Source organism: Papaver somniferum, unplaced genomic scaffold (genome assembly GCF_003573695.1).
Source record: "Papaver somniferum cultivar HN1 unplaced genomic scaffold, ASM357369v1 unplaced-scaffold_131, whole genome shotgun sequence".
NCBI classification, from domain to species: domain Eukaryota; kingdom Viridiplantae; phylum Streptophyta; class Magnoliopsida; order Ranunculales; family Papaveraceae; genus Papaver; species Papaver somniferum.
The window spans coordinates 4,934,564-5,006,652 of record NW_020622270.1 but is presented as its reverse complement, the minus strand read 5'-3'; the positions used below and the strand labels follow the sequence as shown (position 1 = coordinate 5,006,652).

General features: G+C 36.8%; 4 protein-coding genes and 2 pseudogenes across 8 annotated transcripts; 4 read left to right on the top strand and 2 right to left on the bottom strand.

The window, feature by feature from the left end:
• Positions 1-21,157: 21,157 nt before the first annotated feature.
• LOC113332402 (sodium/hydrogen exchanger 8-like) lies at positions 21,158-29,321 on the top strand. Of its 2 annotated transcripts, none has more exons than XM_026578950.1 (21): positions 21,158-21,685; positions 22,763-22,813; positions 23,030-23,121; positions 23,254-23,331; positions 23,415-23,572; positions 23,768-23,869; positions 23,946-24,063; positions 24,299-24,351; positions 24,433-24,498; positions 24,783-24,827; positions 24,952-25,007; positions 25,120-25,304; positions 25,387-25,434; positions 25,578-25,685; positions 25,857-26,088; positions 26,203-26,505; positions 26,587-26,816; positions 26,926-27,144; positions 27,263-27,734; positions 27,882-28,096; positions 28,330-29,321. In XM_026578950.1, exons 1-21 carry the CDS (start codon positions 21,475-21,477, stop codon positions 28,663-28,665), a joined length of 3,378 nt encoding a protein of 1,125 aa, XP_026434735.1. In that variant the 5' UTR covers positions 21,158-21,474; the 3' UTR covers positions 28,666-29,321. The 2 variants fall into 2 exon arrangements, with proteins under 2 accessions (XP_026434735.1, XP_026434736.1); XM_026578951.1 differs by lacking the exon at positions 21,158-21,685 and adding an exon at positions 21,711-22,650 and having other exon boundaries at positions 28,330-29,296.
• Positions 29,322-29,475: 154 nt separating this feature from the next.
• Positions 29,476-33,573, bottom strand: LOC113332465 (annotated as a pseudogene).
• A 1,612-nt stretch (positions 33,574-35,185) lies between these two features.
• LOC113332491 lies at positions 35,186-38,644 on the top strand. Of its 4 annotated transcripts, XR_003351539.1 has the most exons (9): positions 35,186-35,500; positions 36,296-36,439; positions 36,602-36,669; positions 36,793-36,843; positions 37,069-37,128; positions 37,222-37,833; positions 37,949-38,085; positions 38,208-38,397; positions 38,506-38,644. XR_003351539.1 is itself a non-coding variant. In XM_026579030.1 (7 exons), the coding sequence occupies exons 1-6, from the start codon at positions 35,374-35,376 to the stop codon at positions 37,786-37,788; spliced, it is 1,017 nt and encodes a 338-aa protein (XP_026434815.1). In that variant the 5' UTR covers positions 35,186-35,373; the 3' UTR covers positions 37,789-37,833; positions 38,208-38,573. The 4 variants fall into 4 exon arrangements, 1 of the variants encoding a protein (XP_026434815.1); XR_003351540.1 differs by lacking the exon at positions 38,506-38,644 and having other exon boundaries at positions 37,963-38,085; positions 38,208-38,504; XR_003351538.1 differs by lacking the exon at positions 38,506-38,644 and having other exon boundaries at positions 38,208-38,504.
• On the bottom strand, positions 38,529-39,742 carry LOC113332493. Its single transcript, XM_026579031.1, has one exon. The coding sequence runs from the start codon at positions 39,683-39,685 to the stop codon at positions 38,912-38,914; it is 774 nt and encodes a 257-aa protein (XP_026434816.1). The 5' UTR covers positions 39,686-39,742; the 3' UTR covers positions 38,529-38,911.
• Positions 39,743-56,548: 16,806 nt separating this feature from the next.
• LOC113332277 (probable metal-nicotianamine transporter YSL7) lies at positions 56,549-58,591 on the top strand. Its single transcript, XM_026578843.1, has one exon. It carries the CDS (start codon positions 56,549-56,551, stop codon positions 58,589-58,591), a length of 2,043 nt encoding a protein of 680 aa, XP_026434628.1.
• Positions 58,592-68,809: 10,218 nt separating this feature from the next.
• On the top strand, positions 68,810-70,846 carry LOC113332272 (annotated as a pseudogene).
• Positions 70,847-72,089: the final 1,243 nt, after the last annotated feature.

The window sequence follows — 72,089 nt, the reverse complement described above, 5'->3', positions numbered from 1 at the left end:
GCTACTCCCACAGAGAAAGCCAAGTCTGGTCTTGTGTGTAACAAGTATCTAAGGCATCCAACATTTCTTCTACAACTCGTTGGATCAATCTCAGCTTCTTCTTGTGCCTTTGAAACTTTAAGTCCAAACTCCATTGGTATCTTAGTTTGATTACAAGTTTCAAGTCCTGCTTCTTTCAGAATTCTCCTTGCATAAGCTTCTTGTTTAATCTGAATCCCATCTACTCCTTGATGGACTTCTATGCCAAGGTAATAAGTGAGTTTTCCGAGGTCTGACATCTCAAACTTCGATGACATTTCTCTCCTGAACTCATTGATCACCTTAAGGGAGTTTCCAGTCAAAAATAGATCATCTACATAGACTGCAATCACAAGAAGCGTTCCCTTTTCTTCTCTTCTGTATACAGAAGTTTCTTTAGAACACTTTATGAATCTCATTCCCTTTAAGATTTGATCTAACTTTGTATTCCAGGCTCGAGGAGCTTGTCTTAGACCATATAGAGCTTTTGATAACTTATAAACCTTATGCTCTTGTCCTTTTACTTTAAAACCTTCTGGTTGTTCAACATACACATCTTCTCGCAATTCACCATGTAAGAATGTTGTCTTAACGTCTAAGTGGTGAATTTCCCATGAGTTTGATGCTGCCTCTGCAATTAATAAGCGTATTGTTTCAATTCTAGCAACTGGTGCAAAAACTTCATCAAAATCTATGCCTGATTCTTGTACATATCCTTTAGCTACAAGCCTTGCTTTGTATTTATTGACAGTACCATCAGCATTCCGTTTTATTTTGAAGATCCACTTAAGACCAATCACTTTTACCCCACCTGGCTTATCAACTAGAAACCAAGTCTTGTTTCTGTTGATTGAAATAATTTCTTCTCTACATGCTTGTGTCCATTTAGTCGAGACCTTTGCTTCCTGAAAATTCCTTGGTTCATCATTAACAGAAAGTAGCATAATCTCACATTCTTCTGCAACTTGAAGAACATAATCCTCCAGATACTGTGGCTTTTATATCTGTCTTGTTGATTTTCGTAGTGGAATGGGTTGAGTTATTTCATCGATCTCCTCTTCTTCTTCTTCTTCTTCTTCTTCTTCTACTTCTTCGTTATTCTCAGTGTTTTCATTATTTTCTTCTTCTTCTTGATTAACATCATTGTTTCCATTGGTATTGATGATTATGGGTCCTTCTCCTTCATCAATTACTTGACCCCATCTCATGGCAAACATTCCTGGATCCCTACTTGATCCATCATTAGTTTCTTTCCAGTTCCAGTTTGCTTTTTCATCGAATACCACATCTCGACTCACTATTACTCTTTTCGTTGTTGGATTGAATAATCTGTAAGCTTTGGATCCAGGCTCAATTGCTAGATGCACAAGAGTCTGAGATCGATCATCCAGTTTCTTAAGAGTTGCAGAATCAACTTTTGCGTATGCTTTGCAACCAAACACTCTTAAATGATCTATGTTTGGTTTTCTCTTTCACAAACTTTCATATGGATTCATGTCTTTTAGAGCTTTCGTAGGTATCCTGTTTATTAGGTATGTGGAGTGTTGTACAGCTTCTCCCCATAGATAATTAGGTACATGCATACCTTTAAAGAACTTCTTGTCATCTCCATTAGAGTCATGTTTCTCCTCTCCACCACTCCGTTTTGTTGTGGTGTATATGGTGTTGTGAGTTGCCTTTTGATTCCATTTGACTCACAGAACTTGTTGAACTCTAAGGAAGTGAACTCTCCTCCTCTATCAGTTCTAAGCATAACTCTTTTTCTATCAGATTTCTGAAAGATTTGAATCTGTCAAATGCTTCACTCTTTTCTTTAATAAGAATAGACCACATATATCTTGAGAAGTCATCTATAATAACAAATATATATTTGTTATTTGCAAGGGTTTGTGGTGTAACAGGACCACATAAATCAGCATGAAGAAGCTCTAAAGGCTTTGAGGCTCTGAATGTTGTTGCTTTTGGAAAACCTTGACGCGTTTGTTTCCCAACTAAACATGATTCACAGATCCTTGATTCATCGTTTATCTGTGGTAGCCCTCGAACCATCTTGTTCGGAGACATTGCCTTTAAAGTTCTAAAGCTTATGTGTCCTAATCTTGCATGCCACTTCCATGTCTGATCTTCTAGTCTCATATTCAGACACAATGGCCTTCCAATCATGAGACTTATCTTGTAGAGTCTATTATGTGAACGTGAGACTCTAACTAAAAGTCTTCCACTTGGGTCATGAACTGTTAGATAATCTTGTCGCATTCTAACATCACATCCAACTTCTGTAGCTTGTCCTAAACTTAGAATGTTGCTTTGTAAGTTTGGGATGAAGTAGATGTTTGTGACAAGCTTCTGTTCTCCGGTCTTGCTCTGAAATAGAATTGATCCTTTCCCTTCAATTTCTACAAGAGATCCATCCCCAAACTTCACTTGTCCTTTGATTTTCTCATTGAGTTCAGAAAAGTAGTGTCTCTTACCAGTCATGTGATTGATGGCTCCATTATCTAAATACCAGATTTCTTCTTCACCATCCTTTGATTCGTAGTTCTTTGGTATTAGTTTCCCTTCGTTTAAGAATACAACTTCGTGCATGAAAAGAGTTGTATCTGCTTTCCTTGTTTCATTCTTGTTTGCTTCTTCCATCTTTTGTATTCTTTCAGGGCATACAAATGAGAAGTGTCCTAGTTTATCACATCTGTAACAAATAATGTTTGATTTATCCTTCTTTTCTTTCCCTTGGTTTTGATCATTCTGACTTGTTGTTCTATCTTGTGTGTTAAACCTTCCTCCCCTTCCTCGGCCTCTGTTTACTCTACCACCTCTTCCACGACCTCTTCCTCTTGTCGCAGAGTTTTGTTGGTAAGAGTTTGTGTACAAGAGTTTTCCTTGAGTTTCTCCATTGTTTTCTTTATCGAGGATTCTCTCTTCATATGCTTTCAATCTTCCAATTATATCTTCATAGCTAGTCTTCTTTAAATCTAAGACTTGTTCGAGAGAAGCTATGATATGAATATACTTGGATCTTGGTAAACTATTGAGAAACTTCTTTACCAGTTTATCTTCATCAATGGATTGTCCAAGTGACGCATCTTTTGAGGCTATCTCTGATAGCTTTCCTGCAAAGCTATCAATAGTATCAGTGTCTTTCATCTTCACTCTATCAAATTCAGACATTAAGGTTTGCAGACGGGCTTCTTTAACTCGATCAGCTCCGAGATTACGTGCCTTTATTGCATCCCAAATTTTCTTTGAATTTTTCTGTTCATCAACTTGTAGAACAAGACATTCTGGTATTGCTTGAAAAAGTAAACCTATAGCTATGTTGTTCTTATCTGCATCATCTGTTCCTGGTTCAATTGTATCCCACACCTTGTAGATTTTCATCAGTACCTCCATTCTCATGGCCCATACTGTGTAGTTTGTGGCGTTGAGGATTGGAACTTGTATTGATGGTGGCGTGAACTGTTTTGCACCCACAATGGTGGTTTCGCTTTCCATGGCTCAGAAACAAGCTCTGATACCAATTAATGGCAACTGCAAGATGAAACTTAGCTTATATAAAGACAACTCTCTTTATTGATGTTTAGAAAATCTCTCAAAACTAATCACAAGCTCTAATCTTGCTCATATGATCAACCACAACTTTGGTGATCATATATATATAACTATGAATTCCTTTTCCTAGTCCTATTACCTTATTACATGTCTTTCCTTTTCTTAGAACTAGATGACTTATAATTCCCTTAGGATTACATCAATTTCCTAATCTTGTCCTAACCAGCTTGTTAGTGACTTTTATGTTGAAGTTTAACCAACACACCCCAAAAGAAATTAAAACTAGAAGGAAGGAACGCGGCATTTCGTTTACTCATGCATGATTTGGTCATCTTCATACTTTTGTCTTCTTCTACGCATCTAGTAAGATTAATTAGTAGGCAAGAAGTGATCATCGTCACCGCGGACATCATAGTGATCTGCATGGGGCTGTTTGGTAACCATTATTTTAATGGATTATCAGCTTATAATCCATTATGCAGATTATAATGGATTTTATATGCGTTTGGTAACCATTGTAATAATTGCTTATTTTAATCATAATAAAAAAAATCCATTATTTCCATAAATAGGAAAAAGTTGTTTTGAAAATTTATTATAATCAATTATTTTTTCTAGCAAACTCAAATTAATTTTTCTTCTTCTTATTTTCTCTAAACTATCATGAGAGAGGTAAAAAAAAAAACATAAGACTAAAAAAGATCCTAGATCATTGTTCTTTCTTTTCCTTTTCGAGATCATCATTCTAAAATAATCAATTATTTAAAAAAAATATTTGGAAAAATTTATTTTTAGAATGACTATACCAAAATCATTTATCTATTTATTATTATCTATAATCATAAATAGATAATCATAAATTTTACCAAACAAGGCATGTTTATCATAGTTTTTTTTGTCTTTTGCTTATCATATTTTTTCAGAAGTAGCAATCAAAATTTTGGATCCCAAGGTTTATACGGTTCAAAATTTTCTCTGGGTGGGTATTCGATCAACTTATTTTATTTAATTTGTTTAAAAAATTAATATTCATTTCTAACAGTTGCAGCAGAATTTAACCTACTTGACAAGAGAACTTGAATACGGATCCAGATTCCGAACCAATAGAAATACAAAAGCATCATTGTCAACGACACTAACAGCTCCGCAAGTGCCATGGAGTAATATACTATAGAATCAATTGCATATTGAACCGCCAAGAGTGGTCAAGTAGGAGCATAGAGGAACTTTGCTGGCATGACATGTTCACATATGTACACTCCCTAAAGATAAGTTCTGCCTTTTTGTTTTGCTTCTTATTTTATGTATTAGCAGCTGCCTATTTCTGACCCTTACGCAATGTATACACATAATTCATCACTCGCCACGTTTCAGAAGATTTACACGTGGAGGACACACAGCTTAGGACATCAAGGAATGATGATACGTCTCAACACCCAAGAGGCGTCTGTCATCTACATATGATCATCAGCGAACTCATCCGATGGCTAAGAATCCAGGGGCACTGAAAGAACGAGCCACCGCGAAGTACTGAAGAATACCCAGAGATCTGATTTACTCCATCTCGAGGAAGATGCAAGATCAATGGTGAGGATCGGTCTCACTGGCGAGGATGTGACAGGAGCATCAGACATCTTTCTGGCGCATGGAGGCAGCCCAACCACCCGCATTAAACACTTTGAACATAGAGTACGTGTCAACTAACCTGTGGAGGATAAAGAGGTGACGCATCGTTACCTTACGAGACCGCTGGAAGCATCGGTTTAGAACGAAGATACCAGCGGGATCAGCACAAAGAACAAGATGATAAGGCTACAGCTATCCCAGATAGTGGACCCCATGTTCTATCCCTATAAATACCCCTCCCCACTGAGAGAGAAGGGGTCGAACAGTTTTTAGTGAGCTAGAGAAGATATTAGGAGAGAGAAATAGGAAGAGTAAGTATGAGCTCTATTTCCTCTTTAGCTTCGTTATTCACACATAGTCATTTGACTATCTTTGTAACTACTGAATACATAGTGAAACACAAACCTCTGTGGATGTAGGCCTTAGTGATGAACCACGTAAATCATCGTCTCATTTACATTCGGCACTTTATTTATCGTCTTTATTATTATGCTTTGATTTACTATACTTCTCGAACGTATGAATAATTAAACTACTTCCCCCTGGCTAGACAAGGACGAGCCCGAAGGCTCTGAGTCGATGAGTCATCGTTCTAAATATGGTTTTGCTTATGATCTGCTCTCCTTTATACGTACATAGGTAAATGCGAACATTGTTTGTGAACACCTAGATGCCCTCGTTATTTCTGTGTTCACACGCAAGAACCATTCTGGTTTAGTATAAGAAGGTAACTTGGCTATATAATAAGGATGTGTTCGAATAAATATACGTCAAACATGACGACGTGCTTTGGTAACTTGATGTGTTGTTTTCCACGTACTATGTTGTGCTTGTGCATGAGCATGCAGGGAGATGGGTTTTACAAATGTGCCAATAATGCTAGAGAGCAAGTGGCAATCAGTTGCTGTATAATTTCCTATCATCTGTTTATATTTTAAGGTACAAATCAAACGTAGTACTCTTGACTACCAAAAGGTAGTTGAGGGGATTTGAAGGGGGCAAGTATTTTAGTTAAATATGTGTCAAAAAATAAAGAAGGGCCACATACAAAATATATGTGGCCCGACCACATCGTAGTCTTTTTTTTTCATAGAAAAACCTTAGGCCTAGACAGGCAGTAAGAGCAGTACAACGAGAGTGAATTGGCATTGAGAGTGAAAGAACCACTCAGCCTGCCATCATTGTTCTTACAGAGAAGTGCTAAATTAAAAGCATCCATATTTTGACTACGCTGGATGATACTAAGGTTCACTAAAACAAAACATATTGGGTTTATGTCAATATTGCTACTACCCACTTCTTGATAGTTTCTGCTTTCATAATAACTAAGGTGAAATCGTCCTCTAATGGATTCATGGTAGAGCATCTTAAAGCGGACCAGGATACCCATTGATTCAGCAGATATGACAATGTTTGTGTGTTGCAGTTCTTTGGCCCATTGGAAAGCTAGGTCTGGACCTCCTGTTGCTCCCCCTTATCCATTGTCTCCTGGATGTCCTATGGTTCCAATGACGTTTCCTGCAAAGTCTGTCATAGTTAGGACAATATAGTATAAAGAGGTTTCAGGGTCTTGTAGGGTGCATATGTTAATATTGTTCTCAAACTCTGCTTCTACATTCAGAGTATAAGGAGTAAGAGTATGTTGTAATGAAATATCAGTTTCCTCAGGTAAGAGTGGGAAACTATTCATGATATGATCTTGCATAGAGTGTATTCTATTATGATTGCATAAATGTTGTTTAATACGGAGAGTAGCAACTCCCATATTAGGCTGTAATTGTTTGAAGATAAAGTCACATCTAGCTTTCCAAATATACCAACAAGCAGTGGCATAAATGTTGCATTCAGTGCTAGTGTTTCCAGGCTGGAAACACGAACTCAGCCATTCAATTAATGTTGTATTGTTGTCAAATTGAGAATGTGAAGGACCAAGAATTTCCTTCCAAACTAGAGTAGCAGCAGGACAGTTGAGGAACATGTGAGACATGGTTTCTTCTTCCCCACTATTGCAAACAGTGCATATAGGGTTTATGTAATGGAGTATGCTAGCTGTTTTGGCATTAGTCGGAAGAATTCCATGAGCACATTTCCAAATGAAGATTCTGGTGACTGGGGCTACATCCATGTTCCAGATGGCTTCCCAATTCCCTGTAATATCATCATTTCTGTAAAGATGACTAATTTTTGTCTTGTACAACTCCTTGACAGAAAAAACTCTTGTGTCATTGAGGTCCCATATTATCCTGTCTTCCTCATTTGGGTGTGTTTGCGGTGTGATGATTGTTGCAGCCTTATCATTGCTGAAGTAGGTGTGAACTTGAGTTTCATCCCAAGTTCCATCTGGGAGTAGAAGGGACTCTAGATTTTCAATGTGCTGAGGGCAGTTCTGGGGTTTTAGCTGAGCTGAAGTGGTGTTTGGGAACCAAATGTCTTCCCACAATTTTATCTTTCTGCCATTGCCAATACTCCAGGAGCAGTGTTGTTAAATGTTGCTTATACCTTCCAGAATTCCTTTCCATATCCATGAATCCCCAACCTTAGATTTTGTATCCATGTTGAGAACATTTCTTCCTAATAGGTATTTGGCATCCATGAGCTTATACCATAGAGAATCTTTATCCTGCTCAAGTCTCCAACCAATCTTTGTTATCATAGAGTTGTTGAATAGTTCCATATTCATGAATCGTAGGCCCCCTAGTTCTTTTGGTTTGCACACTGCTGTCCAGGCTTTATGATAATAACCAGATGGGTTTTCTATATTTGTTCCCCAAAAAAATTTTCTTTGAAGATTGTTGATGTCTTTGCAGGTTTTCTTGGGCACCTTGAAGCATTTCATTTGGTAGATACAAGCTGGAGATGTTACATATTTGATGATTACTTCTCTGCCAGCAGGATTTTGAGGGGTGTTCTTCCATCCAGTAAGTCTTAGTTTCAATTTTTTCACTCCAGGCTTGAAGGAATTTATTTTTCTTCTATGAGTGAAGAGGAGAGATCCCAGATATTTATCATCCAACTGAAGCACTTGAACTCCCATATAATTGCTGATTTGAGGAATGAGATCTGGGTTGGTATTTCTGCTTAAGAAAACTCCATATTTGTGAAAATGATTAGTTACCCAGAGGTGCTTCCAAATCTTTGGAGTAGTTGCATTATATTTTGAGCTTATGTCATATTTGCTTTGCAGAATATCATGCAGTCATCAGCAAAGAGGAGATGGCTGATAGCTGGTGCAGCTTTGCAAATCTTGATACCATTAATTATTCCCATCTTCTCAGCACGAAGGAGAGTCCTTTAAAGTGATTCCATGCAGAATAGAAACAAGTAAGGGGATAGAGGGTCACCTTGTCTTAGCCCTCTAGTAGGTTTGAAGAATTTGTCAGTGGAGCCATTTATGAGCACAACTGAAGTAGTGGTTGAGATACATTGGAAGATTTTGTTGCACCATTGGTCATCAAACCCATTTCTCTTCATAAAGGTTACTAAGAAAGACCAGTCAACTCTGTCAAAAGCTTTTTCCATATCTATTTTTCCCATTGTTCTAGAATTTCCTTTTTTCCCTCTATTAGATCTCATGGTATGAATAATTTCATGGGAAATAGCTATGTTGTCTGAGATTTGTCTTCCAGAAATGAAAGCAGACTGGTAAGGGGATATGATTTTGTTTAGAAGGGGCTTCATTCTCTGAGCAAGTAGTTTGGATATGATTTTGTAAGTGGTGTTACAGAGACTGATTGGCCTGAAATAACTTGGAGATGTTGGGGTGTCAATTTTGGGGATGAGGGCTATAAAGGTGGCGTTCATCTCCTTACGCAGATGACCAGAGAGGAAGAAATGTTGAACCATTGTGAAAATATCTTTTCCAATGATTTCCCAGTTGAGTTTCAAGAAGTTTGGACGGAACCCATATGGTCCTGGAGCTTTATCATTTACCATACTAAAAATGATGGCTTTGATTTCTTCTGGTTCAGGTTTCCTGTTGAGAGTTGAATTGTCCTCAGGGATTAACACTAGGGATATGAGGTTGATGATTTCAGAAGAAGGGTTTGTAATTTCAGCAGTTGTCATTTGAGAGAAATGACTGGTGAAACAGTTCTTTACTTCTAGGTAATCAGTACTCCAGTTGCCTTCTTCATTTTGAATAGACTTTATTTTGTTCCTTCTTGTTCTAATTTTAGTAGATCTGTGGAAATAGCTTGTGTTCTGATCTCCCACTTGATAAGTTGATCCCTGCTCTTAGTTTTCCAGATTTTTTCTTCTATGTCTTGCCAATTTTTGAGTTGTTTTCTTGCATCAGCTAGAGCATTCCCTCTATCTTCTCTGAAGTAGTGGATATGAACCCAGTTTAAATGTTTTTTGCATTCATCAATATTGGTTTTGATGTTGCCATAAACTTCCTTGTTACAGACTCTGATTTGAAGCTTTATGTCTTTGAGTTTTCTGGCTATGGAGAAGGCACCTGAACCAGGAGTAATCTTTTTCCAACAGTCAGCAATAATTTTCCTGCATTCAGCATGGTCTAACCAGGGACCAAAAAATTTAAATGGAATTTTACCATGCTTCCAGTGAGGGTTTGAATTCAGTAAGATGGGGTGATGATCAGACCCAATAGCTAGCATATTGGTGATAGTGGTGTTTGGATATATGGCAAGCCAATCATCATTAGCTAGACCTCTATCCAATCTTTGTTCAATAAGGGCATGACCTTTTCTTTTGTTTGACCAAGTAAAAGGGAAACCAGTAAAACCCAGATCAATGAGGTCCAAATTTTGGATCTTTTCATTAAAAATGGAAGTTTCATTAGCATCAATGGGATGTGTGCTAAATTTTTCAGTATCATGGAGAATAAATTTGAAATCTCCAATGACCAGCCAAGGCAAATTATTGGAAACTGCAGATTGTTTAAGATTTTCCCAAGAGTTTAGCTTGGATGGAGTGTCATAGGGATTGCCATAGTAGCCTGTAAATAACCAAGGGGGGTTATTGGCAGTTTTGATAATTGCATTGATATGGTTTAGAGAATAATCCAATATTTCTATGGATATATTGCTTTTCCATATCAATGCTAAGCCTCCAACAGTGCCACTTGCCCCCACTTGGGTTAACAAACCAGTAGTTGTTGACCCCTAAATCATGCATAGTTTTCCTGAGATTATCATGCTTTTGTTTAGTTTCAGAGAGAAATATAATGTCAGGATTTAGTTTGTTGAGCATATCATTGAGGTATCTCTTAGCATCTCTGGTTCCCAGTCCTTGGAAATTCCATGCTAATGAGGTAAAGAATTGCCAAAAATAGGACACATCTGGATACTTTGAGATAAGTCTTCTAGAAAGATTGTCATAGTACTCATAAACCAGACAGTGCAGGCAGAATATAATATTAGTTATAGAAAGAAAATGAAGAGTTTTAGGAGCAAGTACCATTTTTCCAGCAGTGGAGAGCCCCAAAGTGCCATTAGCCATAAGATGAGGATTTTTGTCCAATTGCTCCTGAGGGGTAACATTCTAGTCCTTGAATCTTTAGCCACTTGACATTTCCATACTGTTGAGGGTAGCATATTCCTCAGTGGGGATGATCTTCTTTCTCTTGGTATCTAAGGTAGGTGTAGATGAGGAGTTAATTGAGATATCATCTGGGTTATCAAAGATATGATCTTTTTTCTTTGCTTTCCAAACAACTTTTTTCTTCTTATTTTCTTCAGCTTCCATGTTAGCTTTGATTTGGGCCAAGGAATGAAGGGTATTGAGACTAAAGCGTTTTGGAATATTAGCGACCGGGAAGATTTGTTCAGCAGCAGCTAAGTCAGCAGCAGCAGTTTCCTCATTGAAGTTGTTGGGATTTGTTCTAGCAGCAGTCTTTCACTTTGGAAGTTTTTTCTTGTAAGAACTAGCTATCTTTTTTGCTAACTTCACTCTTTTGTTTCTAATTTGACATGCTAGAACATCAGGGCGTGGAGAGGGTGTTGAGTCAGAGTGCAGGGGTTGAGCTCCAAATATGATAGGGGTGTTAGAGGTAGAGGCAATGTTATCTATGGACTTTTCAAGCTCCAACCTTTTAGCAATTTTCATTTTTGCTTCAAACACAGCAACAACATCTGCATCTGAGTAGGTTCTGTGAATTACATCCTTACCATCTTGAAACTGTTTTTGTATAGGGGTTATTGGAGGGTGTTCTAATTGAGGGGTTGCTAGATGATGGTAATCAGGATTGTTTTGATTGGGGGGGGGGCGGGGACAAGGGGGGCTAGGATGATCAAGAATTCTGCAGACCTTACAAAATTTGATGCCATTGAGAGCATAAGCACATTCCAGCCAGTGAGACAAAGTAGGAGTTTCATAAGCTTCTATTCCAAACTTGAGAGATCTGGTAACATTGATTGTAACCTTAACTTCCACATTTTTTTCGAATCTGTCTCTACCATAGGGTTTTTTGGATCCTTGGTAGACTCCAATAGGTTGAATAATGTTTGGTATTATATGGGTTGGAATTCTCTTAACTAGAAGCCAGATCATAACTTTTGAGAATAGTTCTTCATCAATGAGCTCCTGACCATTAACAGGAACTCCAACTAGGATCATCAGTTTGTCAAATACCCCTATGGTGCCTCCATTCCTCAAGGTTGTGTAATCTTCTTCATGTGTGGTTCTGAGAATGTAAAATTTTCTTCTTCTATTCCAAATTCCGACCTCAATTCTGCTAAGCATTTCCCAGTTTGCATTGATAAAGTTACTGCATCTGGAAGTTTGGAAACATATATTGCTACAGAGTTTGCCAATGAAACATCCTTTCCAGTCTTGGGTCTGTTTAGTTTTTATTTTTTCAGGATTGATAAAAACTTTTGGAAATAAATCCTCTGGGATGGTTAGAGATGAATTCATTTGTTTCACCAGATTGTCGATGGATTGTGGGTTTGAGTTTGATGAGGAGTCCATGAAGATGAAACTTCGGTACCAGAGAAGGAAGTAAGGATGAGGGGTATGTTCACTAGGAGCAAAGAAGATAATACATATGATAGAGATAGTGATGTTGATATGACTAACTTTAATTTGAACTATGTTCATGGGTATACTTTGAGCTTTGTTGTGTGTGAAGTAGATAACATCTTCTAAATTGATATTGTTTGATTTTTACTTGTATCTATTGAAGTTTTCAATAATGTTGTGGCAATGGTCTTCTCTGGCTAATGGAAGTTTGGAGTGAGACCTGTTGTCAAAGACTCCACTGTGTACTATAAAGTTAGAAGAGTTTAAAGAAAGGAGGGATGAGTGCATACTTACCCCGATAATTGGATTATAACCTGTGTCTAGAACTGGTGTGATAATAATGGGATTGACAGCTATAATGGAATGAGTTTCAGCCCAAGGAAATTCCGAGTCAGCTTGCGTCTGAGAACGAGTATGGTGAGTAAGCATCTGAGTTGTAACTGTGTGGGTGGTTCGTGTGGGAGACATTGAGTCTTTGCATGCCGACCATCTGGTGAACGCTATAATTGTGTTGACCAGCAAACCGTTTCCACCTGTCAAGTCCACCAACAAGATAGTTATAAGGGTTATGCGTATGGAGAACAAGTTCCTGCAACATAGGCTATTATACCCTAGTTGCAGGGGAATTGAAACGACAGAGATAGTATATGAAGATAATTATTGAGTGTGCAAGTGATGGTATTGGGAATTGTCGCAATTTATTGGCGAAACGGTCGAGGCTTCTAGGTTAAGACTCTTTATAAGAGGTAGTTCTCTTGTTGGGAGAGAAAAAGATTTTTTATTCTCTGCAAATTTTCCTTTCAAAAACATCATGAGGAATTCATCATGGCTGAAGAACCAGAACCAAGCGATCGTAAAGGCAAGCGCAATATGGATGAAGTTGATGTCGAGCCTTGAATCCACTGGTATCCTTATGAGCATTTGATTCAAAGATTGCCTTATGGAATAGCTTTCCCACAAGGGTGTGAACCTCCCAACTTTATAGAAAATTTCAACTGGTATTTGAATGATATGCATCATAACATTAAGGTGAAGATTGAGGAAGAGAGAATGCTGCACGGAGGTACACCAGGGGATGTGCATGAGTTTTTTCTCGATTCTCCAATCGAGAGATTGATTCAATTCTTCAATAAGCCCAAGACGTCTCCCGTGAATCAAGATATAAGAAACCCTTTTATTAAACCTGATTTGAGTGTTGAGGAGGGAGGATGTAGAATGCCTGGTGCTACCCATCATAGTGAGAGAAGTGTTCCTGTAGAGCAAACAGAACAAGTGAAGAAAGCAATGCGACAAGGCTCTGATGATGATGATTAGATCTTGTAAGCTTATCATCCTAAGTTTGGGCCCTTTGAGGTGCATGAGGGAGTTGTAGTTGTGGCTGATTGATTTCTCATCTCTGGTTTGAGTAGGAAAGGTTTTCAGTCTATCACTCTGCCTACTGCTGCATAATTTATGGTTCGGCAATTGGTGGCGCAACCTTGGAGAGAAGAAGAGCCCATGCATTTTCCAGTTTTGGATGCCCTATGCCCTGCTACAAGAAAGATTGGCCGAGCTATCTTTGCCGGAAATATTGAACCTGCCACCGATCCATCCTTCGATCCAGCTGTCGAATCGGTGCCTTCGGTGAGTCCAATCAATGCAGAGACTGACCAATCTGATTCTGATGGTGACCATGAGGAGCATGGAGGAACTTCGTACAGCTTTCAGATTCCAAGGCCAACCCGGAGAGTGACTCGAAGTCAGACCCGCAGAGTGAGCCAAGAAACCCGGAGTCATACTCAGCGAAAGGGTTATAAGGTGAGCACTATGGTTTTCTTGTGTTCTATAATTGAATTTCTGGGAGGGTATATTTTGAATTTGATCAAGGGGTTTTTGGTTGTAAGTCTGAGAGGAGAACTGAAATTTACCATTTGGGTTTGTTTGAAACATGTTTTGGATACTTTTGGTTTTGGGATTATTTTGGTTTTATGGTAACTGGTAATGATGTGAGTATTTGGTTTGTGTATGTTTTTATGAGATTGTTGGAATGGGTAATTGTTTTTTTTTTTGAAATTTTGGTTATGGATGGCATTTCTGATCTGAGCTTTGTTGATTTTTATCTTCAAACAAACACTGATAGTAATTGCTAGTCTATTACTCCATTCAAACCCGATAATAGTATTCCTTAGCAGAAATTGTAGATAGATCAACAGAGGAAGATTGTAGTTAGACTGAGACCAAGGTATAATGTAGTAGAAATAGAAAGAGTTGTAATTGCTTCTGCTTTGGATTTCCTTCCAAAAGGTGTGAGATTGTGACTGTAAATTGTGAGTGTAATCTTTAGACTGAACTGGCTCAGGAACAGCTAGATTAGGATTTGAATTTGAGACATAGTAATTTTTGCAGCCATTAAAGGGGAGGGGTCTGGAATGTAGTAGGAGTAAATCCTTGAGCTCCTGGTGATTATAAGCTTTTGAGGCATGTGGAGTTCCATCTTCCAAATATGCATCCACTGTGATTGAATTTTGGTGTTGACGGTGATTCATGGAGGGGGAATTTCCAGCTTCCATACATGTGTAGGTTGTAATTTGTTTCTCAGTATTTCCATTTCCTGAGAATGTGTTTTGGGTGATTTGTGGGATACGTGTGTAGAATGTGATGTTCTTTATTCTATCTCATGTGATTGGTTTAGAGTGACTGTGGTTGATGCAATTGCAACAACACTGAGGTGAGTGATTTGTGGTCGTCATTAGAGATCAGGGGATGAAAGTTCTTCACATTTGAGAATTTTCGGCGAAGAAATCCGGTGGGAAGTGACCATTGAGAGAGCCGTTAGAAGGAAGAAGACAAGGAAAACGGCTAGAAGTTGGCCGACGGAGAGAGGCCAGAGAAGGAAGAGAGAGGAGAGAGGGGAGAGCTCATCTAATTAGCACCTGTGCGGTTTCCCACATCGTAGTCAGGCTCAAAGATACTCCAAGCTATCTAAATTAAAATTTGCACTTTATTTTATCCAACTTTTCTATGACAGCTAGTGGAGATATCAGTTGGGAGGGTATCAAAATCTATATGATACAAAACATTTTCCAGGTTGTCTTGTAAAGATTTTTTTTCCCATTGTCCATCCTTCACTGTTATGACATTTATTTTTGTGGAAGAAGATAACTTCTATAATAATTTCACACAAACATGTTATCCCGTTTGTGTCAAGGCCGTATCGGGCTCAAATTTAAGCTTGTTGTGTTGTGCCATAAAATTGCCTAACAATTTGAATGTCAATATCCCGCTATTAACAATTGGGCATGGTATCAAGATCTCTCTATCGCATTTCAAAAAATAAATTCCAGATTAAAAATAAAAGAAATTCAAGGCAGATATTTTGTCTTCCAAAAGGGGATAAGGACACCATTTCACTTCCTCGTGTTTTATCATCTTAATATCTATGTCTTCTACAGCTATACATCCGGTCAGATTAGTAGGCGATAAGTGATCATCGTCATGGACATCGTAGCAATCTCTGTATATATAATTGATATTTGCTTCTTCTTTTTTTAATCTGCTTATCATATTTTCAGTGATTAGTTCAGAAGCAGCAATCAAAATTTTGGATCTGAAGGTTTATACGGATCTAAATGTTCTCTGGGTGGGTATTCAACTTAATTTATTTAATTTTTTGAATATTAATATTCATTTCTTCAGTTGCAGCAGAACCTAGTTAGTAAGTTCGCGAATGATTCGCGAATCATTCGCGAATTTTTCCGTATCACGAATTTTACCGTCTTATTCGCGTACGTTTGCAACTCCGAACCCAAGTCGCGTATTATGTGGCATTCCCGGATTATTCGCGAACCGTTCACGAATTTTACGTATTCCGAATGATACGTCCGCTTAATTCGCCATAAATTCTTTAGCTTTTACTTTTCAAAGACTCCACTTTTTGGGCTTTACTGCCTTCCGAGCATACACGACCGAATATTAGACGTGTTGTAATTTTTACAAAACAAAAACGACTGAAGAGATTTGAAGGTGAAGGTGAAGGTGAGAGAGATCTCAAACTCACTAACCAAGCATCTAAACCACCATACGACGTCCTCTTAGATAACTAATGTTGTATATATTATTAATATCATCATATTAAGTTTATTTTTTCTTTAAATAACTCAGACATATGCATAAAAATTGGTCTATGACCTTATAAATACAAATTATTTGTTATATATAGATACCGAATTTTCAGAGCCGAACTCACATTTATAAATCGAATTATACACGTACGTATGCCGTTCCGAATTACTGACGAATCACGTCCCGTTGACCGAATTTTGGACCGAATCTAGATTTTACAAAACCGTATGATACTCGTACGTTTGCCGTTCCGTACGTTTGCCGAATCCCGAATTGCTAACTAGGCAGCAGAATTTAACTTAGCTGAATAGAGAACTTTAATACGCACGCATCCAGATCCCAAACCACTAGAAGCACAGAACATCCTTGTCCACAAGTTGTGTACAAAAAAATATATATGCACTTATATTGATCAGGAGACTAGAGGAACTTTGCTCGCATGACATGTTGACATATATATACACTGCCTAAAGATAAATTTTATTTATTTTATTTTTTGTCTGTTCTTATTTTATGTATTTAGCAGCAGCCTATTTCTGACTCTTTCGCATACTCCATTAGGTTTAGTATAAGGTAGCTTAGCCATAACAAAGACGTTCTCGAAGAAATATACGTATAACATGACGTTATTTGCTTCTTGCCAACTTCTTTGTAGCTTGATGGGTTGTGTTTGTCGCGTACTGTGTTGTGCTTGTGCATGAACGTGCTTCGGGATGTAATGTACCAAGTATGTAAAAGTGTTGTGTCCTCTACACAATTTAGAGATGTACAAAGCCCTGGCGCGACACGGCATCACACGTGCATGTCGGAGCATGCATGGAGTGTCGGGTGCCAAAGCTTGCCGTGCTATGTTGTCCTAAGTGTCATACGGTCAATAGAGTTTTCTATGGTATCATTCTCTAATACTTTACACACACCGCATCCATGAAAAAGAATTTGGAACAAACAAACAAACTCAAGGCAGACTTCAAGGGGATGGGCACAGCATTAAACCTAATCATGTTTTTATAAGCTTCATTTTTCTTGTCTTCTACTATACGTACATCAGGTCAGATTAGTAGGTGACAACTGACAAGTGATCATCGTCCGTCACATCGTAGCAACTAGCAATATCTGTATATCATATATATATATATATATATATATATATATATATATATATATATTTAGTTCTCGCGATCTGCTTATCATATTCCAGTGTGATTAGTTCAAAAGTAGCAATCAAAATTTTGTATCAGAAGGTTTATACCAATCCGGAAATTACTTAATTCGACAAGTGAGCATTTTTTTAATTAACTATAGAGTAATGTGTATGATGATGATCTTTTGAGATTAGTTAGTCGGATATTTGAATAGCACCTTCATATTACTTAGACTTTTCCCTCCACACCTAATGCTCAAACATTTTTGATCTTATTAGCATCTGAAGATTGAACCAATCATATTAAGATATGAAAGTCGTTTGGTCGAGATGCTTCTAGTTAAAAAAATGTTGTAATAGAACGTGAAAAAAAAGTTGAGCTGAGGTATTCGTGTTGTGTTGTGCCACGCATATACAGGAAAACACAATTTAACTCTAGCAATTCGAACACAATATTATAAAACCCAGCCAGAGCTTCATACTGGTCAATAAAGTTTGCCATAATATCACGTCTCTATACAATTCCTTTTGATGGATCAAAAAAATAAAAAAATATCACGTCTCTATACATATACATCCCAAAGAATAACTAATTTTCAAGTAGAAACATTTCAAGGATAAGGACACCATCTCACCACCTCATGTTTTTGTATTTAATCTTCACAGCTTTTGTCTTCTATTATACATCCTGTCATCTTGTATTTGATCTCTGTATATCATTGTTTTTTCTTTACCTGCTTATCATTTTCCAGTGATTAGTTCAGATGTAACAATCAAAATTCGGGTCCAGAGATTTATACAGATACGGAAATTACTTAATTCGACTAGTGACCATTTGATTATCTGATTATTTGTATGGTATAAATCTGCATGACGATCGAAATTGATTAATACTATCTATTACAAATGTTTTGAGAACTGGACGAAGCTTTGAACCGGAAAAATCACTGGCTTAGGTTTATATGCAACTAGTGATTTTATTGGGTTCACGGGATAAAAAACTGCAAAGAATGAATATCAATGCAAGTGGATCAATGATGAACCAACCCACATTTTACGTTGGTTCATTCGTCCACCTGGCCGGGATTTGGAGTTTTAGGGGTGTCTTTCTAGCACTCATTAAAAACACCCCAAGTCAGAATAGTTAGCTGAATCTTTCTTGGCAAACCACCACAACAAACAACTCAAAACCATAAGCCCTATTATAGGGTGATGGTAAACCTTTCCGAGAGTAAGATATCCTTAAGCAACTGATTTCAGGAGATAAATGTCAATTATTGATCTGGGTATTGAATCCTGACATTTTTTACAAATTTCCTTTCAGAAAAGGCTTAAAGTAGGTAAAGAAACTCATATAAGTGGGCAAGGAGGTTTAAGAAGTTTAGTACATACAAGACCAGACAACTAGGAAAATAAAGTAAGAAACATTGTTCCAACCTATGCAAATTTACTGCGTTCAAACCCAAGTAGCCAGGTGAAAAAGAAATTCCAATACCAATATGAGAAATTTCAAACACAAGTTACCGTTACTAATAATATCATCACCTACAACTTAACTTTAATGCACTAAAACATGGTGACGAATTACTTTTATTAACCTTAATTTTTATTTATTTACTTATTTGCCTTTTGTAATTGGGATGGTGTGATTTGCTGATCCATGCAAGGGTATTTTCTTTGGGTAACTATTTTGGTGACATCTTCTTGTTACCTTTCGCCCTTTTGATGTCGAGAAGGTAAGAACCCACTAGCTAGCCCTGCTTAAAATTGTGCGGTCAATAAAGCTTGCCATAATATCACGTCTCTACACCTGACACCACATCCAAATAATAATTTTTAATGGCAGCCTTTTTGTCTACCAAAAGGGAATAACGACGACGACATACATTTTCATTTCACTACTCCCTGTTATTATAATTGTCGTACTTTTTGTCTTCCACTACAAAAGTGGTCAGGTTAATAATAGGCGGCAAATGAAAATGATCATCGTCATCACATGAGCCACCTTTGTATATGATTGCTTAATATTTTCTTTGATCTGCTTATCATTCATTTCAGTGATTAGTTCAAAAGTAGCAACCAAAATTTCAAGGCTGTTACACTGGGCCATTAAGTATTCCATGAAGGATGACCGATTCAGTGCATCCAACAAAAGGCGGAGCCACCGAATACCATGCGTGGGCGGTTGCCCATCCAGCTTATATAGCTAGCTTCCGAGCTTAAAATTTTGAAAATTTTGAACTCTCAAACTTATTTATCTTTAGTTATGGACGCAGAACAAGGTTTTATCCGCGGATAACAAAATTTCTTGTTTTACCTTTGTGTTCAATGCTTTGTTTTATACGGATTTGGTGACTTCATATTGCATTTAGCAACTTCATCTAGAAGTCTTATTATTTTTTACATTTAGCACCAAACAACAGCCAATTGTTACGTTAGAAAACACAAAAGTAATTAAAAAACACCACAGATGATGTGAATTCGCCTTGGAAAATACATAACCTCACTTAATAGCAACACGATGCTGCAATCACTGCACGTTTCTTTAGTGCAAAAGGAACCGAGCATTAGTGGGCGACATCATTCAATTATCTTTTGATCCATTTAATTTAGGTTGTATTACAATTGGTTCTTTTGAACTAAAGATAGTGAATCACTGATTTGTATGACGATCGACCTAATTTTCCTTTCCATTACAAAATGCTATTGATTAGCATCATGTTAACTAAATAAATCACCTGCTAATTAACATCATTCGGTACTTTTTCTTTTTCTTTTTACCTAATTGACTCTCCCCGTATCAAGCAAATGACATTTCTTTAATATTTTACGCTTTCCCTTTTGTATCAAAATTCAAAAGCTACTGATGTTTTTATGTTTCATTTTACTTTTTCATCAAATTTTCAACAATGCCCTTTTACATTTTATTTTAGAACCATAAACTTTGTTGGAAGATATCCAAATAATCTTTGAGAGAAAATATATATGAATTCAATGTCAATTAAATGGATACTTTGATGGTAATGAAGAAGATATTGATCTGTATAAGGATCGAACTAATTTACTTTGCATTGAATATTTGCCATTAAATAAAGAAAAAAAAAGATCGATTCTCATCTTTCCTGCCATTGTTATGCCGTGTTTTCTTAACATAATATGTACTGTATTGTACTATTTTAACGTGATGCCGAATGCTTATTTTAGAATCTACCAATTAGCGTGGCTTAACACGGCACACAGACCTAATTAATGTTCTGGGTGGTATGTCATCTGTGCCAAGTCATGTACCGTGTTCAAATTCAAACGTGCTTGTGTTATAAATGTGGCGGCACTCTTAAAACTTGCAAGTGTGCCAAAGTATCACGGCTCTGTAAACAGTAAATTGGTCAAATTCTAAGAAAATCAGGTCAAGGCAGCCCTTTTTGTCTACCAAAAGACAGTAACGACAGCATTTGCACGCTCACTAGTCACTAGTAAATAGAGCAAGTGGCAGTCGATTGTGGTGTATTTCCTGGTATCATCTGTTTAATTTGTTTTTAAAGTATCAAACATAATACTCTTGACTCTAGTAATCATTGTCACCAACCTGGAGTGGCATCTCCCCTTATCACTTTGTTAGTCTTTTGTCTTTATCGTCAGCTTATCACTTTATTAAACACACGTATAGGGTTTACACTGTAATAATCTTACCGTGATCCTCAACTGATTAGCTATATATAAAGGTACGTACCATTGCCAACCAAGAGTATCTTAGGCTTCAACTAGTGCAGTTCCTTGCTCTCTGCATAAACTATTTCTTTCATTCTTCATCAACTTCATTCACTACTTAGATTGATCCTTCGACTCTTTCAAGCTTATCCTGATTCTTTCTTTCTTCATCAACTTCATTCACTACTTTACTTCATTCTTTCAACCTCATCCTGATCAGTGAAACTTCATTTTACTGATAAAAAAGAAAAAAGAAAAAAACACTTCATTCACTACTTTGATGCTTTGGTTCTTTCATGCTCCTGATAGAGTTTATAATTAACAAAGAGCCTAGCTAGAGGAATTTGAAGATGTCGTTTAATGTCTCAAATGGTGCGGTTCAGTCACCTGATGCTGTAACAAAAGGTACCGAGGAGGAAGTAGTACTTGAACCTACAAGTGCGATTCTGTTCTTTGGAGTCTGCATGGTGTTAGGAATTGCTTCAAGACATTTATCACGTGGAACTAAAGTTCCTTATACAGTTGCTTTGCTTTTCATTGGAGTTGGTCTTGGATCTCTAGGTACTTACATAATCCTCTCTCATTTTTATTAACGTACTCTAACTACCCTACTGGAACTCTATATAGTAAAATCTTGATAAACTAATAATTTTATACAAAAAAGTTTTATCATTTCATAAAAATTATTAAAATTTAATTTAATCAAGCTCAATTGGGACCAAATTTTTTTATTATTTTAGCGAAATAATTGGTTTACGGAAGTTCTACTATATTTGGGACATGGAAGCCAATTTTAGGCAACCAAAAATGCTTCAAAAGTATTAACAAGTTTTGCACCATGAAGAAAAGTTACCCTTTTGGTGCTGGAAATTATTCTCAGATTTAGTTCATGACTAACTTTTGACCTTTTAGTTTAATTTGGTAAAAATTTACCCGTTAGATATATTTGTAACGGTGGTGCTATTCACAGCACAAAACACCACTCTACTCACAACTCACAACATTTAAACCCTACATTTTTCAAATGGTGATTAGTTTTAAGTGGTGATTAGCTTGGTGAAGAGTGCTTGGAATAGCATTTCCATATTTAAACTCCCTTGTATCTCTTTCATAGGCCACCTCTTTGTGGTGGCCCTCATTTTTTTTTTTGGTGAACAAGGCACTCGTTCTTTTAATCCGGCGGGCTGGTCCTGATGTAGGACCTTCATTTTCACATCGTCTTATCCCCTCACTATCCGTAATAAAAATAGTGGAGGAAATATGACCATTTCCCGACCACTTCCACCACCGTTTCCTTAGTTCTCGTTATCTTCACTTCGATTGCTTCAAGTTCTCTATGTTTTTTCACTTTCTACGATCGTCGAAAACGATTTCATTGATTTGTTACCCGCCTTGGAAGATCCCATCTGCCCTGTTTTGAGATGCATATAACGTGTTTGATGAAATGTGCGAAAGGCATATGCAATTTCATAATGATTGTTGTAATAAATGTCAAAGTTGAGCTGATACAGCACTACATGTTTCAGGTACTGAATGGAAAATTACCCCTTGGATATAATCTTAAGTGCCACTTAAGTAGCTCAGCTTTAATTGATTATATCTATGTGTTACTTTACTAATTACTAATTTTATGCGCAGAATTCGGTACTGATCATCGACTTGGAAAACTTGGGGATGGTATCCGCCTTTGTAAGTTTTTATAGCTTCTAGGATTATTTATATGTAGCTTATTCTGTTGAGTTTCCATCTGACACTAGTCTGCATTTCTCCATCTCATATACTGAAGCATTTAAGTCTCACTGCCGGCGATCAAGGATATGCATCACAAGACAATAGAGTTATATAGATATCTTTCCTCCTAAATATTTTCTAACTAGGTTGAATGGTTTCTATTTTAAAAAACAGGGGCAAGTATTAATCCAGACCTTATCTTCGCTGTTTTTCTTCCTGCTCTTCTCTTTGAGAGCTCCTTCTTGATGGAAGTACACCAAATCAAGGTTTGTCTATTGTAGTTTTCTTACAATCCAAGGACCTATTTATCATTATCTTTGTAGTGTTATTTTGTGTTGTAGGCAGGACAAAAAGAATAAGCCAAAATTCCACTTACGCTGCTATTTTACCCCCTGCAGAGATGCATCGGTCAAATGCTTATTCTTGCTGGCCCAGGTGTTCTGCTTTCGACCTTCTGTCTTGGATCTGCAATGAAGGTATTTTGTATATTTTAAATTTGCTCTGTCCATCCACAAGCAATTGACAATTCTTACAGATCATTACAATTAAAATGTTGTAGTTTGCTTTTCCATACAACTGGAGTTGGAAGACAACCTTGTTGCTAGCGGGAATTCTTAGTGCTACGGATACTGTAGCTGTTATGGCTTTGTTGAAAGAGCTTGGCACGAGCAAAAAGTTGAAGACTATAATCGAAGGAGAATCACTGATCAATGATGGGTATGTATCTGCTCTAATTAGTTGTCAGTAGTTGCTCATTTTCTGCTTGACTTACTACTCTGATACAAGGTTTTCCTTTATCTGTATGCTCATGAATTGGTTTGGTTCTCTTAGATGTATATGGTACATTTTGATTTTCCGAATTACCATGTGCACTTCTGGATGTAATTTAAAAGTTCTTGTTTCCACTGGCAGGACAACCATTGTGGTGTATCAGTTGTTCTACCGTATGGTCCTAGGGGAAAACTTCAGTGCTGGAGATATAGTCAAATATGTAACACAAGTTTCAGTTGGAGCGTAAGTACATTTCCACCTTTGGTGAATGATGTAGTGTACTGAATATGTTGGTTACGAGGCTCCTTCTTTTGTACAGTGTAGGTATAGGTCTTGCTTTTGGAGTGGCATCTGTTTTGTGGCTGGGATATATTTTCAACGACACTGTTATAGAGATTTCACTTACACTTTCTGTGAGCTACCTCGCTTATTTCGCTGTAAGATTCTCTTCAGAGCTGTAATTTTGAAGTTTTAGTTTATTTTCCACTACGTAGACCTCACTTATTGTTCCTTTAGGGAAAAGATTACCGTCTCTAAGCGATTGCATCACATATTTTCTTTATAAAGCCATCATTAATTTTAGCCCATCAATAATTATCTAAATGGTATCCAAAGAAAGTGTAAGGTTAATTGCTGCGTTGCTAAATTGGACATTATGTTTTTGTCTGCTAGGCTCAAGAGGGCGCTGGCGTGTCAGGTGTCTTAACAGTGGTGATTTTGGGGATGTAAGTTTACTAGTTAACTCAAAAGTCACAAAATAATCAATTGTATTAGATAATTTTCTCATGGAGTTTACTCTTCTGCAGGTTTTATTCTGCAGTTGCTAGGACAGCTTTTAAGGGTGACAGCCAACAGAGTTTGCATCATTTTTGGTATGCTTCTTTTACTTGGTATCCCTGATGAGGGGTAATGCATATATAGCAATTTAATAATTTATATATGTTGGGATGCTTACATAAAACAGGAATATATGTTCATGACCATTGCCATGCTTTGGCATCTCTGTTTTCTACTTCTTTGAAAGCAGAATTCGTAAAACATTTTATTATATTAATATAAAAATGCAAAGCCTGTGTGCGCAAATTGTATAGATTTTCTGTTTGGTTTCTCTATGATATGAATTCTTCAACTTCAACATTGTGTCTCTTTTTTTCAGGGAAATGGTTGCCTACATTGCTAACACCCTCATTTTCATCTTAAGGTGCGAATTTGTTTTTGTAAATTCACCTATTACACATAGTTCATTGTATATAGAGCGTGGAACCTTTTTTTTTCAAGTAAAATATTAAGCATGTGTTCTTCATTTCATTTCCTTGCATTTGCAGTGGAGTGGTTATAGCTGAATCTGTTCTTCACAGCGACAACTATTTCTTTAAGCATGGTAAAATACCTTCAAACTCTTTCCACCGTGTCGATATTATTCTTTCTTGATTTGACAACTTAAAAATTTCCTCGATGCTTTATTATTCTAAATGTTTTGTTTGCCTGTTTAGGAACATCATGGGGTTACTTGATTCTTCTCTATGTTTTCATCCAATTATCCCGCGTTATAGTTGTTGGGACCTTGTATCCGTTTCTGCGCTATTTTGGGTATGGCCTGCAGTGGAAAGAAGCTATTGTTCTTGTTTGGTCAGGCTTAAGAGGTGCCGTGGCATTGTCTATGTCATTATCAGTGAAGGTGAGTTGTTGCCATTCAACTTTATGTAATTTAGTGTTACACACCACGTCACTTATTAGAATCATTTTCCTGGTGATTTCAGCGTGCAAGCGACAGTTCAACCTTTTTAAATCGTGAAACAGGAACTCTGGTATATCATTTCAATCTAGCACATGTTTTACCCTATTTTTATATTTACGGTCCGATTGTTTCTGTCTCTGATCAATGACTGGGTGCTTAATTTTATTTTTACATACTTCTTTCATATTGTAATTAAACCATTTTACTATACAGTTTCTTTTCTTTACCGGTGGGATTGTATTCCTGACGCTCATTGTCAATGGATCGACGACACAATTCCTCTTACGTTTTCTGGGTTTGGATAAGCTATCAGCCGCAAAGGTGATATGGCATTTATTTTTGCCCCATCTTGAGAATTATGTGAATTAATTTTTAGAGACTAAAATGTACTATCTGTTTTGTGATGTCTGTTCAGCACTGAACAAACATTAGTTATAACATTTCTTATCTGAGTTTCCTCTGGTACTAATTTGTATCCCTGTACGATATCAGAAACGTATTTTGGACTACACAAGGTATGAAATGATGAATAAGGCACTGGAAGCATTTGGTGATCTTGGAGATGATGAGGAACTAGGTCCTTCTGAATGGCCCACGGTGCAAAAATATCTTGCTTGTTTGAATAACCTGGAAGAAGACCAGGTGCACCCTCACACTCAATCCCAGAATGAGATTAACATCGATGCTATGAATGTAGAAGACACCCGAGTACGCCTCTTAAATGGTTAGTCCATCTATACTTGTTCTACAGTAATCTTCTCTTCTTTTTCAATTTTGGCGTCAGTCCAAACCCTGAAGCACAACTTGCAATTGACTATAAACTCTATTTTGGTGTCAGGAGTCCAAGCTGCTTATTGGAGGATGCTAGACGAGGGAAGAATAGCCCAGAATACTGCAACTATCTTAATTGGATCAGTAGATGAGGCAATGGATTTCGTCAGCCATGATTCCCTGTGTGACTGGAAGGGGCTAAAATCCCATGTTCACTTTCCGAGTTACTACGGATTGCTCCAGAGGAGCATCTGTCCAAGGAAGCTGGCGAGTTTATTTACGGTGGACCGGTTAGAGTTTGCATGTTACATATGTGCAGCGTTTCTCCGCGCTCATAGGATTGCAAGGAGGCAACTGCATGACTTTATAGGTAAAACTTCAAATCTGAAAAGTAGACTGGATTCTACCTTAATTGATTGCAATCTCTTAAACATCTACTCTATTTTTTCAGGCGACAGTGAAATTGCTTCTCTTGTAATCAGTGAAAGTGAATCAGAAGGAGAAGAAGCAAGGAAATTTTTGGAAGAGGTCCGACATACTTACCCTCAGGTTTTGCATGTTGTAAAAACAAGGCAATTAACATATGCAGTGCTAAAGCATTTGGGCGAGTATGTTCAAAATCTTGAAAAAGTAGGGATATTAGACGAGAAAGAGATGATTCATCTTCACGATTCTGTGCAGGTAAGTTGAGTCTAAGGGAGTTGTAATTATGCTACTACCTTGCACCCATTAATATACATATACTTTTTTCCAATCCGCACTCCCAATATTAATTTAGTTTGCATGCCAGACTGACTTGAAGAAAGCTCTAAGGAACCCTCCCGTAGCAAAGATGCCAAAGTTAAATGATATGTTAAGAGTCCATCCTCTGCTGAGAGCACTTCCTTCAACTGCACGTATGCATCTTGAAACATGTACTAAAGAATTATCAAAACCTCATGGAGTAGCACTTTGTAAAGAGGGAACTGAACCAAAAGGAATATGGCTTGTTTCAAATGGAACTGTGAAGGTATTTATCAATTTCAAATCGATTTCTAGTTATTTTATATACGTACGTTTCTCTTCAGATTTTGTCAATGACTACGTGGAACCTGATTTAAAAGAGAATATAAATTGTTTTGCTGCAGTGGGGGAGTAAAAATTTCAGAAACAAACATTCTTTGCATCCAACATTCTCACATGGAAGTACTTTAGGCCTATATGAAGTACTAACTGGAAAGCCTTACATCTGCAATCTCATCACAGATTCTGTTATATACGGTTTTTTCATTGAAAGTGAAACGATACTCTCGTTGATCCAATCATATCCTTCTGCAGAAGATATCTTGTGGCAGGAAAGTTTCTTAGCCATTGCCAAAACCCTTGTTCCACAAATATTTGAGAAAATGGCTATGCATGAATTGAGATCCCTTGTTGTGGACAAGTCAGATATGAACATATACATAAGCGAAGAAATTATAGAAATACCCCCACACTCTGTTGGATTTCTATTGGAAGGGTTTATTAACTCCGTAACTGATCCAGAGGAAATGGTGACATCTCCAGGAGTGCTGTTACCCTCGTATGGAGATTTAAGCTTCCTCAATTTGGAAACATCAGGTAAGCAAGAATTACCCTATCTTTGTAGTTCAAAAATATATCAAGAACAGAACATATTAGAGCGTAATTGACTTTATATGATATACACGTCCTCTTATGACGATAGAATAACTGAATAACTTTATACCAATATTGGGTTGATTACAGGTCCCAAGGCTGGAACCTCGTACCAGGTTATAACAAGAGCTAGGGTGATTATACTTGACATGGCGACAGTTGAGGCTGACACACAACCACGAAGGAGAGCAACATCTTCATGGAACCCTGCTGCAGTTGAATCCCCTAGAGGCTTAAATAGAGAGCACGGCGGTCTAGTGAGTTGGCCTGAGAACTTGTTCAAACGCAAAGGACGCCAACACGAGGTAACCTATAAGCTATAATTGATAGCTGTTTATTTGCAAAATCAGTGACTCTCGTGCTTGAATAATCTGTTTTAAGATGCAAGAACCTCATAATGCTTATACGGTAAACTGTATCCAGTGATATGCCCCCATGATCCCATGTTTTTGTATGGATGTGCACTTTGTTTTAATTTTTCTTCTGCAAATGTAGATCAAGTTCTCTATCTAATTGTTTGTTTATTTCTCCAAATCAGAAGCAGGGCAGTAGCTTTAGAAACTCCAGAAGTTTCAAGAGTTCTCAGACGAATGAACTGCACAGTCATTCATATCCAAAAGTTCCATCAAACGGAGAGGTTAGACCACTTGTGTCCGTCGGATCAGAAGGGTCTAATACTGCAAGAAAAACTAGCTTCACGCTTAAAGAATTTACAAGATCAGATGAGAATTCTGTCAGCAGAAATACTAGTAAGAGTAGCACAGATGATACCTCAAGTGATGAATCTGGTAAAGAAGAAGAACTCATAGTGAGAATCGATTCCCCGAGCAGGCTTTCCTTTCAACAGCTACCAGTTTCATCCCAGTACCCATAGATGGTTATGATTGTGCTATTGGTAATTCCCTCTGTGTGCTCTTATGGAAGAATACAATAAAAAACAAAATAAAAACATCTTCGAGAAGCTTTGGAATATGGAAGGAAGGATGTGAGGTGCTCTTTCAGAATAAGACTTCAATTCCCAGAAAGCAACATCTGTTTATACTTATCTGTATAGGAGTTGGAGAAGAAGAACAAAAACCCACAAGTGAACCAGCATCTTCATCAGAATTCTCACCGGAAACATGTGATGCATTCTATCTTACTAAGAGTGGTAGATGTGGCATTGTACTAGTCTTACGCGATTTTGCAGGTAACTTCTAAGGTTGCAGATCCATGGACTCAGAAGTGCTGAGCGCGCAGAATGTCTAGCAGTTTTAGCATGGGAGAATCTTGATAGTCTTGTGGACACTATGTCAATATTTCAATCGTTTTAATAATTGGCAGTGTAATTTTTTAAGAAGAGAATGGTAAGGTAGCGGACAGGATGGGCAAAGACAGTGGAACTGTAGAAGGTTTGGTGTTAGTAATGGCTGGTATGACAGTCCACCAAACATTATTTCTAGGCTTTTGCTGAAGGACATAAACCATATAACAGCTTTGCTCTAATGAATTTTCTTTGCATCAAATAAAGTTGTCAATATATTTAGATAATAGATGTTCAACTGCTATGGGTGAGGACAGAAATGCCTACTCAAAAATATAAATAAAACTTAAACAGAAAATAAAACAAGCCAAAAGTCTAAATAACAGAAAAATCTCAAAACTAGTTTCCTACTCTTTACAGTTGCAAAGAACACCAGCTGAACTAATAGCTTCTGCCCCAATAAGTCCACTTTTTAGCGGGTTTTCCAAAGGCAAAGCACAGTGTCCCCTCTGGGAGCTCTGGCTGATCGAAAGGGGTGCAAAGAGTCTTGCATGCTCCCGTCTCACCCTTGATACGTTCTTTAACATCTCTTTCGACTTCCTCTTCATCACACCAAGGAGCTAAGATCATCTTCTTCTCATTTAGGGCCTGGGTAAACTCTTCCCATGTCTTGGCTACCATAATACAAGCATCGCGTTTTTGCTTTGCAGCATCAAAAAGGCTTTGTTGGACATTGTCCAGTAGGTCTGTAATCTGATCAACCAAGATGGTTCTTGAGATATCCTGTTTGGCTCCATTGTCTCGGCGCACAACGCGTACCTGGTTTTTGGCCATATCCTTTGGACCTATCTCAATCCTCAAGGGAACTCCTTTCAATTCCCAGTGTGAATGGTGAGTACTTCTCTCTTAGATCTGTCTCAGCACGGAAACCAGCTCTTTTCAATTCTTCAGCAGTTTCAGAACAAGCATCATAGATGGCTTGAGTGTCGGCATCTTTGTAAGGCACAGGAATAACTATGACTTGGACAGATGCAACTTTAGGTGGCAATACTAAACCCTTGTCATCTCCATGAACCATCACCATCACTCAAATCGTACGAGTGCTGTATGCCCAAGAATTTTGTCACACCAATTTTTTTTCTCCCTTGTCGTTCTCAAAGTGGATATCAAACATTCTTGCAAAATTTTGACCAAGGCAATGCGACGTTGCACCTTGTACTGCCCGACCAGTATTTGGAACAAAAGCCTCAACACTGGTTGTATACAAAGCTCCAGCAAACTTTTCATTCTCACTTTTCATCCCCTTTACCACTGGGACTGCCATGAACTCTTCATAAATCCTTCGATACAGCTCCAAAACTTGAAGAACCTCTTGATCCGCTTCTTCCTTTGTGTGTTGCAAAAGCCGTATGCCCTTCTTGCCAATGAAACTCACGACTCCTGATGAAGGGAGTTGGATTGCTGGTTTCCCAGCGAACGACATTGCACCACTGGTTAAACTTCAAGGGCAAGTCACGATGTCCTCTAATCCATTTTCGAAAGTAGGGATACATGACTGTTTCGCTTGTAGGACGGATTGCAATTGGATTATCTAAATCTTTATCTCCAGACATGGTAACGCATGCAACCTCTGGAGCAAAGCCGTCGATGTGATCCGCCTCCTTGTTTAAGGAAGCATCAGACGCAAACAGAGGAAACTTGCACTCCTGGACCTCCACGTTCTCGATTTCAGCATCAAAGAATTTTTTCCAAATTTTAATCGACCAAGGCCTGAGAATATATAACCCAGATATATCATGGTATTCGAGCATCTCACTAATGACAACAACCTCGGAATACCAATCCCCGAAATTTTCATCTCTCTTATTAGATAACCCTAGACCAGTCTCTTTTTTCACCTCCTCTTTCTTCTACCACCACCGCCGCTGCCGCCACCTCCCGAGCTGCCTCCGCCAGTCATATGACTCGCATCCAAGTTAGCCACTCTGATGATACATTAACACACCCACAAAAAATCCAAATAAGAACCAAAATTATGAGTATAACAATAGAAAAAAGAACACAAAAATCAACTGAAGTTCTTACTTTTGATTGAGACCCTCCATGACAGACAGTAGCAATAGATAGTAGTACTCTGTTGTTGATTAATTGGAACAATTTGATGTCTGGTGAATTCAGTTCCTCCTGATATAAATCAAAACCCCCATGAGTAAATTAATCACCATGAAATAAAAAATATAAAAAAAACAGCAGCTGTAGATACTATGTACTATATATATATATATATATATAAATTCTTAACTATGACCGAATCTATTACAGATTATTATAAGAATCATCAAACTAACCAGAAATTCGTGAGCCCTAATTTGTTCTTGCAGCGCACTACACAGCGAGAGAGATAACGAAGAAGAGGAGAAAGAACGGACTAAGATTTTATAAAGGGAGGTTTTAAGGAGTGTGTTTCCAAATTAGGACAATAGTTCTTGACAAACAACACAAACAACGAAAAAACAACCCAAAACAGTCCCTTTTTATATGTGTGGGACCCAACCGCGCAGACAAGGCACCCATAACCTCGAAGACACGGGTTCCATCCCAGTGTGTGACAGAGCCATTAGTATCATCGATCTTGTTCTTGGTTTTTGCAAAAAGAACAATAAATAAATAAAATCGATCTTGGCTTCGGCAGTTCTAGAACAAGCATGAATTTTCCAAACCTAGGCACTATTATCCTCCATAATAGAAATCCATGGACGAGCAAGTATTGATGTCACAAGAACCAGTACTACCGGATCCAAGTGTGTACTAAGTTCTGCAAGCAGTCAATGACACAACTAGTTTTACCTCCAAACGAAAGTTACAAACGAGTAAGGAATGTGGAGCCCTATATTGGTTTTCACTTTCTTTTTTTGATTGTTTGTCTAGAATTACTCTAAGAACATTTTCAATGGGACATCAGGATCGTTAAGAAAGCATCCTTGAATCATTTTTATCAAAACTTTATATAGTTTAATATATAGTTTTTATATGCTGATAAATTTTTGGATATTAAAAACAGTTCCTATGGAATGAACAAATATGAAAAATGGATGTTCAAATGAACAGATCTGTTAGTTTGAATATCGAGTCGGAACATCCGGCACGCGTCATCCCTACTAACGCTAGCGCTATTCGTATCGACGCCCGCGTTTTCTCTACGAACGCGCGTTCTTACTTACAGTGCCAGAGTCATTACCAAAAACACCAGCGTCTGACCCAATGGTGCCAACGGCTCCATCCGAGCGGCTGAAAAATCTGGTGATCCAACGACCACATTTTTTGAATTCTATAAATACTCCTCATTTCAACTCTAAATTCACACATTCTACACATTCTTCTCTTCACTCTCAATTCTTGATTGAACATGTCTCGGCCCCGGTTAGTTCAGCGAGTTCCGTATGCTAAAGAAGAAGATGAATCTATTTGCAGAAACTATATTTTTTTATGTACTCTGCTTGCTTCGACAAACTATCCATGGGTGAATTTCTGGGCGGTTATTCACGATGGGTTCTACAGTGACACTCGTAATCCGAGACGTCGTTCTATATCTGACATAGCGTACAATTAAGAAAGAAGTAAATGAGTTTGTAGCTTCAACCATACACGTAAATCGATACCGACTGAGAGGTGAAACTAATGCTGAGATGGTGACAAGATCGTTGGCTGAATGGCGAAGATGGAAAAATGTGGCTTTTCCTTTCGACAAATGTTTTGAAATCCTTAAGGTGTTGAACAGTTTCAACCCCTTCCTTGGTGTTGTTGTTCCACCTAGTACTTCTTCTCATTAGTGAAGCTAATGTAATGTGTAGTCCGTCGTAATTTAGTGAAGCCAATGTAAAACGCTTACTTTTAAACATATGTAATTTTATTTAATTAAAGATTGTCGTACTTTTAAAACGTAAACTACAAATGTAGCTTAATTAAAAATTACAATAATCTCTCTAACATCACTCATCTCTAGCTCCGCCATTGTTATTTTCTGGAGCCAATAATTCAGAAAGTCCTGGGGATAGACCTGGGAAATCACCCAAAGCCAACATAGTTTGTAAATTTCCAAATGGGGATAGACCTGATAGACCTGGATGACCTGGATGAACAAAATTAGGCGATTGGTAAGCACTCTGTATATTCGGTCCTCCAAGCACTTTGTTGTTATGGTGGTGTTAGTGTGTAGCATTTACTTGGGTTGTAGGGCACATTTGGGTTGTAGGGCACATTTTGGCTGTAAGGCGAGAATGATGATGAAATGCGCCTAGGTTCAATCCTATATGCCTGAGGTTGAGATACAAGCACAATTTGTGGTGAAGAAGTATTGTGTTGTGTTTCTCGCACCACATGGTGTTGTGTATCTCGCACCACTGTTTCTTCACTTTCGTGCCAACCTAATCTATTGTTTTCTTCACTTCCGTACCATGATGATTTGTTGCTCCTGGTGGAATCGGAGGAATGTGACCGCTGCCCATCATTTGGACTTACAGTTGGAGTCAATCCATACATTGTGTTTGTATGCCATTTTCGTACTTGTTCCAAGTGCATCGCCTCTACTTGCTGATTCTTTTAATGCAAATCATTGAGTTGAATCCGCAACTCTTCCTCACTGGCAGGGACATTGGAGTAAGGATAATCACGATCTATACCTTGGGAAACAGTGGGGATCGTGATTGGCTCACCTTGTGAAGTAATACTTTGGAGCTCTCACTGAATATCAGGCATATTTAATGAGGATGATGAAGAACTTGCACCCGTCCAGGGATAAGTCATAAAGCTTGGCTCTTCTGGAGGTGGTTGGGTAGGAACGATACTTGGATTATGGGACAAGTTTGATAACCCTGGAAAATCAAACCCATGGATGTGCATGTTTTGTGTCCCAATCAAAGGCTTCGTAATTGACGTGTACCAGTTGACATACTGCGCTTCACTAATATCCAACTGTGTATTTAGTTCATACCTCTCCCAACCGATTCTTCTCAGAGGATAAAAATATGATGCAGAAGTTTGCATCTGTTGTAGTGGGTTAATTGCAATTGCAAATATACATTGTATTTGGTACCGCACTCTTTCTCCCATATACCAAACCCCTCGTTTTGATTCCGGACTGAAAAAATAACTCTACGCTTAGAATAATCACAATACTTACTCCAACATCATCATTATACTAAGGTAAACCATCGTAAGGGCGAACAACTACGTTTTTGTGGCACCGAGTCATCTGATATAACCTGTAATTAAATTTAATGAAAATTTATCTGGTGGTGATGGCCGTGGATATAGCATGTAAAGGTGGAACCGCGTATATCTTGTGTTGTGATTGTGTGTTATTTTTGTCTTTTTCCTTTGTTTCATTATTTCTCCGATGTTTGGTTAAAATCACCAATTGTTCTTTGTGATCAAGTTTTCCTTTGCGTTCGGGGTGCTAATTTACCCAACAATTTCACAACTCTTTTATGAAGATGGTGTGGAAGAGAAGATATGAGGCTGGCTTAAAGAATGGTTTGGAGAGTTGATTTATATGGTTTCTTCAGTGGTATTCTCGGGTATTCTTGTTAACTCTTTGCGTCTTGTATTGAGTTGGTGAAAGAGCATGTAATGATCTTTGTTTGTAGTGGAAGTTTTTCTGATGGTGCTGCTATGGATGCATCCTGTAAAGATGAACCACGTACATCGAGTGTTGCGGTTGTGTGCTGTGTTTATCTTATGTCTGTGTTATTATTTCTTCCATATTTGATTTAAATCACAAATTTCCATTTATGATATGTGTTCCGTTGTGCTCCGGATGCCAATTTACCCAACAACAACCGTGAACAATGTTTTCTTTTCTCTTCTAAAGATAGAGGAAGTAAAAATTCTCGACACGTGCGGAACATTTCTACCTTACTCAAATACTGTATCTCCAAATAAGATCTCAAGTAAGAATCAAATAATAAACAAACAAATATCAGATTTGGACCGAGTCAGATTCTGATCCAGATCCATACCCAAGTCAGATCCTCAACATAAGGTGGGTTTTAAACCACAAAAACCCAACGTCAGTGACGAACACCCACAGGATGATAACAGGGAGCGACGTTATCCGGAACAGAAAATCACCTTATTGACGCAAGTAGTAGCATTTCCACTCCCAGAAAGCAATTACAAACGAAGTTCCCAAAATAACAAAAACCCCAAAAATCAAACAAAAAACCTAATTCAATCAATCAATCAATCAATCAATCAATCAAATTCGGATTTGTATTTGAATACAAATCGAGATTCAACTAAAGAGATCTTTGGAATTGGGTTTTGATTCTGTTGGGAGAGATGAATGGTGGTGGTGGTAGAGGCAATTACAGAAACCCTTGTTTGACGATGCATCAACCATGGGCATCATTGTTAGTCTATGGTATTAAGCGTATCGAAGGAAGATCATGGCCTGCTCCTATTAGAGGTAGTATTAATCAAATCCATCCCCGCTCTCTTTTAATTTCCTTTAATTGATTTTCGTGTTCAGGATATATAATTCTTGTTATGAATTGGACTTCTAGAGATACAGGGGAATGAATTGGAATACAGAAATTTAGGTTTAAAGAATTTCGGTACCATTCTAATGTTGTTAGGTTCTTAGGGCAAAGTTCCTGGGATGAAGAACAGATACCTAGTACACAATTGAAAGTAAGATGAATAAATGAATTGACTAACATCTAAGTTGCACAGTTATGGAGTTCTTGACTACATGTGTGTTTAAAGTTTAAGATGTCGTATGCGTTCTGTTGTACATATATAATGTTCTTAAAGAGTTTCATTTTTCAAAGCTCATATAGTGTTGAATCTGTTGATAAATATCGGTGTCTTCGTGTACTTTTTGAAGTTTTGGGAAATCTTATGGTTGATTAAGAATGGAACCGTAATTTATGTATCCTTACGGTTTCTATGTGGAAACTGCTATCCTTTTTAAACCTCTGGTATAAGAAGAGGCTTGCAATCTCCAAAGCAGGTAGCTAGGCAAAGAACCAAAGAAAATTCCCCCATTCCTGATGTATGTGGGGTTTAGACCCCAAACCTCTTGGTATAAGTGTATAACCACCAAGTGCCTGAACAACTCCATTAATGGGACACTTACACCGGAATCTAATCAGCGCACACTAGTGTCATTTTAATCGCTTAAGCGACAAGGGCAATTACCCATGCTTTTATTTCAATGATGCGGTTGTATATGAATAATGTTTTGATATCTTTCTTTAAGGCCGACTTTGGATCCACGCTGCTGGTAAAGTTCCGGATCAAGAGACAATCAAAGCAATGGAAGACTTTTATAGAGAAATCTATAAAGTGAACGGAGTTGGAGAATTGAAATTTCCAGAGCATTATCCAACTTCACGACTATTAGGTATCTTAATTGGTTCACCTATTTGACCTACTTTACTTGTAATTTGCAGCATAGTGCTGTAGTTCAGTTACTAGTGGTATGGTGTAGAAGTAGCTATAATCCTTTTTCTCGAAAAGGATGCTGTGGATTCCTTACTAGTTTGGCGCTTAATCCAATATTCAGGTTGTATTGATGTGGTTGGGTGTCTTAGGCGGAATGAAGTCGAGTGTTGGCAGGAGGTACCCGAAGGGGTAGGATTGTAATGTATTCTTTTGTTTTTGGCCTTTTAAGTTTTCTCCCTATACCATATTACACTTGATTTATCCTTTTTCAGTTCGAACTTTATGTTTTAATCGCTTCTGCTTTTCTTCCAGGTGAGACTAGAAGCTCAAACGGATTTTTGCTGGCTATGTGAAAATCCACAGGTATATACAGAAGTTCTAGTTTGCGGTTGCTAGAGATTTGGGACAAAACGCTGTTGCAAACCTTTTCGTTTTCAGCTACTTATTTTTCTCCGAAGTTTTTTGATCAGATCATTATTTTTTGTGTGGACAATATCTAAGGATTCTTGCTTTCTGCTTTTCCTATTGGCTTGCAAAAATTAACTGTTTCTGGTTTCTCAACTAATTCTTGTCCTCTGAACAATTTAGAGATTATTGATCCCATTTGAGATGCGAGGGTTTCAAGGTGTGTATAACTTGGAAAGACGGGTAAGTTCGTAGCACCGCTATCATATTCTGCTCTGCTTTTTCTCTCTTCACAAACAATCTAATTTACTTTTGTTTCCTACTGAAACTTTTCAGATATATGACGCCGCAGTTAGAGGTCTCACTCCAGTTAAAAGTCCATTACCTGTAAAGTTTCCACTTCCACATTCCAGAGATTCTTTCTCTCTGAAACCAGGATCACTTGTCTCGAGCTTGTCTTCTTTGAAAGTATCTGAAGTTAAAAAACCAGAGACTCTTATGGCAGCTATTGCTGGTGCACGCGCTGCAGCTACCCAATACTCAAAGCAACCTCAGAGATCCCCAACTACTAACACAATCCCACAAAGAGATGATCCAGATTCTAGAGAAGCAAGTCAGTTTAAGAACAAATCAAATTATTCAGAAATGAACGAAAGGCATGTTGCAGAGCATGATCGCCCAGTTCAAAATGGAAATTTGGCGCATAATGTAAGAAACAGTCGAGAGTTTTCTGATGGTACAAGTTGTAGTAGCCAAATTCAAGATCATAGTAGAGATTGGAACCATCGACCGCAGGACAGAACTGTCGAGGAGTCCAGAAACCCTGCAACCATTGTCTCAGACAGGTCTCGACTACCACAAAATGAACGTTACAGAGACCATGGTGGACGAAGGAATTGGTAGCGGTACAGTTCTAGAGATATGAAACTCATTGTTGGGACTCCTGAGGTATGGAACTTTCTAGATCTTTTTATTTCCTTTTTGGAAGTAATTAGTAGAGAAAAGAAAAGATTGTCCAGGGATGAGGAACCTATTAACTTTTGACATGTGGTGTTTTGGTAAGGGTTCATTAATCAGCACCTGGAATCAAATCCGGCGATGGGTGAATAGGTTCCTTTACCTCGTGGACACTCATGATTTTGTTATTGGATATTTCTCATGTCACCTATTGCGCATGCCTCTGTGACTGTCTTTCCCCTGGTAAAAATGTACTTCTAATTTTTTCTAGGTCCATCATAGTTGTTGGTAGAGTTTGAACTATATCAACTAGTACATGTTATGATCTACAACTAGTTTATTGACTAGGGATTGTTTACCTGCAGATTCTCACTGCAGCAATGAAAGGCCTTAGGCCCGCATGATAAGTGTTTAAACCATGGATTCATTAAAGCACAGACTTGAATGGCTATATATGGATGATTCAGTACAGGTATTTCGATGGATGCAGGCAAATGGCTCGCATAAGTGAAACTGCTATTTCTGGAATAGCAGAGTATGCATGTTGTACTATAGGTAGTTGATAAGCTTTACTATAAGTCAGTTTCTGAACTGTAGTTTTAGGCCTACAAATTCTACTATTTCGTGTAGTAATTTGTCTGTTGCATTTGATATTGTGATCAGATTATGGGTCATAACTCGTAAGGGATCCAAGAATGGGGTGATAAATCAATCGAAAGCCGGAAATGCGTTATAAAATGATACAGTAACCTACTCCCAGTCATCTTTTACATATACAGACTCAGCTACAGAACTTTTGTTGTGTCTAATACTCATTTACGCTTCAATAGACATTATCTTCTTGCTGGAGTTTCTCGGAGGTTCATTCTTCGGTTTGTTGCTCTAGTTTTCAGCTTTGCTATGTATCGGTCAAAAATCATTGTTTTGTTGTAGCATCACAATAGCCCAATTCCAACACCTAAAGAAATGTTCTCAAGAGCATATATAAGTGCATTTACCTCTACTGGCTGGTCAAAAGATCCACAATCTTGGCAAGGACAATCAGCACTGTCACCAGGCGTAGGGCGTTTTAACGGTCACTATCACATTCGATCAGATCAGTCTCTGTTGCATGAAGCGTAGGAACCTTGACTCTAGGAGGTGTACCGGACTTGTACCATCCATTAGGGCAAAAAACTATATAATGAATATCACTAGGCTCATTTTCTAAGTGATACAATTGTTCTCCAGCAGCAAAACTCCCAAGTAGCTGGTACGATCGTTCTGATCCATCCATTGTGAGACACATATCATCGCTACATGCTGCTAACTCCATTTGAGTCTGATAAATGAACTCTAGAGTCGCAGAAATCTCTTGCTCGAATTGATAGAGTGGTCCACTTTGGAAATCAATTTTCCTTAGCTTGCACAATCCCTCTCCCAACTCCATCATTGCTCCTCTATGGTTCTGGTTAAACAAGTGATGAAATCCCACCGCGCACTGTAAAATCCCATGGATAACGGTCCGTTGGGGGTCTTCTGCTTTGAGCCATAGTGCTTCAAGAAAATCATGACATTTGTAGTATTCTCTGTTATTGAATAACAAGACTGCCTTGTCAAATCTCATATCTTCCTCATTTTCTTCTCCATCCTCTTCGAAGAAGAACCCATCATTAGTCAGGCGATACGATTGAAGTGCGAAGTGGAAATTCTTTTGCTTCGGTATTTTTTCGTTGGAACATTTTAGATTTCTAGATTTCGAAGAGAAAACGGGAGGACGACAACGTGCATCTTGGGGTATGAAGATGAAGTGTAGTTTAGAAGGAAATGTTAGGAGATGAAAATGATGAATTTGGAGAGCCATTGGAGGGTTTGTAGCAGAAGAAATTTGTAATGATAATGCAGTTGAAAATGTAGCTATGCTATGCTATTACAACCATTGTTTTCCGTGTGGTTGAGTTTGAAGTCTTAGAAAAGATTAACCGTTGACTGTTTACTGAACACTTGACTTCTGTTTACCTCTTTATTTACAGCTTTGCCTTTCCATCCAAAAAAAAAAAAGTAAAAATAAAAATAAAATATAAGCAAGTTTCTTTCTTAAACACTTGATGATTTATTCATAGGTCTCTCTAAACTCTATTTATAGCAGGAGTTGATTGCAATTGTTCATTTAAACTTCTGGATTGATTGTTGTTGCTTCTGAAGGGACGAAGCTGAAGAGGACAAGGAGAAACGAGGAGCAGAATTGGCAATGAATTAATTATTAGTTTGTGAGATATTCAACAGACTACCTGTTGATTCATTTCCGAGCTGCATGTGGGTACGTCGAAGTTGGCGATCATTATTAAACCGTAAGGAACCATACTTCATTGAATTACACTTCTACCGATCAAGAGCACGGCATATATATTTAGTCCTGATAATAGTGGTGCCGGTGGTGATATCTTCCTTTTTATGGACAAGGGTTATGGGGGACCATTGTTCTCGGTAGCACTGGAGCTGTATCAAGGAAGAGAAGGAGTATTTCCAAGAAGGGCAATTGTTCAAGTGGAATTCATGCGGCCTCCATCTTTTCGTGCGGATGTAGTTGTCAACTAGGAGCCTCGGAGTCAATGGTATGATTTGTGGTACATTATAAAATAAATTCCGTGCGTGCATATGGAATTCTAGCACCGGAGAATCAACACCTTAGATTTATTCTGCAATTGCACAACATAAACATGACTACCTAACACTATGTTTGTTTACTCCTGACTCATCTGAGTCGTCTGGATTTGAGTCATCTGGATCTGAGTGAAATCACCTGACTCATCTGGATCTGACTCAATATGTTTGTTTGGAGTCAGATCTAACTCATCTGACTCAAAAAACGTGAGTCAGTGGTTTGATCCCGTGAGTCATGGGTATTTTGTTACCTGACTCAAATGGGTCCGAGTCAGGAATTATGTCTGAGTCATAGGTCGAGTCAGATCTAACTCAAAATGCAAAACAAACGGTCTGACTGCTGACTCGGTCCGAGTCAGAGGTTGACTCAGATCCAGACGCCGAATCAGCCGCAAACAAACAACATGTAAACAATTCTGATCGGTCTTATTCTTTGGGATGGCTCGGGCTTCTAAAACAAAAGCTGCATTTCAAGAGCTCTGCTGTCACTAATTTTATCTCTCATGACTCATGAGCACACACATTTGTAGGGTTCCTATGATTTTTTTTTTTTTTGAAATTATCACAAAAATGGACATGATTCTTAAAAAAAAGTTTCATAAAAACCCTAGGTATGCGTGTTCTCGTGAGAATGCACATGGGTTCGGAAGAAAGTGACCAGCGAGCTAAATTTCCATGTCATATATCGATGTTGAGGCCAAATAAGGGGTACGGGGCCTAGTTAGCAATTCGGGATTCGACAAACGTACGGAACGTCAAACGTACGAGTATTATACGATTTTGTAAAATCCAGATTCGGTCCAAAATTCGGTCAACGGGACGTGATTCGTTAGTAATTCGGAACGGCATACGTACGTGTATAATTCGATTTATAAAAATGTGAGTTCGGCTCTGAAAATTCGGTATCTATATATAACAAACAATTTGTATTTATAAGGTCATAGACCAATTTTTATGCATATGTGTGAGTTATTTAAAGAAAAAATAAATTTAATATGATGATATTAATAATATATAAAACATTAGTTATCCAAGAGGACGTCGTATGGTGGTTTAGATGCTTGGTTAGTGAGTTTGAGATCTCTCTCACCTTCACCTTCAAATCTCTTCAGTCGTTTTTGTTTTATAAAAATTACAACACGTCTAATATTCGGTCGTGTATGCTCGGGAGGCAGTAAAGCCCAAAAAATGCGATCTTTGAAAAGTAAAAGCTAAAGAATTTATGGCGAATTAAGCGGACGTATCATTCGGGATACGTAAAATTCGTGAACGGTTCGCGAATAATCCGGGAATGCCACATAATACGCGACTTGGGTTCGGAGTTGCAAACGTACGTGAATAAGACGGTAAAATTCGTGATACTGAAAAATTCGTGAATGATTCGCGAATGATTCGCGAACTTACTAACTAGGGTACGGGGTATCTCTTTAAGTTGACTAGGAGAAATTGTTACCGTATTAACGGAAAATGAAGGTATACTCTTCTATGCTATATATGTATATACTAGTTTTTCACCCGTGCGATGTACGTATCTGTTTACTGAATGGTAGGAAATACCATATGGTCCTAGAAATAATATATTAGGATGAGTTTGGTCCAGTTGACTCAGTCAACTGTCTGTTTGGTCCTTTTTAGAAAAAATATATTATAGTTTGGTCAAAAAAATTATAGTTTAGCGGTGATGTCATGGATGATGTAAATGTCATCTTGTAGTGGCAGAAATACTCTTATATTATTGTTTGGTCCTAGAAAATAATGGTTTTCTCTTTCTTAATAAAAATAAATACATAAAAACTTTAAATTTAAATATCTTTTGAACCATATGTCCAAAAATGATAAATTGTATATATTCTGAAAGCCCTCGGCGATAGCTTTTCAACGAGTACCATTGTCGCTATGTTTCAGAGCTTTTAATTTTTGCCTTGTTTTTTAGCTATAAAATAAACTATTATACGAGTTCATTCTATAAAATGAACTACTTTAATGAACTATTACACGAGTTCATTCTACAAAATCAACTATTTTAATGAACTATCACGCTAGTTAGTTCATTCCAAAAAGTGAACTCTTTGGATTAAATAACATACGAGTTCATTCTACAAAATGAACTACCATACGACTTCATTCTACAAAATGAAGTGGTATAATGAACTATTATTACGAGTTCATTATACAATATGAACACCTATCACGGGTTCATTCTACAATATGAACTATCGTTTACGTGTTCATTTTATAAAATGAACTACCATAATGAACAACTATTACGAGTTCATTCTACAATATGAACTACCATTTTTAATTACTATTACAAGTTCATTTTACAACATGAATTATCAATCCTACAATATGAACAACTATTATGAGTTCATTCGAAATTAAGAATATCTATCACGAGTTCATTCTTCAATATGAACTATAATAATGAACTACCATTGCGACTTCATTCTTCAAATTGAACAATTACTATAAGTTTATTCTACAAAATAAATTGCTAGTGTATACGAGTTCATTCTACGAAATAAACTGCTAGAACTAGAATGAACTACCATGTTATAAAATAGTGTTCATTCTCGGAATGAACTACTATTATACCGAAAAAAATTAAAAGCTCTGAAACATAGCGACAATGGCACTCGTTGGAAAGCTATCGTCGAGGGATTTCCGAATATATAAAATTTATTAATTTTTGAGAGATATTTAATTTTCAAACTTTTAAATATTAAGGTTAGAAGGAGAGAGAAATTAGTAGAGAAAATAAACAAGAGAGAGAAACCATTCACGTGAGGGGAAAAAATAAGAAAGGGAAGGGGTACTTTAGATATTTTAATAATTACGGACCAAATGGGAAATGTGATTTCTGAAAGGACCAAATAGACATGGGACTACCTAAAAAAGGACCAAACCATATTTTTCCCTATTGAATATTGGATGGGAAAATAATCGTTTGGTCCTTTTTTAGGTGGGCTCATGTCTGTTTAGTTCTTTGGTCAAACGCCTTTACTGTTTGGTCCATAATTATTTAAAAAACATTAAATGGAAAAAAGTACCCTTCTGGATTAATTTCTACTTATTTTTTGTAGCAGTTCATTTGTCAAAATGAACTCATGTTAATTTCTACTTATTTTTTCAGAAATCACCTAAAAACCGGAGTTCATTCCAGAAATGAACTCCATATAAAAACCTTAGAAAACCAGAGTTCATTCCAGAAATGAACTCCATATAAAAACTTAATAAAACAGAGTTCATTCCAGAATGAACTCCATATAAAACATAAAAAAACCAGAGTTCATTCTAGAAATCAACCCCATATAAAAACCTAAGAAAACAGAGTTCATTCCAGAAATGAACTCAATATAAAACATAAAAAAACCAGAGTTCATTCAAGAAATGAAATCCATATAAAAAACCTAAAAAACCAGAGTTCATTCCCAGAAATGAACTCCATATAAAACAAAAAAAATCAGAGTTCATTCCAGAAATGAACTCCGTATAAAAACCTAAAAAAACAGAGTTCCATTCTTTACATGAACACACACAAAAAAAATCCATAAAAATCAGAGTTCATTCGTAGAAATGAACTGCAGTAGCATCATCTTCGTTGTCTTCAAACAGCAGCAGCAACAGCAGATCCAACAGAAAAACATCAAATTCAAGATCTTCAACACGAGCAGCAAACATCAAGAAATCAAGATCTATCGTCTTCATCGTCATCTTCAACATAAATCTATCGTCGTCTTCATCATCATCATCGTTTTCATCATCATCTTCAAAAAGAAAACAGAGTTCATTTTAAGAATGAACTTCATCAAAATTCATCATCTTCAACAATAGCAGCAGCAGCTATGAAGAAAACCATAAATCTATCTTCATCAAGAAAAAACATCAAAATCTTCATCACAAACCAGAGTTCATTCCTGAAATGAACTCCGTCATCTTCATCTTCTTTATCAGCAGCAGCAACTCATCTTCATCCTCTCCATCATCAACAGCAACAACAGACGAAAAATATCAAAATCTTCATCACAAACCAGAGTTCATTCCAGAAATGAACTCCGTCATCTTCATCTTCTTTTGTAGATCCGAAACTTACCCAAGCATGTAAGATGATAAAGGTTCATCATCATCATAAATAGCAGCAGAATCTTCATCTTATTCGTTTCAGTCTTCATCTTCTTTGACAGCAGCAGAAAAAGTTAAAATTAAATCTTGAAATCAATCTTTGTAAATCTTTGTAATCAAATCAATTTTCATCATCTCCGTCTTCATCATCTTCGTTTTCAATCTTCATCATCTTCGTTTTCATCTTTCGTTTCAAAGAGAAAAAGAAACCCTAAAAAAATTGCAGTAGCAGGGAGAAAAAAGAGAGACCGAGAGGAGAGAGAGAGGAGAGAGAAAGTAGATCTGAGAAATGATTTATTCTCTTACCTTTTGGCTATATATATGGTCCTTATCTAAAAGGATATTTCTGCCACTACAAGATGAAAATTACATCATCCATGACGTCATCCTAGGACCAAACTATAATTTTTAGGACCAAACTATAATTTATATTACCAAATAGGACCAAACAGACAATTGACTAGGTCAATTGGACTAGACTCTCTCTAATATATTATTTGTAGGACCAATTGGTATTTCTTACATATTGGATATCTCATTACCTAATATATTAATTTAAAAAGGGGTAACAAATCAGTAATTATGGTACTCATTTTATAAATATATCTTAATTGATGTGAAACAAATAAAAGGAACAAAAGTAGGGCTAAAATAAAATATACACTTTAGAGCAACCACAATCACGACCAAATTTAGAGACTATAACCAAATTTGGTCCGAAAATGAAGCACAGTGGGATGGACTAAAGCTAAATTTGGTATGGTTTTCTAAGTTTTGAGATTAAATGTAGTCGCCGGCCGAGACTATAACTGAATTTAACGGAGTGAGAGTTGTCGATTAGGCGTGAATATAATGAGCGTACAAGATTGGGCGTAAGTATTGTGTGCGTTTGAGAGTGGAGCGCTAATCCAAAGAAAGTCTCATTGGGGCGTTAATATAAACTACACCAAACCAAATGTTCACAAAATGTATGCATGATATCAGGCGTTGATATTATTGCCGCCTCATGTTTTTTTTCCATGAAACTTACTTAATACTCCCGTCTCGATCAAACTTGGAATTAACACTAGTTGGTGATTTTGTGAACGCCCCACGTCTGGATAATAATACTTACACCCCACATGAAGCGTGGATAATACTTAGGCCCCATTCATGCGTTCACAATAACTATGCCTGACCTCCATAAGTTGATTATAACTCCGGTCACTATCAAACGTTCACTATAAAAACGCCAGACTAAATTATAGTCTTTCACCGCTGCGTTTCGCCTCTAAAAAGCCAAAATATTTTAGTATTTAGTCTGTTTTTTAGTATTTAGTCCCGTTCATGGCTGTGGTTGCTCTTAGGGATAAGATAATCAAATAGGTTTTCCCTATTTCGTATCCCTACATTTCCTGTTCTCCATCCGTGTAAATACCCATCCCCATTTTTCCTATTTCCCCATCCACATGAATTTTAATATATCCTAAATACCATTATTTACTTTTCCAAAATAAAGTCACCCAACACCTAAACAGAAAAACCCAATTTAAGGATACCTTGTTCTCCATCTCCACCACGCTACATCTTCTTTCTTACCTCCACGGTCCATCACCGTCTTATAAACTTTCACTTATTTTTGTGTTAAATTCAGATCTGTAAATCGCAGACTACAACAATGACATCAAACAGTAGTAGATACCGATAGTGATGACATCAAACACTTGTAGATGCCGATAGTGATTTGACATCATTAGGTTTGTAGCTTTTGATGTAGATCGGTATGGATTTAGGGACTTTTCATTATTTGCAATTTAATTAATTATGTACGCTTGACTCAATAGGATATAGTTAGATATACTCCATAAATATATATATATATATATATATATATATACCTTAATGATTAGTGATTTAATAGAAATCAAGGTTTTTCTTTTTAATCGAAAAGGATGAAGAAGAGAAATTAAAAATGTTAATATTTAGGAACATAGTTAGTATTGACTTTTAGGGGTGGTACATAGGAAAAAACAAAATTGAAAAGTAGATAGACTCGAAAAATTGTAAGATTGATGGGAAATAGGAAAAAGGGGTAGGAAATAGGGAAAACCATCAAAATGACTTTTTTGCATTTCTTTGCATGCATCCTCTTTGTCATGGATGTAAGGAGCGATTGTTTGTTGTGGATACAAAGCATTTTTCCATTTCACGTTTTACTTGGCAAAGATTATCATAATTATTGACTTAATTTGTTTCCTCCTCGTCTTGGTAAAGAGGATCATAATTAATTAAAAATAAATTATTATATAAAATTTTCAAATATTTAATTCCTAATTGACAAGACATTTTCAAACATGCACATCTTCTGTTCGATAAAATGTCCCCTTTGAGTACATATACATCTTCCATCGGAACTACCGAAATACACAACAGAGTGACAATACGTCTTCAAATTAGATGCATACTTTTAAATATGAAGTTGTGCCAGACGACAGCCTTTGTCATTGCCCCTTCAAGCAAGTTCATGACTGCCAGGATGGAATTAATGGCAGGGGTTATGTAAAGGGTTCTTTCCTGAAGCATGTTTATGACAAGCATCTCTCCTCTGAAGATGACAAGATCATATGCAGGGATTTGATTGCTTCTAACTTGCACATTTACTCTGCTTGGGAGAATGTTCTACGTCGCTTGCATATGTGGTTATGTTGCAGATGTATGCATTTCCACGGTTGGAAGAAAGCTTGCAAGGGGAGATGGAGAAGTGGAGCTGTTCATGGAGATGTCATAGCCGGGCCTCTCAATGGTGCAGAGGTTGAGTTTCTTCTTCACGGTTTGGACAAACCAGGTGAGCTTTTTCCAGGTGGTGTTGATGCCTGCTTAGTTTCTACCTGCAATACAACCTGTGGACCTGTAGCCTGCTTAGTTCCTTCCTATAATACAACCGGTGATGTTGTAGACTGTATTGGTGATGGTGACGCTGTAGAAGTGTCTACTCCAGGACCCTCCCTTTCTACAGACTTACTAAACGCAGTGCTTCAAAGGAAGTTCACGACAGTCTCTAGCATTCCGCATAAATGCAGGCTTGCTTTTGCGAGAACACTAAAGGTATGTCTTGACAGGATTATTGTAAATCCTAGTAGCTTAGCAGCTTGGTTACATCTTATCTTTCTCCCAATCTGCACGCTAACCTTGTTCAATCCAAGAAGCTCCGCCGAGAAGAAATCCGGCAACAGAAAACGTTTACAGGTTGCAGCCATTAATCAGGCTCTTGCTGTTTGGAAAGAGCCTAACGGCTGTTCTATTTTGTTAAAGAAACTTCTACATCAGTCTTTACGTTTTGGGTCTAAAGAGGCAGATGAGAAGAGACAAGACGCAGCTACCTTGTTAGCATGTCAAAAGAAGATAAGTTGTGGCCATTTCGCAGCAGCCATTCGAGTGCTCTCTTCGTCTGGTTTAGCTCCTCGTAACGAGTACACGTACTTGGAACTGCTAGACAAGCATCCACCTGCGCCTCTGCCCACTATTTCCTGTGATGAGGCCATGGTTGACCCAATTATAGTAGATTCTCGGGTTGTTTTACGGGCTATCAGGAGCTTCCCCAAAGGCACTTCATGCGGTCGTGATGGTTTGCGTGCTCAGCATCTGGTCGACGCAATCAGTGGGGCGGCAGCTTCTATTGCAGATGATTTACTTGTTTCGATTACTAGGGTTGTCAATCTTTGGTTGGTTGGTAGGTGTCCTGCGGTTTTGGGAGAGTTTATTGCTAGTGCACCTTTAACCCCTTTACTTAAACCTGGAGGTGGTATTAGTCCCATTGCAGTTGGTACAGTTTGGCGCAGATTGGTCTCGAAAGTAGCTGCTGTCTCGGTTGGTAAGGATATGTCTACTTATTTGGACGATTACCAATTCGGGGTTGGTATTCCTGCTGGTGGGGAAAGTATTTTACATGCTGTAAATCGCCTACTGGAGATGAATGGTCACTCAGAGAAAATGTCAATGATGCTCATTGACTTTTCCAATGCCTTCAACATGGTGAGCAGATCGCAGCTCATCAAAGAGGTTCGCCTTCATTGTCCAGGTATTTCTCGTTGGGTAGAATTTTGTTACTCAAGGCCTGCCAAACTCTACTATGACCATTATATTTTGTCATCTGCACTTGGAGTTCAGCAAGGTGACCCCCTCGGTCCTCTGCTCTTTGCATTGACACTTCACCCCCTAGTGAAGACTATTGCTTCTCAATTCAAACTTGACTTGCACGCTTGGTACTTGGATGATGGTACAATTATTGGTGATACATTAGAGGTAGCTAAGGCTCTGAGCATAATAGAAACAGAAGGACCACGCAGGGGTTTACATCTTAATGTAAAGAAAACCGAAGTCTTTTGGCCTTCTACTGACCCCAGAAGCACAGCTGACGGAGTTTTCCCCGCTGATATTGGTAGACCTTCTAATGGTGTTAAACTATTGGGTGGACCGGTGAGTCTGGATTTGAACTTTATCAGTGATATGATGTTGAGAAGGGTGAATAAGACTGTTCAATTGATGTCTGCTATCAAGAAACTCAAATATCCTCAAAGTGAGATGCTATTACTTCGCAATTGCACTGGAGTTTCTAGATTGTATTTTGCAATGCGTACTACCAATCCTGCAGCCTTACAATCTGCCACTGCCCTTTTTGATGATCACTTACTTAAGTACTTGAGACTTCTCATCACTGGTGATGGTGCGGGGTTTGGTACTCTACAGCAGCGACTATCTACCTTTCCCATCAAAGATGGTGGACTTGGCATTTACACCATGGCTGACACTAGCGCCTATTGTTACCTTGCTTCTCAGTGTCAGACTACTTCGGTACAAAAGGTGATCCTTGGTAATTCATTCTCAACTGAAAAAGGCTCTGCTTATCAGTTTGCACTACAGAATTTTTCTCAGGTATGTGGCTTGCCTTCTACATACTGTGTCGATGATAGTGCCCCCCATTCATGCACTCCCTGGCAGTCACTTATTTTGATGCAGTTAAGAAGAAAATTCCAGACCAATTTTCTATGTCCGCAAGAGATTCCATCCTGTGGCAGTGCAACCGTATCAAGCATGTACAAGATTATTTAATGGTTGTACCCATCATTGGGCTTAATCAGTGCCTTGGACCTAGACATTTTAGAGATGTACTTTGCTATCGTCTTGGTATCCCATTGTTTGTTGAGAATGGCTTGTGCCCAAGTTGTAATAAAACCATGGACATCTTTGGTGATCATGCACTTCATTGTGCTAAGGATATATGCCCCAAGTTTCGACATGATATTGTTCGTGATGTAGTCGTCGACATTTGCTTCAAAGCTAGTGTGCCTGCTCGTAAGGAAGTTTCTTTGGGATTTCTGACGAATGATGACAAAGAGCTGAAACCTGCTGATATTCTTGTGCTTAACTGGGAAGACGGAAAGGATGTTTGTATGGATGTCACTGGTGTTTCGCCCTTCGCAGGTGATGGAATTCGCTCTTTCGTCCCAGGGAAAGCTATATCTAATGCGGTTTCACGTAAACACTCTAAATACTTGGACAAGTGTATTTCACATGGCCATGGATTGAGTGTTTTGGCTTTCTCTACTCTAGGAGAGTTGGGTGAGGATACTTTGTGTTTTTTCAAGCGTCTGAAGAATTGTTTAGTTAGTAACGACGCTAGTAGTGGTTTTGGTAGCTTTATTTTTCATAGATTAGGCGTTGCTATTCAAAAAGGTGTTGGAGCCCATCTTGTTGCTAGGTTACCAACCAAAAGCTTTGTATAATGATTTCTAAAATAAATAATTTTATATAAAATAGATTTATTTCCAAATAAGCTATTATCCCAATTTATAAAGTTCCATATTTCCTTTCTCCTTTTAGCCAAAATTATTTTATTAATATGATGCCAAAATCGGGTAAACATTGCAACAAGATATTTTGTAGCTAGTAGATTTCTTGCCTATTTAATCAAGGAATTAAAATGATGTCAAAACCGAGTAAATATTCAAAAATCATTAACTCGAAAGAAATATTTCCATAATTTTCTTAATAATCTTTTTATTTTTTGAGTTGTAATATATTGAGTAACTTTTATAAAATAAACAAAAGCTTCAAAAGAATAAAATCCTTGTAAATTAACAAAAAAATGGTTTCCTAATAAAGTTTATAGGGTGATAGATCACACTTTAACAACAATAAAAAGTATAGCTAGGTTAAGATCATAAGAACCACAAGGAAAATATAAGAAACAAAATTACAAAGATCACAACACAAGAAAAAAATTGTAAAAAAACCCTAGAAGTGAACCAAAAGATTATATTTTCGTCGTTTCATCTTTCATTGCAATGATTACATCACCAACAATTGCAAATCAAAATTAGTAAAAGAAAGATTACTGCACATAAAAATGAGAAACAAAGATTACTATGCCATTTAAGTAAATCAACATATTCTATTTTATCCTTCATTGCGTTGACATATCACCTGCAGCTTTAAGAATATCACAGAAAAAGAACATAAAACATTCAGTGGTTACTGTTACGGCCACAAAACCTAAGAATTTAGACAACAAATTACAATCATAAAACACAAATACTGCATAAAAAAATACCAGATTTATCACCTTATAAATATAAAGCATCATCACGTGCGTTGAGTTATTGTCAATACGGTGATAAGAAGTACAGTCGCACCTGCAGATCAAAAATCACTATTAATAACCGATATATCGCTAAAAAGACGGGGAGAAAAAAAACTCAAAAGAAGGATAAAAAAAGCAGCACGAAAATGATGAGACCTAGCTTTGCTCGAGTGCTTTATAGAGAGAGCATCCAAGCCCGTAATTTCACAAAAAAGAATATCGGCCTAATAGCTAGGGAACTTTCCTAATTTTAGAAAACAAATATGTTAATATATTATTGTCATATCACCGTTTTTAGTTGCTGCAAATATTTTTGTATAAAAAATATATTGCATATCAAGACATCGCTAACTTAGAAATCGGCCATAATAATTTATTTTTCATTTTAGACGTCTTTTATATTTAGTTTCGGTATGAGCAAAATTTAAGAAAAATAAGTATGAAAATGAGGTTTATTTTATGTTATTACTTGAATTTTAGGGGGAAAAATATATGGTTTAGGAAACATTAGTCTAAAAAATTTACGAAATTTTTCTAATTTTGAAAAATAATAATATTAGTACGTTATTCTCATATCACCGTTAAAACATTAGCTGCTGCAAATATTTTTGTACATTAAATATATTATAGGGGAACTTTTTCTGTAGCCCATTTCTTTTCTGTTTTTATATATCAAACCCACCATAAATATGTTACATGTAGACAACCCATATTTTCTTATTAGTAGGAGTTGATTACACAAATGACCTTTGAACTAACAAATTAATTAAGTGATCTTTGATATAAAGACAATTGTAACAAATTATTATCCCTAAAAAAACTCCATAAAGAACTCTTTTGACTTTTTTTAGCGTAATCCCCTCGTGACTTGTATCTCTCCCAAATGATCATCACTCCTACAAACATGCCTAAATACCTCATTTTATCCCGTTTTTTTCTTTTTTTTAATCTCCAATTTTTTTTTTATTACAACCCACCAAACAACCTCAGTTATCACCATGGACTTTTAGGAAAATTCGAGTTTTCATAAGGTGCAGTTTGGTGAGACATTTTGTTTTCACAAGTAATTGTATTTGGTGAAAACTAAAATTTTTAGTGAAAGTTTTAATTTTAAACCTTTTAATGCAACGTGATTGGTAAAATTATAATTTCAAAATAAAATTCTAGTTTTCATTAATTGATAATCACAATTATCACGTTTAACAATCAGTGTGAAAATCGTAGTTTTCATCTGTAGTACCTAGTCGGGGCGAGGGGAAGTCATAATTATCACTATTTTCATCTATAACTACAGCAATTTAAGGGATGTTATTTATTTTTTTGAGATTGAGAAAGAAAGAAAAAAACAAGAAAACTCGATTGTCAATAAGTTGATGAGGAACGAGGTGTTAGAGTAATTTATGGCTTGTTGACATTGAATATTCAGTTTCAACCAAGTATGCATCGCGTCAAAAAGAAAAGTAATAAAACTAAATCTAATACCGGCAGTCTTCCGAGTTTCAAACTTTTCTCTCTCCCTTCCCAAAATATTTTCATCTATAACTATAGCAATTTAATGGATATTACTTATTTTTTTGAGATCGAAAAAGAAAGTAAAAAACAAGAAAATTCGATTCTCAATAAGTTGATGAGGAACGAGGTGTTAGAGTAATTTATGGCTTGTTGACATTAAATATTCAGTTTCAACCAAGTATGCATGGTGTCAAAAAGAAAAGTAGTAAAACTAAATCTAATACCCGCAGTCTTCTGAGTTTCAAACTTTTCTCTCTCCCTTCTTAAAATATTTTCATCTATAACTACAACAATTTAAGGGATATTACTTATTTTTTTGAGATTGAAAAAGAAAAAAAAAACAAGAAAACTCGATTCTCAATAAGTTGATAAGGAACGAGGTGTTAGAGTAATTTATGGCTTGTTGACATTGAATATTCAGTTTCAACCAAGTATGCATGGTGTCAAAAAGAAAAGTATTAAAACTAAATCTAATATCCGCGGTCTTTTGAGTTTCAAACTTTTCTCTCTCCCTTCCCAAAATAACCGTATTTTCCAAAAAATTATCCAGGAACTTTCATCTTCACCATCTCCATCTTTCTAATCTAGATTTGCTCGGTTCAACTAGGTAGATCTGGAAAATCTTAGTAAATATATATTTTAATAGTATGTAATTACTATCAATAAAACTATAATCCCTGTTTAGGTGATTATTATGTTCTTTTTATATCTTATTTTAATTTTATATCTGATTGTTTGTTCTAGACAATCATATTTTCTATTATATATTGCAATTTCATACAGCTTTTTAGGCGTTTCCAATGATTCTCATAATCGTTTCCAATACATATCGGAGGGCGATCTACATCGACTTGACGAAGATCTACATGTGGATTCTTGGCGACAAGATTTGATTGCGATTTCGATCAATTGTGTTAATTACTCCTCTTTAGGAGCATCTAGTCTTATTGAAGACAATAATTTCTCAATTAAGAAGAATATTAAAGAAATTTTCAAATGGTGGATTCTAAATTCTCAGGCCATCTCTAAATCGAATTCCTCAACGAAGTACATGTATACAATGCTTTTGTATTTTAGTATGTTTTCATGTATTTCAATTGGTATGTTGTATCTCTTTGATGTAATTGCATGTATTCATGGATTCCAGTTGGCCATTGTAACCCTTCTAACCTCAATTAAATGAGGTATTTGAAATAAAACTTCCGGACAGTAGCCCCTTATTCCTTCAAAAAAAAAAAAAAAAACACAAAAAAAAGTATAAATAGGCATGAAAACAGGCCACGCACATCACGCGTAATAGATAAATGTCATCAAGTAAGATCAAAGCCTAACTAATCAGTGGCAACTGTAACCGTAATGCAAATGTGTAAGTAAAGACTGCAAATAACTCCAACAGTTATGCCTATAATTACTTTCACCGAAAATTAATGATTTTTTTAATTTATTTTTCTTTTGTTAACAGTTTGTTAAGGATAAAGGTTAATTTAGTCATGTTACCAGTTTAAAATTTTAAACTCAATCTAAAACTATTAATCTTAACCGTACATTTAAAAGTTTGGGCTATACATATACATCATCTTATAGATGAGTTTGTGGAAGAGAGAGGTTCAAATTTGGGTTCCAAATTTGTAAGCGGACATTGAACATTGAATTTTTTTATTCATTAGTTATGCGATTGATTATGTGATTGGTGCATATTGATTTATTTTCTTTTTTTTACTGTGAAATGTGATTATTTCTTGATTCAATGTATTTTTGGCAACATTTTAGTTTTCTAGATAATTGCTTTGGGCAACAAAAAATACCTTTTCATTAAAAAAATCTCGTGGGACCAGAATATATATTCCACTTTTTCCATTATGCTACCTCAAATTAATTTCCTTTTACCTCAAATCAATTTCCTTTAAAAAAATTTTGGTGGGGCCAGAATCAACCAGAAGCTCCAGTTAATGAGAGTGCTCGAAAAAACTCTATTTTTTATATAGAGAATTTCGGTGAGGAGCATTTCGGAATCCTGGTTTGCCATGATGTTTATTTGTTTCAGGATCTCGATTTGTGGCTCTTACCAAATCATAACGATACGATAAGAAGGATATCGGGGATACGATATTCCCCCGATAATATCGGCCGTATCGGTCGAATATCGGCCGTTTCGGTCAAATATCGGCCGTATCGGTCGATACGAAATTTTCCTACATTTCCCGATATGAGACGGTATTGGTCGTTTTCTATAAAGTTTAAGGGTAATTTTGGCGAAGAAAGTCTTCCAGGTGGTAGTAGAGGTGCATGTAGCTCTCGAAGCAAGTCTACTTCCCCAACCGACTCTGAGTATGATGGATATGTTACTGATCAATTGATGTTAGACACTGATAATGGACAACTTGATGGAGCTAATGGAGTTACTGAAGATGATGATATCTATAATTTAAAATAAAATTGTATTCCCTGTTTAGTTACCATTTTAGTTTGTAAACTTTAAAGTTGGTGAAGTTACTCTGTTGTTTCCGGTTTGAACTTTAAACTTGTTTAATTATCCTTTTAGGTATTGAACTTTAAAGTTACTAAAGTTACTCTTTTGTTTTTTTGATAAAATTGATGTTATCTATTATATCTTATCCGAAAATGTGTGGAGAAAATGTTTAATATAAAATTATAGTCTCTAAATCTAGAACCGATATTATACTGATATTTCAACGATAATATCCCGATATAAAATCGTACCAGTGTATCGGTCCCGGCCGAGATGAACCGATATCCGATATTAACTACATTGGCTCTTACATCCATGATAGTTGAATACAAGGTAATTTTCTACCTTCAGTCTCACTACGAGCCATTGCCATAGGCAGCCATTTTAAGGCGGCCATTGTTTAATTTCTGATATGAAACAACGAGGCATCATCTGCTTTGGTAGGTGAGGCTCGCAAGATTAATTACTACTGGATAGATAATGTGACATGGTATTAGTCAAGTCAAACTCTGTTACGCGCGAGGTTACTTAAAGCAAGTATTATGATGGAATCCAACCTATTCCAAGTGTGGAAAAACCATGAAATGTCAAGTCTAATGGCTTTTAAGTTGGAGTTTTCCATAAAAAATCCAAGCAAGGTTCCACCGTTTCGTGGAATCCATCTGAACGCCAATAAGAATAGTGTTAAACGCTATTCCTAATAGCGCTAAGAAAACACTATTAAGAATAGCGTTTTTTTTGTCCGTAGATTTAGGATGAGTTGTTGAAATCTAACGGCTGAGAGAAAACGCTATTCTTAATAGCGTTTTTTTAGCGCTATTAAAAATAACGTTTTTTTAGCGCTATTAAGAATAGCGTTTTCACTATTCCACCACTGCACTTGCACTTCCATCCACGGTTCCAAATGCTGAGGTGGCGTGGAAGATGGAACATTTCCACCATAAGACTTGCTCTTACGCGGCACGATAGCTAATTACATGGACTCCTGCTCTATCTTGGTAATGGGTGCAGTCTAGGAATTCTATGAACAATCAAACTCCTGCTGTTTTGTAGATTCTCCTATATTTCCTGTAAATCTGTTTTGTTGTATTCTGCTAACCCTAAACACGCATTGCGGAGTCCTGTTGTTACTCAAATTCCTCCTCTTTTTGCTGTATAGGTTCTCCTGTTTACTCAAGAACTCTGTTTAGTTCTTCTGTTATATAAATACAGTCTCAAGGTATCATCACATCGCACACCAAAAATCAGAGTAGCTAGCTTTAGCTTCCTGGTGAATTATAATTTCTAGGGTTTTGCCTTCAAGAAAAACTTTAGACTGATTTCTAGGGTTTGTTGTGATAATGGAGATGGAGAGAGAAGAGAAGCTTGAAAATCTGGAGGATGGAAAGAAAGCAGGCGAGAAGGCACCAACAATCGAAGAGATATTTGAAGCGCAAGAAGTACCATCCTGGAGATCGCAACTAACATTCAGATCATTATTGGTTAGTGTTGTCTTAGGGGTTTTGTTCACATTCATTGTGATGAAGCTCAATGTTTCTACTGGAGTAATACCTTCTCTTAATGTTGCTGCTGGTCTATTGGGATTCTTTCTTATCAAGGCATGGATATATGTTCGTTCGTTAATTGGTTATACGTCCCAGCCGTTTACTAGACAAGAAAACACAGTTATTCAGACTTGCGTTGTTGCTATCTCTGGAATTGCTTTTAGTAGTGGATATGCAAGTTATATGCTTGGCATGACAAAGATTATTGCAGACCAAGGTCCAGCCTCGGCAAACACAGCAAATAATGTCATGACTCTCAATTTGGGGATGATGTATGGGTTTCTTTTTCTTATCAGTTTTATTGGTCTCTTTTCTATTCTCTCTTTAAGAAAAATTATGATAATTGATTACAAGCTGATTTACCCGAGTGGTACCGCCACAGCATACCTCATTAACAGTTTTCACACAGATCAGGGAGCCAAACTAGCCGAGAAACAAGTTAGAACCCTTTTCAAGTGGTTCGGTGGTAGTTTTATCTGGGCTTTCTTCCAATGGTTCTTTACTGCAGATGATGGATGTGGGTTTGCAGCTTTCCAGACTTTTGGTCCTCAAGCCTTCGCACATAAGTTTTACTTTGATTTCTCAAGTACGTATGTCGGGGTAGGAATGATCACCCCTTACTCGATTAACTTATCGATGTTTCTTGGATCAATTCTCTCATGGGGGCTCATGTGGCCGCTAATTGAACAACATGAAGGTAAGTGGTATCCTGCAAATCTCCTGCCTAATGATTTAAGCGGTATTCAAGGGTATAAGGTCTTTATTGCAATAGCCATGATCCTTGGAGATGGTTTGTTTCAATTTGTTTTTGTGCTATGCAAGTCCTTATACAACGTAATGAAATCAAAGGATAAAGATGTTGGTGGTGAGCCTGTATTGAACTACGACGATAAACGTCGAACTGAATACTTCTTGAAAGATCAGATTCCAACTTGGGTCGCTTTGGTCGGCTACATTGGTTTCGCGATCCTCTCCATGATATGCGTTCCTCTAATATTCCATTCATTAAAATGGTACCACATCATGATAATTTACATTTTCGCACCTATCTTGGCCTTCTGCAACGCTTATGGATGCGGCTTGACAGATTGGTCTTTAGCTTCTACCTATGGCAAGCTTGCAATTTTTGTATTTGGTGCTTGGGTTGGTTTAGATAACGGAGGTATCATTGCCGCTCTAGCTGCATGTGGTGTTATGATGAGCATAGTATCTACTGCATCAGATTTGATGCAGGATTTCAAGACAGGTTATCTAACCCTTGCTTCGCCAAGATCTATGTTCTTTAGCCAAGTATTTGGAACTCTTATTGGCGTTGCCTTGTCTCCAGTGGTCTTCTGGGCCTTCTTCTACAAAGCCTATCCCGATCTTGGGACAGATAGCTCTTCAAATCCAGCCCCTTTTGGAGCTTTATACCGTGGTATTGCGCTTCTTGCTACTGAAGGTCTATCAGCGCTTCCAAAGAACTGCTTGAACCTATGTATTGGATTCTTCTTCTTTGCCATCTTAGTGAACATAATCAGACAAGTTATGATGCATTACAAGAACAAGGCTCACAAGTATCTTCCAAGTCCCATAGCTATGGCTGTTCCATTCTACTTGGGAGGGTATTTTGCGATCGATATGTGTGTTGGAAGTTTATATAGGTACTGGAGGGAGTGGAACAACAAAGCTGAAGCTGATGCTTTTGTACCTGCCGTGGCGTCAGGGTTGATTTGTGGTGACTCGCTGTGGGGGATGCCAGCTTCTGGACTTTCGTTGCTGAAAATTAAACCTCCTATGTGCATGAAATTTTTATCAAGAGATACAAACACCAAGGTCGATACATTCTTAAAAGGCTAAGTTAGACTCACTCAAGACCAATTATATCAAAGACTGCTATTTAAGTCTGTTTTTTTGTTTTCCTTTTCTTTTATTGTTAGAACTTTTAGGGAAGTTTATTGTCGTGTTTATGGGTTGTATACTGGTTCACGGTATACTGGATGTGTTTCTCTGCTTTTCATGTAAATAAACAGTTAATATATCTATTTAATTAGCTTGCGTACGTGTTATCATCATTATTTACTGGTCTTGCATGCATGTGTATGTGTTTTAAGTTATGGACATTCTCAGAATAAGAGTTACTACAACCCAAGGCACCGTCTAGTTGGTTCTTGTGAGACTATCTTATCAGTGATACATACGGATATGGTGTGAAAACAAATCGAATTCTCTTTAAGTTCAAAACAGCAAGCTCTCTGTTTATTTCGGATTCTATGGGTTAAAAACAAAATATATTAAAAATTAAGCAATATAAATCTTAAAAATGACATAGAGCTGTTATTGCCTTGAAGGTCAATTCGAAGGGCTTAATGTCCATAGTCACAGAGCGTAGATAGAAAAAATGACATTCGATATGACATGCTTCACAATGAGCGAGTACTACTGGTTGAATTACTTAGGCTGACGAGGTAATGAGGTATTGTGTATAAGCTTCACTTGTTATTCTATTAAAAAATAAAAGTAAATAAACATTCTTGGTAAACTATTCAATATATAAAAAAAAAAAATCAACCAGACACACCTAACATGAAGTTGTGAGTACAGAAAAAGTAGTTCTTAGAAAAGCAAATAAACTAGAGATACTGATCTGAAAAAAATCAACCAGACACACCTAACATGAAGTTGTGAGTAACATTCTTGGAAAACTACAGCACTAGTGACAAGCATACTGATTGCAGCTCTGAAAATGTTTCTCTTAACATTTTGATAGTAACACTCGTATGTTGTGTGGTTAACAATATTCTGCTTGTCACTAGTATCACTAGTATGTTTCTGTTAACAAGTTGTGGCAAACAGAATCACTCGTATGTTGTTCTTTCTATTATCTCTTTTAGCTTTTTCGTCCTAGGATGTAGCACCGGGAGTGGAAGGGAGTGGGAGTGCAGGTTGTGATGGATGATGCAACCTGCAGTCCCGCTCCCTCCCACTCCCGGTGCCACATCCAAGGAAGAAAATTAAAAGAGGTAATTAAGCGTATGTAAAACCCAGTAGACGAGTCTTCTCAAAAATGGGTCAGCTCTAATCATTCTTCTTCCTTGATACTCTTTTCTTCGTCGCCTTTTAGAAAAGGAGAAAACCAGATTTCAGAAGATTAGTTTGGGGTGCCAGCACAGTCCATTCTTGTAAACAACAAGAAATTTATCAATACAAGTTCTCCAAATGCAGAAACTGGCAAGGGTTAGAGTAACCTGTAATGAAATCCTTGCATCAGATCTGACGCTATGGATACTACACCCTAAAAAGAAACAAGCGTGTTAAAATTATGATTAACAGCGGATCTGCAGTGAAATTTACAAAAGACTTGCAGAGGTGTGTGAAAATACAGGTTAACAATGGTTCTACACTGAGAATTTGGCAGGAAAGACGAGTTCCCTAAGCAGTGTGATAATGGGTGGCGGCTGTTGTTCAAGAGGCAACTATATAACACGCTATTGTTACCAAAGAGTAGAACTTGCACCAGGAGAAGCAGCTTCTTGCTCGATAAAAGGATTCTTTTTTAAGAAACCAACATTACACTCCTTAACAGAAAAAACACCGTTGCTTGAGGAAGATCAAGACTGAAGCCGAATCATTGCACTGATAGAGAGCAACTGATCACGAAAGAGCATGGTCTGCAGTATAACAGAAAACAGAATTAGTCAACAAACAAAGACTGGTCCCTAAATCTTTATCAGAACATGCAGGGAAATCTCTAACATAGCATGATACACCCCTAGGTGATTCAAAACCAATTGAAAAACAATTGAATTTAAAAAGTAGTTTTAAAATGACAAACGCTACAATGTAATAGACAATTAAAGAAAGAAAAAATTAGGAAATTTACAGGGTGGATCAATGATATCAAACTACAAACACACATATCATCTATCATGACAAAGTACGAAGTCAAAAGGAGAAACCAGCATACCAGAAACATACCGTGTTGTGACTTTCCCACACTTTGGGCTACCAACTCACTAGAGCCAAATCATTGGAGTGATAGAGTGCATTTGAACAAGCTAACAAAAGGGCATGGTTCGCAGCATTCCTGAAAATAGAAATAGTCAACAAACAGAGATTGATGGCCAAATGTTCACAAAGACATCCAGAAGCTTTCTAACAGCATCATATGAGACACAGGTGCTACAAGTTAAAAACCTATTTGAACGGATTGTCTGCCGAAAACATAGACTTGAACTCGAGAAGTAGTTTTAGAACGACAAACACCAAAACATTCATTTTAAAAAATGCGAAAAAAGATTACGAAATTTGCAGGTTGCATAAATAAGACTATCATCTATCATGATAGAACTAAACTAAAATGGGAAACCAGCATATACCTAAAACCGACTGTGTGTTGCCACATTTAGAGACTTCAGGCAGTTCAACCAACATGAAATACATTCATTCATGACATTTTCAGGCAACATCGGGTACATCTTGATGTAACATGCTTTTGTTGCCAAAGAGTAGATCTATTTTTTGATGGACTTATGATTCCAAATTGTACCACGACAAGCAGCTTCTTGCTCGGTAAAAAGCTTCCTTTCAAAAACCAACACTACAATCCTTCACAACCACGACAAGCAGCTTCTTGCTCGGTAAAAAGCTTCCTTTCAAAAACCAACACTACAATCCTTCACAGAAAAAACATTGTTGCTTGAGGAAGACCAACTGACTGAAGCCAAATCATTGCAATGATAGAGTGCAACGGATAACTGAAAACAGAAATAGTCAACTAACAGAGATTGATCGCTAAATATTTATCAGAACATCCAGGGATATTTCTAACATAGCATGATACCCCTAGGTGATTCAGAACCTGTTTGAATGAAATTTTTGATCAGAAACAATTTAATTAAGTAGTTTTGAAATGACAGATGCCAATATTTATCAGACTACTAGAGAAGGAAAAAATTAGGAAATTTACAGATCACACTACAAACAAATAACACAGCAAGACTATCATCTATCATGACAAAGAAAAAACTTGGGAGGAGAAACGCTTACCTAAAACCAACTCCGTGTTGCCACTTTACTTTGTTCTAACAACTGTAGCTGAATCATTGGAATGCATACGAAAAAAATAAAAAAACAGTTTAGGGTTTGCAGCATTCCTGAAAATAGAGATTGATGGCCGAATGTTCACAAAAAAAAAAAAAACTGGAAACATTCTAACTTCATATGAGACACAGAGGTGATGCGAGTTCCAAAACCTATTTGAATGAATTGTCTGCCAAAGACATAGACTTGAACTCCAATGACAAAGACCAAAAGATTCGTTTTAAGAAAATGAGGAAAAAATTAGGAAAGGTTGCGTCGATGAGATTACACTAAGAATACATAATACAACAAGACCTAAAACCAACAATATACCTAAAAGGGGAAACCAGCAATATACCTAAAACCAACTGTGTCTTGCCACATTCAGAGACTTTGTGCTAAAGATCCCAAGGTAAAGGACAAAATATGTCTCTCTCAAAGACGTGTTAAAGATCAGAGATGTACCACCCTGAAACTCTGTAAGATGTGTAGGACAGTACATAATGACTCTACAATAACAAGCAATAACAAGCATGAGATTGCTATTGCAATAACAAGCATGAGAGGACTTAAGAAAAAGTTCAGAAATTCTACACAGGGAGATGAATTGGTCGTAGATGCTACACAATAAACAAAACAAAAAGTGTCTCTTAAGTTTTAAAATATAAAACAATCATACAAGAAAAACAGAATGAAAAACAACAATTCTCTAAAGAACCATAACATTTCTATTACGCCATATTAGTGACACAATACATCACCATATTTGTCATCCGTTAAGACAGGTGTATTCTCTTGTTTCGATTCTTCATCCCATCCGATCACCTCAAGTCCAGCAATACTCTCTCAGCCTCCTCTGTGCTTGGGCACACTCCTGAATTACCACAGAATTTATGAGTTGTCCATTATTGTGTACGTATTATGACAAATAACCCATATCCAAACTTATTTTACTTAATATTAAAAACTGCAAACATGAGACAGAAAATGAACATCTCTTCAAAAATGCTTTACATGCACAATATAGCAACTGAAAGCCAACAGAATTTCTATTTCACCAATTTTAGTTAAACAAACATTGAGGATCCTTATTCCATAACCTTTCATATGAAACTAAAGCAGTGTAACAGCATTCAAACCCATAGCACGCATTTCATATGACACTAAAGTGCAAAGCGTATACCTAAATTAGATACTCTGTTAACTGCAAAGCGTATGTTATTCATAGTTCATAAAAATGACATTCAAGAATAAACTTGTAAATATTTGGAGATAGTTCCCTTATGGAGGCCACTACAAACCTCTGCAGTAAGAAGAGGAAACGAGACAACCCTTCTATGGTGGCAGCAAAGTAAAGAAAGTCTAATCGGGATTTGGATTCTCCACGCTGATTCAGTAACAATAACCACCATAAAGTGTGCATAATGACTGTAACACTTAACAGATGCGTAGCATGGAGAGATTGATATTGCATTCACAAACAGGACTCTAACTAGTTGTAGAACTTCAAAAGATAGGATGATTCAAGCAAAAATTTAGCAACAAAAAAGATTACTCAAATTCCATATAAGAGGATGTTTTCCTGTTAGCAGCATACCGAAACAAAATTCAGTTCCATTACATGTGTTGTGTTCACCAAAGAACTGCACGAATATATACTAATAACAAGGACTAAATATCATATTTACCTGTTTCTCTCCTTCAAGTTTATAGAGATTTCTCTCCTTTTCCTTCACACACAGCAGTAATAGAGCTTTACGAAACAAAGCTTTCAAAATAACTCAAGGCTCCTCCACCCTTCGACGACCAAGGATATTTGGGTTCCTAGCAGTACCATCCTTCTGGTCATATGAAATTAGGCTAAGCATATAGGGATTCTTCTTGAACGGAGTCATAAGAAACCCCATAACCTCCACAAAAAACTGGGAATCACACATTATACTTTCCTTAGTAATGGCATAAGTTTTAGTCCAAGATTCTTCAACTCCATAGTCTTGCATTACCCATACATCAGAAGTCAAATTGGTACCGACAATTACACAACGGCGCCCTTCTAATGAATAATATTTGGAATTGCTAGGTTACCAGTGAAATCAACATTTGAATGTAAGAATTGGGGAAATCCATTTCAAAAGATTCAGATTCAGTCATAACTTAAGGAAATTAAAACTGTATTTGATAACATATCCAATCATTAGACTGTAATTGTTTGGTTGGGTAGTATGATTTGAAACCAAGATTTATTACAAACCCACTTACATACAAATGTTGATTTCACCTGTAGAGCTTCCCGAGAAAACAATCTAGACGTCTTTTATATTTAGTTTCGGTATGAGAAAAATTTAAGAAAAATAAGTATGAAAATGAGGTTTATTTTTTGTTATTACTTGAATTTTAGGAGAAAAAATCTATGGTTAAGGAAGCATTAATCTAAAATTTACGAAACTTTTCTAATTTTGAAAAATAATAATATTTGTACGTTATTCTCATATCACCGTTAAAACATTAGCTGCTGCAGATATTTTTGTACATTAAATATATTATAGGGGAACTTTTTCTGTAGCCCATTTCTTTTCCTTTTTTTTTATATATCAAACCCACCATTAATACTTTATATATAAACAACCCATATTTTCTTATTAGTAGGAGTTGATTACACAAATGACCTTTTAATTAACAAATTAATTAAGTGATCTTTAATATAAAGACAATTGTAACAAATTATTATCCCTAAAAAAAAATCCATAAATAACTCATTTGACTTTTTTTTAGCATAATCCCCTCGTGACTTGTATCTCTCCCAAATGATCATCACTCCTACGAACATGCCTAAATACCTCATTTTATGAAGTCTTTTTCTTTTTTATTCTCTCCAATTTTTTTTTTATTACAACCCACCAAACAACCTCAGTTATCACCATGGAGTTTTAGGAAAATTCCAGTTTTCATAAGGTGCAGTTTGGTGAGACAATCTGTTTTCACAAGTAATTGTATTTGGTGAAAACTAAAATTTTCAGTGAAAGTTTTAATTTTAAACCTTTTAATGCAATGTGATTAGTAAAATTATAATTTTGAAATAAAATTCTAGTTTTCATTTATTGATAATCACAATTATCACGTTTAACTATCACTGTGAAAATCGTAGTTTTCATATGTAGTACCTAGTCGGGGCGAGGGAAAGTCATAATTATCACTATTTTCATCTATAACTACAACAATTTAAGGGATATTAATTAATTTTTTGAGATTGAAAATAAAAGAAAAAAACAAGAAAACTCGAGTCTCAATAAGTTGATGAGGAACGAGGTGTTAGAGTAATTTATGGCTTGTTGACATTGAATATTCAGTTTCAACCAAGTATGCATCGTGTCAAAAAGAAAAGTAATAAAACTAAATCTAATACCCGCAGTCTTCCGAGTTTCAAACTTTTCTCTCTCCCTTCCCAAAATATTTTCATATATAACTACATCAATTTAAGGGATATTACTTATTCTTTTGAGATCGAAAAAGAAAGAAAAAAACAAGAAAACTCGATTCTCAATAAGTTGATAAGGAACGAGGTGTTAGAGTAATTTATGGCTTGTTGACATTGAATATTCAGTTTCAACCAAGTATGCATGGTGTCAAAAAGAAAAGTATTAAAACTAAATCTAATACCCGCAGTTTTCTGAGTTTCAAACTTTTCTCTCTCCCTTCCCAAAATAACGGTATTTTCCAAAAAATTATCCAGGAACTTTCATCTTCACCATCTCCATCTTTCTAATCTAGATTTGTTCGGTTCAACCGGGTAGATCTGGAAAATCTTAGTAAATATATATTTTAATTGTATGTAATTACTATCAATAAAACTATAATCCTTGTGTTAGGTGATTATTATGTTCTTTTTATATCTTATTTTAATTTTATATCTGATTGTTTGTTCTAGACAATCATATTTTCTATTATATATTGCAATTTCATACAGCTTTTTAGGCGTTTCCAATGATTCTCATAATCGTTTCCAATACATATCGGAGGGCGATCTACATCGACTTGACGAAGATCTACATGTGGATTCTTGGCGACAAGATTTGATTGCGATTTCGATCAATTGTGTTAATTACTCCTCTTTAGGAGCATCTAGTCTCATTGAAGACAATAATTTCTCAATTAAGAAGAATATTGAAGAAATTTTCAAATGGTGGATTCTAAATTCTCAGGCCATCTCTAAATCGAATTCCTCAACGAAGTACATGTATACAATGCTTTTGTATTTTAGTATATTTTCATGTATTTCAATTGGTATGTTGTATCTCTTTGATGTAATTTCATGTATTCATGGATTCCAGTTGGCCATTGTAACCCTTCTAACCTCAATTAAATGAGGTATTTGAAATAAAACTTCCGGACAGTAGCCCCTTATTCCTTCAAAAAAAAAAAAAAAAACACAAAAAAAAGTATAAATAGGCATGAAAACAGGCCACGCACATCACGCGTAATAGATAAATGTCATCAAGTAAGATCAAAGCCTAACTAATCAGTGGCAACTGTAACCGTAATGCAAATGTGTAAGTAAAGACTGCAAATAACTCCAACAGTTATGCCTATAATTACTTTCACCGAAAATTAATGATTTTTTTAATTTATTTTTCTTTTGTTAACAGTTTGTTAAGGATAAAGGTTAATTTAGTCATGTTACCAGTTTAAAATTTTAAACTCAATCTAAAACTATTAATCTTAACCGTACATTTAAAAGTTTGGGCTATACATATACATCATCTTATAGATGAGTTTGTGGAAGAGAGAGGTTCAAATTTGGGTTCCAAATTTGTAAGCGGACATTGAACATTGAATTTTTTTATTCATTAGTTATGCGATTGATTATGTGATTGGTGCATATTGATTTATTTTCTTTTTTTTACTGTGAAATGTGATTATTTCTTGATTCAATGTATTTTTGGCAACATTTTAGTTTTCTAGATAATTGCTTTGGCCAACAAAAAATACCTTTTCATTAAAAAAATCTCGTGGGACCAGAATATATATTCCACTTTTTCCATTATGCTACCTCAAATTAATTTCCTTTTACCTCAAATCAATTTCCTTTAAAAAAATTTTGGTGGGGCCAGAATCAACCAGAAGCTCCAGTTAATGAGAATGCTCGAAAAAACTCTATTTTTTATATAGAGAATTTCGGTGAGGAGCATTTCGGAATCCTGGTTTGCCATGATGTTTATTTGTTTCAGGATCTCGATTTGTGGCTCTTACCAAATCATAACGATACGATAAGAAGGATATCGGGGATACGATATTCCCCCGATAATATCGGCCGTATCGGTCGAATATCGGCCGTTTCGGTCAAATATCGGCCGTATCGGTCGATACGAAATTTTCCTACATTTCCCGATATGAGACGGTATTGGTCGTTTTCTATAAAGTTTAAGGGTAATTTTGGCGAAGAAAGTCTTCCAGGTGGTAGTAGAGGTGCATGTAGCTCTCGAAGCAAGTCTACTTCCCCAACCGACTCTGAGTATGATGGATATGTTACTGATCAATTGATGTTAGACACTGATAATGGACAACTTGATGGAGCTAATGGAGTTACCGAAGATGATGATATCTATAATTTAAAATAAAATTGTATTATCCCTGTTTAGTTACCATTTTAGTTTGTAAACTTTAAAGTTGGTGAAGTTACTCTGTTGTTTCCGGTTTGAACTTTAAACTTGTTTAATTATCCTTTTAGGTATTGAACTTTAAAGTTACTAAAGTTACTCTTTTGTTTTTTTGATAAAATTGATGTTATCTATTATATCTTATCCGAAAATGTGTGGAGAAAATGTTTAATATAAAATTATAGTCTCTAAATCTAGAACCGATATTATACCGATATTTCAACGATAATATCCCCGATATAAAATCGTACCAGTGTATCGGTCCCGGCCGAGATGAACCGATATCCGATATTAACTACATTGGCTCTTACATCCATTGATAGTTGAATACAAGGTAATTTTCTACCTTCAGTCTCACTACGAGCCATTGCCATAGGCAGCCATTTTAAGGCGGCCATTGTTTAATTTCTGATATGAAACAACGAGGCATCATCTGCTTTGGTAGGTGAGGCTCGCAAGATTAATTACTACTGGATAGATAATGTGACATGGTATTAGTCAAGTCAAACTCTGTTACGCGCGAGGTTACTTAAAGCAAGTATTATGATGGAATCCAACCTATTCCAAGTGTGGAAAAACCATGAAATGTCAAGTCTAATGGCTTTTAAGTTGGAGTTTTCCATAAAAAATCCAAGCAAGGTTCCACCGTTTCGTGGAATCCATCTGAACGCCAATAAGAATAGTGTTAAACGCTATTCCTAATAGCGCTAAGAAAACACTATTAAGAATAGCGTTTTTTTTTGTCCGTAGATTTAGGATGAGTTGTTGAAATCTAACGGCTGAGAGAAAACGCTATTCTTAATAGCGTTTTTTTAGCGCTATTAAAAATAACGTTTTTTTAGCGCTATTAAGAATAGCGTTTTCACTATTCCACCACTACACTTGCACTTCCATCCACGGTTCCAAATGCTGAGGTGGCGTGGAAGATGGAACATTTCCACCATAAGACTTGCTCTTACGCGGCACGATAGCTAATTACATGGACTCCTGCTCTATCTTGGTAATGGGTGCAGTCTAGGAATTCTATGAACAATCAAACTCCTGCTGTTTTGTAGATTCTCCTATATTTCCTGTAAATCTGTTTTGTTGTATTCTGCTAACCCTAAACACGCATTGCGGAGTCCTGTTGTTACTCAAATTCCTCCTCTTTTTGCTGTATAGGTTCTCCTGTTTACTCAAGAACTCTGTTTAGTTCTTCTGTTATATAAATACAGTCTCAAGGTATCATCACATCGCACACCAAAAATCAGAGTAGCTAGCTTTAGCTTCCTGGTGAATTATAATTTCTAGGGTTTTGCCTTCAAGAAAAACTTTAGACTGATTTCTAGGGTTTGTTGTGATAATGGAGATAGAGAGAGAAGAGAAGCTTGAAAATCTGGAGGATGGAAAGAAAGCAGGCGAGAAGGCACCAACAATCGAAGAGATATTTGAAGCGCAAGAAGTACCATCCTGGAGATCGCAACTAACATTCAGATCATTATTGGTTAGTGTTGTCTTAGGGGTTTTGTTCACATTCATTGTGATGAAGCTCAATGTTTCTACTGGAGTAATACCTTCTCTTAATGTTGCTGCTGGTCTATTGGGATTCTTTCTTATCAAGGCATGGATATATGTTCGTTCGTTAATTGGTTATACGTCCCAGCCGTTTACTAGACAAGAAAACACAGTTATTCAGACTTGCGTTGTTGCTATCTCTGGAATAGCTTTTAGTAGTGGATATGCAAGTTATATGCTTGGCATGACAAAGATTATTGCAGACCAAGGTCCAGCCTCGGCAAACACAGCAAATAATGTCATGACTCTCAATTTGGGGATGATGTATGGGTTTCTTTTTCTTATCAGTTTTATTGGTCTCTTTTCTATTCTCTCTTTAAGAAAAATTATGATAATTGATTACAAGCTGATTTACCCGAGTGGTACCGCCACAGCATACCTCATTAACAGTTTTCACACAGATCAGGGAGCCAAACTAGCCGAGAAACAAGTTAGAACCCTTTTCAAGTGGTTCGGTGGTAGTTTTATCTGGGCTTTCTTCCAATGGTTCTTTACTGCAGATGATGGATGTGGGTTTGCAGCTTTCCAGACTTTTGGTCCTCAAGCCTTCGCACATAAGTTTTACTTTGATTTCTCAAGTACGTATGTCGGGGTAGGAATGATCACCCCTTACTCGATTAACTTATCGATGTTTCTTGGATCAATTCTCTCATGGGGGCTCATGTGGCCGCTAATTGAACAACATGAAGGTAAGTGGTATCCTGCAAATCTCCTGCCTAATGATTTAAGCGGTATTCAAGGGTATAAGGTCTTTATTGCAATAGCCATGATCCTTGGAGATGGTTTGTTTCAATTTGTTTTTGTGCTATGCAAGTCCTTATACAACGTAATGAAATCAAAGGATAAAGATGTTGGTGGTGAGCCTGTATTGAACTACGACGATAAACGTCGAACTGAATACTTCTTGAAAGATCAGATTCCAACTTGGGTCGCTTTGGTCGGCTACATTGGTTTCGCGATCCTCTCCATGATATGCGTTCCTCTAATATTCCATCATTAAAATGGTACCACATCATGATAATTTACATTTTCGCACCTATCTTGGCCTTCTGCAACGCTTATGGATGCGGCTTGACAGATTGGTCTTTAGCTTCTACCTATGGCAAGCTTGCAATTTTTGTATTTGGTGCTTGGGTTGGTTTAGATAACGGAGGTATCATTGCCGCTCTAGCTGCATGTGGTGTTATGATGAGCATAGTATCTACTGCATCAGATTTGATGCAGGATTTCAAGACAGGTTATCTAACCCTTGCTTCGCCAAGATCTATGTTCTTTAGCCAAGTATTTGGAACTCTTATTGGCGTTGCCTTGTCTCCAGTGGTCTTCTGGGCCTTCTTCTACAAAGCCTATCCCGATCTTGGGACAGATAGCTCTTCAATCCAGCCCCTTTGGAGCTTTATACCGTGGATTGCGCTTTGCTACTGAAGGTCTATCAGCGCTTCCAAAGAACTGCTTGAACCTATGTATTGGATTCTTCTTCTTTGCCATCTTAGTGAACATAATCAGACAAGTTATGATGCATTACAAGAACAAGGCTCACAAGTATCTTCCAAGTCCCATAGCTATGGCTGTTCCATTCTACTTGGGAGGGTATTTTGCGATCGATATGTGTGTTGGAAGTTTATATAGGTACTGGAGGGAGTGGAACAACAAAGATGAAGCTGATGCTTTTGTACCTGCGGTGGCGTCAGGGTTGATTTGTGGTGACTCGCTGTGGGGGATGCCAGCTTCTGGACTTTCGTTGCTGAAAGTTAAACCTCCTATGTGCATGAAATTTTTATCAAGAGCTACAAACACCAAGGTCGATACATTCTTAAAAGGCTAAGTTAGACTCACTCAAGACCAATTATATCAAAGACTGCTATTTAAGTCTGTTTTTTTGTTTTCCTTTTCTTTTATTGTTAGAACTTTTAGGGAAGTTTATTGTCGTGTTTATGGGTTGTATACTGGTTTACGGTATACTGGATGTGTTTCTCTGCTTTTCATGTAAATAAACAGTTAATATATCTATTTAATTAGCTTGCGTACGTGTTATCATCATTATTTACTGGTCTTGCATGCATGTGTATGTGTTTTAAGTTATGGACATTCTCAGAATAAGAGTTACTACAACCCAAGGCACCGTCTAGTTGGTTCTTGTGATGACTATCTTATCAGTGATCACTACGGATATGGTGTGAAAACAAATCGAATTCTCTTTAAGTTCAAAACAGCAAGCTCTCTGTTTATTTCGGATTCTATGGGTTAAAAACAAAATATATTAAAAATTAAGCAATATAAATATCTTAAAAATGACATAGAGCTGTTATTGCCTTGAAGGGTCAATTCGAAGGGCTTAATGTCCATAGTCACAGAGCGTAGATAGAAAAGATGACATTCGATATGACAGTGCTTCACAATGAGCGAGTACTACTGGTTGAATTACTTAGGCTGACGAGGTAATGAGGTATTGTGTGTATAAGCTTCACTTGTTATTCTATTAAAAAATAAAAGTAAATAAACATTCTTGGTAAACTATTCAATATATAAAAAAAAAAAAAAATCAACCAGACACACCTAACATGAAGTTGTGAGTACAGAAAAAGTAGTTCTTAGAAGAAGCAAATAAACTAGAGATACTGATCTGAAAAAAATCAACCAGACACACCTAACATGAAGTTGTGAGTAACATTCTTGGAAAACTACAGCACTAGTGACAAGCATACTGATTGCAGCTCTGAAAATGTTTCTCTTAACATTTTGATAGTAACACTCGTATGTTGTGTGGTTAACAATATTCTGCTTGTCACTAGTATCACTAGTATGTTTCTGTTAACAAGTTGTGGCAAACAGAATCACTCGTATGTTGTTCTTTCTATTATCTCTTTTAGCTTTTTCGTCCTAGGATGTAGCACCGGGAGTGGAAGGGAGTGGGAGTGCAGGTTGTGATGGATGATGCAACCTGCAGTCCCGCTCCCTCCCACTCCCGGTGCCACATCCAAGGAAGAAAATTAAAAGAGGTAATAGAAAGAACAACATAAGAGTGATTCTGTTTGCGGTCTTTGATAGAGAGTAAACTGGGTTTCACA

What these genes read in the sequence shown, in the direction of transcription:
- LOC113332491 (XM_026579030.1), top strand. Translation starts at nt 35,374, where the DNA reads ATGAATGGTGGTGGTGGTAGAGGCAATTACAGAAACCCTTGTTTGACG. An exon ending in TCCAACTTCACGACTATTAG is followed by an intron (nt 36,440 to 36,601) that starts GTATCTTAATTG and finishes TCCAATATTCAG; the next exon opens with GTTGTATTGATGTGGTTGGG. An exon ending in TGTATAACTTGGAAAGACGG is followed by an intron (nt 37,129 to 37,221) that starts GTAAGTTCGTAG and finishes GAAACTTTTCAG; the next exon opens with ATATATGACGCCGCAGTTAG.
- LOC113332277 (XM_026578843.1), top strand. Translation starts at nt 56,549, where the DNA reads ATGGAGATGGAGAGAGAAGAGAAGCTTGAAAATCTGGAGGATGGAAAG.
- LOC113332493 (XM_026579031.1), bottom strand. Translation starts at nt 39,685, where the DNA reads ATGGCTCTCCAAATTCATCATTTTCATCTCCTAACATTTCCTTCTAAA.
- LOC113332402 (XM_026578950.1), top strand. Translation starts at nt 21,475, where the DNA reads ATGTCGTTTAATGTCTCAAATGGTGCGGTTCAGTCACCTGATGCTGTA. An exon ending in CAACTATTTCTTTAAGCATG is followed by an intron (nt 25,008 to 25,119) that starts GTAAAATACCTT and finishes TTGCCTGTTTAG; the next exon opens with GAACATCATGGGGTTACTTG. An exon ending in CTATGTCATTATCAGTGAAG is followed by an intron (nt 25,305 to 25,386) that starts GTGAGTTGTTGC and finishes TGGTGATTTCAG; the next exon opens with CGTGCAAGCGACAGTTCAAC.